Source organism: Pseudochaenichthys georgianus, chromosome 12 (assembly GCF_902827115.2).
Source record: "Pseudochaenichthys georgianus chromosome 12, fPseGeo1.2, whole genome shotgun sequence".
In the NCBI taxonomy this organism is placed as follows: domain Eukaryota; kingdom Metazoa; phylum Chordata; class Actinopteri; order Perciformes; family Channichthyidae; genus Pseudochaenichthys; species Pseudochaenichthys georgianus.
Genome location: NC_047514.1, coordinates 13261262 through 13325865, shown reverse-complemented (window position 1 = coordinate 13325865; position 64604 = coordinate 13261262). Strand labels below are relative to the sequence as shown.

Here is a 64604-nt window from a genome sequence, read left to right as displayed (position 1 = left end):
AGTTTATGTCCATCTGTTTTTAAAACATAGAGAACAGACAAGTCATAATGTGTTTAAAGGAAAACAAATAAGTGTTACACTAGACTTCATGACTTTGTTGAGTTTTATTGTTTTAAGCTGCAACACATGACATCACTTACTACATTTTGGAAACATTGTTGCCATGACATCAGGATGTTATTGTTCATAGACATGGGTTGCGGTCCAATAGTCAATTTAGCTTAGGAAACTTCCTAACCGAGTGAAATTACCCGGAAGTACGTCAGTGGCAGCCATGATAAGTGCCGTTCCAATTATCTATGATAGGAAAGGAGGTTTCAAACTTCCTTTATAACCTCCTTTAGCTTAGGAACCACTGGACCTCCCTTTACGAAAGGAGAGGAGAAAATGCTGCCCCACAATGCCTTGCGGCCGCAGCATTTACCGTCACACAACAGTCGGCCGTTCACGGAAACAACCGATTATGACGGAGAAATGATATCATGAAAGTTACGGTGCTTATTAAGCTTTTTAAAACGTAGGTGGTAAGTTGCCAAAGTGCTTTGTTTTGAACGTTCATCAGTATTATAATCAAAAAGAGAAATATGAACGTTAGTTTTTACTGAAATTATCAAATAAAGGCAACATCTCAGTCTTTACTGAGCTGTGTGGGGTTTGTTCAACTTTTAAAAGATGTTTGAATGGTGATATACACAGAGATAGATGGTAAGGACTAACGTTTATAGTAAATACAGTATTTATTTTAAGATATTTTCATACAATCATACGTATTGGGATCATTTGTATTAATGTGGACCGGACGGAGAGGGCATAAGTTTCACTTTCCTTTTTATTTCAATTCCAACTTTGGTCATGAAGAATATGTTTCTCTGTCGTTCATAAAGCATAAAACAACAGCATCAGAGCACGGTGCAGAGTCTTTAGATGAGTTCACAGTAGTCCCTCGTTCTTATTAAACATCCATGTTGTAGTCCGCTGTATAGAAAACTGTAGTTTCCATAGTTTCCCCACAGCAGCAGACGCACATTTATGACGTCCGCTGGCGCATCATAAACACGTCAGATAGTGAAAGTGCATTCGGATTATCTAAAGTACTCTCCTAAGTCCTTTTGAATTCTCCTATCCACTATCCCTTAACCCCGTGACGTTTCACTCAGAGGTCAAGGGATAGACGATAGGGTTAGACGTTAGGAGCTGACTTTTGGACTATTGGACCGCAACCCTGGACCGATGTAACAAACATTTTGAACTCTTTTTTTCCCTGTGTTGGTCGTCTGCAGGCATCTGGACGGCAGCAGTCAGGAGTGTCCTGACATCATTGCCATTCAGACCAGAATGAAAGTGAGCTCTTCGTATTAAAACACATCTACATTTTGTAATTCTTCAAGTTTTTTCTGGTAGTTATAGATAGATGAAGGACATGGATGCACCATGTTGTTAATTAAGTTGCTCCTACATTGAAGGGTTTAAATAAAACCGCAACACTGGCTTTAGAAATGTGTAAGCACATTTAGGCTCTATTTGGATGACGGATATAAAGATGTTGTCTTAATAAAAGCCCAAATCTATGGGTTGGAAACTTCAGTAATCTATAATCATAAACAACATATGAAATAAAGAGACATGTGTTGGTATTTGTACACTGCAACAGAATAATCATACCCAAATTATTCTTCGCCTTAGTTTTGTAGTGTCAAAAGCCAAGTAATCCTGCATCGTTGGCGCACACGTTTAAGACCAGGAAAATCTTCTAAAAACGTTGAGGATGATCGTATGCAACAGAATCCAAAACCCTGATGACTGGTATGATAGCCATGTGTGTTTCAGATGTATTATTACCCTCTGTCCAGGTGTTTGTGCTGATGTTGCTGGTGTTCTCAGGTGCTGACTCACAGGATGGACATGTCCTACGGTCAGATGGGCAGCCTCCTGCGCAGCGGCTCCAGACAGACGCTGTTTGCCAGCCAGATGCTGCGTTACGCAGATCTTTACTCTGCCACCTGCCTCAACCTGCTGCACTACCCCTTCAACTACCACTTCATGGCCCCCCCAGTCCTGGTCAGTCCTCACACACACCTAATACGTAAAGAATATATTGAGAAAAAGTATGACATTAATTATAAGCCAAATTACAAATAAATATGTTTTCAGCTGTTCTTTAAAATATTCACAAAGCCCACATCTCTAATAGCTCTTAGTAGGGTATTACATAATTGTGAAGCACAGTTATAAAAGTACTGCTGCCTATTGTCTTGCATTTTAATTGTGTGTGTTTAGAAACCTAGCAGTGGCAGAAGGATTATAAAATGACAGTCTGCAATGTAGGCCAGTGTAAACCATTAATGACTTTAAAAACAAGTACAAGAACCTTAAAATGTGTCAAAAGATACGTGGAAGCAATGACGTGGAGCTTAAACTACACTACTAGTCTTTTCTTCAAATGGAACAGACCATTAAAAAGGACACTGCAATAATGTAATGTATTTGAAATAAAAGCATGAAAAACTTTTCTTGAATCTTTTTTAGGATGGCTGTACTATTTTGGCAAAGCTTCTGAAGCGATAAAAAGCGTGTTTGATCCCCTTCTTTGTCTGTTGTAAAATTCGTTTTTATAAATAGTTGTTCATCTTTTACACCTCATTCTTATTCCTAAACTCTCTCAGATGCCCCATGAATCCGTGTTGCAACAATCGACTGATTTTGCTTCAACGGAGCTCACAGTCACCAACAACATTGTCAAGCTGACCAGAAACTAAGGGTATTATTATTAAATATGATGCATTATGTACTTGATTTTCACAGAATTCTGCTAATATGTTATTAAAATGTCTCTCTCGCAGTGCTAAGGACAGCTGTGATGTTTCAGAAGAAGAGATACAGAGAACATTGTGTCTCTGCATGTCATGGACACAGAGTGACTGTTTGCACCTGAGCTTGTATAAAGAGTTTGATGCAGCCTTGAAGTGACTCAAAGAAAACTAACTTATTGCCCCCCCTAGTGGATATGAAGTGCTATGCAACAAGCTCTTAGCAGACTCAGGGTTCTGACTGTTTTTGTGTTTGTGTATATGTGTGTATATATAGTTTTACTATTACATGTAGTGTTGCATCTGCATTTGTGTCATTATTTGTAATAAGTATGTTTTGTTTGTGCACCTTCGGCTGAGCCATTTCAATAAATCGTTCATATCATTTGTTTTCATCGGTTTTATTTAAGATTTTTTTTATTAGAGGACATGCAGACAGACAATTCTCATAGACTATTTGTTTGTTAGGAAGTAGTTCCAATGAAAATGTCTCCCAAAGAAGTAAACTCAGAGTAACCAGGTGTCTGCAAATAAACATTGCTGTTGAGTTTTTCCTTTTTAAAGAGCCTGTGGGCACCAAATAAAATTAATCTTGCGATAGAATTGGCATTTAATCTGAGGAACACAACAATAAAACCTGGGCAAATGGAACTAGAACTAAAGGAACTAGAAGCAAGTTAGTTTAAGTTTGATTTAATTATTTGGGTAAGCTGACCCATTAAAAGCTATCCTTCTGTATTGCATCGGTTGTCCATGTGATGGCAGTGAATCACCAACAGACTCGGTTCTTGTGTGTGCATGTGAGCCAACTGGCTGAACAACTGAATATTGCAAGCCAAATATTTGATTTGACAAAACAATTATCCATCTTTTTCTTCTCAATGACATGAATCATTGTTTTACCAATTAAATACAATCAGAAAACATCCGAAAAACTAATCTGTAAATACAACAGTTCATCTCCTTGAAGGGGAAACTGATGCAGGTTTATGTATATATCCCATCTTAATGAAAACGAATCTTATTTTGCTGTTGTCATAGTGGAAACACACACCTGTGTAGTATTATACACACAATCTGTATCTTCCTCCTCGGCTCTGAGAGTGCTGCTCCCACGGGAGGCCAACCTTTATCACAGAGGAATGTGTTCTCTCTCTCCCTCTCTCACACACACACACACACACACACACACACACACACACACACACACACACACACACACACACACACACACACACACACACACACACACACACACACACACACACACACACACACACACACACACACACACACACACACACACACACACACACACACACACCATGTATCTTCCTCAAAGTATCAGATATGTGATCATATATAACTTGGAAATTATTTATTGATGAGTGTTCTTGCAGTTTCTCCTGTTTTCCTGCATTGCTTCTATCCAGAGCTACACATTTCACTCAGCAGAGAAACTGATGCAAACATGCTGTCTCATGTTGGATTTGATGTTGCCATGGTATACATCATGATGAAGCCTCAGGACACAGCCCAAATGTATACTTTATGATTATATGATCCAGTGCTGAATCAGAGTTATTGTGTACGAAAATAAAGAATTGAGAAAATCCATTTTTAATTTTGATTGTTCAAGCAACTATAAGGACGTCTTCACATGGATCGTATAATCTATTAATAGTCGAACTGTTACACTTTCTAAGAAAACCTAACATGCCAATCCAAACCAGGAGCCCCACTTTCACACACACACACACACACACACACACACACACACACACACACACACACACACACACACACACACACACACACACACACACACACACACACTTCCTAGATGATTTCATTTCCTGTATTAGGTGTATTTCAGCTAATTTGTGTTTCCTTGGTCATTGTCTGCTTGTCACCTGGATTGTTGTTGTTGTACGTGGGCTTTTATTCATTTTACACAATTTGTCAGGTTTTATTTTCTCACCTGCTCACATCTTCAGCTTTCATCTCTAGTTCCTATTTTTGTTCTTCTTAAATATCTTCTCAACATAATATCACACTTTAACATTTTAACCTCTAGCTTAAAAGAATGTACAGTCATATATTTGATTTAGAGGTAGCCTGACTCCAGACCATCCGCTCTGTGGGGATAGCCAGGAAATGTGTAGGCTTTGTTTCTAAATGTAATCCTTTAACAATTGTTGCGAGAACCTGCAGGAAATAACATGAACTATGTCCTATGCCTGCTGGTGATATTTAGTGTGCAAACAAGTCTACACACCTATTCTTGCTCTGCGACCCCTTCTTCCTCTCCTTTAGACAACACACTGCTATGCACACGCACGCTCTCTCACACACACACACACACACACACACACACACACACACACACACACACACACACACACACACACACACACACACACACACACACACACACACACACACACACACACACACACACACACACACACCCCTGTACTGAAGAGGTGTGAAAAGGCAGTTTCTCTGTGCTGCTGTTTAGAGTTTCAGCAACATTGCATTCTGCAAAAATATTTGATTGATTTTAAATACAGTAATTCACACCTTCTATAATTATAGTATTAAAGAGATGGGTATTTGTGTTGAGGATGTCCCTGACATGACTTCATTTTCATTAGATCACAAAACATCAGGAAACATTTATGTAAATGACATCAAAGTCAATCTTATGTTTCAGAGGGAGACACTGGGTGCTTCACTGCAGTGAGAGTTGCCAAATACATTTCGACAATAATATATATTCTATTCACCTCAAATATAAAGTTATGATTGGCAAAAAGTCAGTATCTTCATATTATATTCGAATATAGGAATTACAAGTATTCTATTTTGTGGCTTTTTATTTATAAAGCCAAAGATTTATGCTATTCATTTTCACAGAAGACAACAACATTCCTCTTTGCTAACTTGTGACTTTCTAATTCAATTTTACTTTACCCTTTTCAGCATGATATGACAGAGAAGTACAAACACTCTGTATCTGCTCTCTCTCAACCTCTTTGTCGATAATGATGAAAATATCCAAATTCTATGTTTTTCTTTTTAGCTGTTTGGCCATTACATCAATCAGAGGTATGCAAGTTACTATTTCTAATTATTGTTTCTAATATATCGTCCAAAACTCAATATGCAAATTATAATTAATATCTGCACTTTGGTTGTCTTGGGAAACTAGAAGTGAAAATACAGTTGAACTAAGTATGCTATGCATTTTAAGTTTACAAGAGTAAATTCCTTTATTAAGAGGTAACAACAAAACTATTATTAAGTGACAGTGTGTTAAATCACTCATTCACACTGTTGATACATTTGCACTACCTTTTCTACTGCGAGCAGGCCGTGATCGGGCCTGAGATTTCAATGTTATTATAAGATATCATTTAATGGAGGAATACATTTATTTTTTTCCAGTTTCATTCATAATTTTCTTTTCTTTTATTCAAATATAAGCCAGGCGTTACGTTTTTCAAAAGGCTATTTGAAGTCTGAGAGATTTTTATATCTGATAGCCAACAATTTAAAAAAAAACATTTCTTTCTGCCCTTTTAATTGTTTTTTCCATGAAAAATAACAATGAGCAATCGAAAACTTCATTTTATTCATCTTTATTCAACAAAGAAAAATAACAGACAATTCTTACATCAGATAAATCTGTCAGAAAACCACAAGTATTAAAAACATATCACTTTATTTTTTATTAGCTACACAATTTTGAACACAGTTTACACTTTCCAACACATTTTCTAAAGGTAATTTCATATATGCTAAACAACAAGCTTTATTAGCTACAGTGAAATGAATCCACCCCCACTTGTGAACAGCAGGCCTGACACATTTTGAAGGAAAAGACACACAAACATTTGTTTCATGCGTAGCAGTCGGAGCATGTTGTGTTTTATGGACCTAATGAAATGCAGATGTCACTATCTCATAAGCTTTTATTCTATGTCGTTTTGTCTGCACATGAAAAGGCTGCCTAAAAAAATCTCCCCTGACATGTTGGGTTTCACTGCAGGATACTTGCTGCTCCATGCAGTCAGATAACTGCAGAAGCACCACCGTCCCCCATTCCACACATTCCAGGATTTCCCAGCAAGCATTGCAAGCAAGCCTAAACAAGTCACGTTCTTTACTCAGGGAGAATTTCACACAGTCAAGTGACTGAGGTCTCTTTTTGACTTCCCTTCAGTGTGCAATCACATAAATGCATGTCTTATAAAATGTACTTTTAAAAAGCCACACGATAACACCACAATCTGTCCTTCACTTGAAATGTTTATCTGCATTAGTGCACAATAGACGTTTTATTTTTCTAATTACTCGTCGTGTCCTTCTGCTGAACAGCTAACTGGACTGGTTGAACATTTCCACCCGGAGGTCTGCTGACAGTCATCAAAACAAACAAACCTGTTTACTCTCTTACTCTGTGGTTCAAACATGAGGCACACACAGGAGCAGTGACACCTAATCTCAACACGGAGAGAAAGAAAGACAGAGAAGAGAAGGCCAAACGCGAGGGGGAAGAGAAGGCCTTGCTCCCTACATTCCTCCCAAACCTCCCCTCCCCCCATCGACCTGCTACCACCAAAGATGCTCAAAAACACACATCAACCTCTCCCGCCCACTGTTTTTTCTCCCCTATCTGCTTATTTTACCATTAGCAAACAGATACTCAGTGTTTGGTGTGATGACAAAACAATACACAGGTAAAGAAACTCCCCCCTCCCCTCCAAAAAACTATGGATTTAATTTACCATTTAAACCGTTCAATTCAGATACCATCAAAGTTGTAGGTGTTAAAATGAATTAGAAATATGTTTTATTACATTTTCTGGTTTCATTTAAATGTCCCTTCACCTATTGATTCTGAAATTCACTTTAAATAATTAGCTACATTTTTCATGAGCTGCTGTGCAAATTAAAAAGGGTGCTTTACTTACAATCAATACACCATCAAACAAGATGGACTGAATCAATATTATAATTTAGGTAAACTCATTTGATAATTTGTTTTTGTCATTTTCAAATGCACAATTAGAGGTCTAGTGTTAGCCTATAAATGTGTATAAACTTTTCTGTAAATACTGAGGTGTGTAAACAGTTTAGGAGGCTCGCTGTGCACCACCTGCTCTCTGTCACCAGCTCCACTTCTACACAAACTCGTTTGAAATGAGCCTTTTAGCACCAGTTTAGTGTGAGCTGAGGCCAAATGCTATGACAATACTATTGCACTGCTAGAATGGATGGTACAGTAGTGCAACATTGTCAAAGCAGCTGACCTCAGCATGTGTCAGCACGTGGACAGCCATTCTTCACTGCCAAACTCCAATTACATTTACATATGAAACAATGCCCGGATTTATGTTACATAAAGAGATACAAAAAGGCAAGGGAGACTTGCTTGAAATTTCAATTAAGCTTATTTATTTAGTCTTTAGGTAAAAATGGCTGTTGAGTGTGGGCTTCAAGGGAAATATATGACAAAAAATGACATGTATTATCTTTATGCCTACAGAATAAAGCATACAGAGAGGTTTGTTTTTTTAACCTTATGAAGGTAGTTAGAAGTTGCTCAAACACACACCCAAATGTACATTTAAGGACGTCCTCATAGCCCCATGTGCAGGTAAGAGCAGTAGAGGAAGGTGTGTGTCTCTGTTTCATCAGCCAATGCCCTTTTAATATTGCACTGCTCACCTCAATGTCCAGTAGTGCAACAGAAAAAGGGCAGTGGACAACAACATGGACACCATCAGACTCCACTGCACACACTGACTCTACTATCCGCCCTGTTCTACTAAAAATAATCATGAGGTCACTAACTTTAAACGTGTACTTTTATTTTTGAAAGATTCTATTTGAAAATAGATCAATCATAGACATACAAATATCATGGAAAAGATCAAACTGGATTTTTAAGTTTGTACACTTCTGTTATTTAACTGCAAACAAATCAGAAAATAAAGGTGAAATTATGGAAGTATTAATTCGTGTGAGACAGATCGGATTTAAGAGTCTAACAATGTAACTTTACAGAGGTGGAGTCGAACTTCCTAAATTAAGCAGCATTGGTTACTCTCTCACTGGGAGAATGGGTATTTCCCAGCATGTGGGCCCATACTATTCTCTCCAGTGAATGACATGCATCCTAATTTTGGGGGAGAAATGGGAGGTTGGAGACAAGGAGGGGGGACGACACACTTCAAAAGCTTCAAAAACTACCCTCTGCCACCGTAAATACCTAAACTATAAAATACATTTTGATCATTTCAGTATTTTTTCATCTAAATGATTTCTAAAACTAAAAACTAAAAAACACAAGAAGGCTGCGACGAATCAAAGTAATTTCTTCAAAAATAGATACAAATAACTTTGTAAAAGTTACATTTGTCTTCGGGGTGAAATAACGTAACAATTAACTGAAACAACGTCGAAAATAAAAGCAGAGTAGGTCCTACAAGTTTGCACAATCACCGCGTTGTTACACAACATACAGAATCTATACCATGAAAGGAAAAAGACGCTGGAAATCTCGAGACCACCATGCAGCTTACTCGTCTTTGATCCATCTGCTTATTCCTGTAAAACACAACAATGTGCTGGTTTTTTATATTACCTGTTCTGGAAATCTTTACGTTTTGGCCGCCATACATCTGTGAGCGGCCTATACGCCTCTTTCACGTTGGAGATCTGCTCTGCCAGCTCACAGCCCGCGGCACATTACTGGCTACTTGTTAGATTGCACAACCGCCTATAGGCTGCACACACACGCAGCACCGTGGAAATGTCCCCCTCAGAGACCCATTACACTACGATAACAGCCCAATAAGGCGCAGGACGCGTCTATCTGTCCACAAGGCGTTTAAATCGTGTCCTGGTCAAGTTTTGGAGCGAGCTTTCCAGATGCGCAGCGCGGGATTGACTCTTAACTCCTGCCGCTGTTTCCCCCTCCCTTAAATCGCATGAATAAACACCCAATCTTCAAATCTCGACCTTTGCAACTTCCAAGTTTGCACTGAGCTTCTGAGCATTTACGTAAAAATCGCCTACAACTCACAGTGGACACCCTCCCCCCTCCTCCCCCTCCCCTCCTCTCTTTGCACAACCACCTCCTCCTCTGAAATCATGAATAGTACCTAGCCAAGGGAGGGACAATCCGTTATAGGGAGTAAAAGTTGTCCATAAAACAAAGAAAAGCAACCCTCTCCACAAACCACTCTTCTCGGTCTTCTGCTTTGTGGATTCACGCCGTCGTCCCCACGCGGCTGCGGGCGAGGTGGAGATCGAATGTGCGGAGCTGGAAGAGTGAGAAAAAATCTCTTCCATGCACAAGCACACGGCCTCGCAGATCCGGACTCCATCTTTGACTACTTGACATTCAGAGCCTGCTAGAGCAAATTCCTCGTTTGCATGCCTCCCACTGATTGGCCTCTTCTTGCGCTAGTCTTTGCTATAAGATGTGCCATTGGTTTGCTTTCGGCGTGTTAAACATTTCCAGCTCGCACGTGATTGGCTGCGCGTCGGGGAAGCGTCACACCGTACAACGAATACCTGATTAACTGTGTCCCATTCACAAATTTCTCATCATTGCTCCCCCCCACCAAACTGTATCTGGATCACTAATTATTTTATTTACTTTTTGGCGCATAACGCTTTTGTGCGGGTACAAAGGGGATTATTATTAGCCTTTAATTGGCATCCGGAGGGAGAGTAATGCTGTTCATTAGTTCAAATATGGACTAAACCCGGCTTATCTGCTCACATAGGCAGCGAGGATCAGGCCTGAGATATTGATCCTTTAAATACAATATGAATATAGACATAGAAAGAGATTTGACGCGTAATTCCGTTCCATATTTCTCTAATTGTGCATTTAAATAAAGATAAATACAAATACGGAATGGTGGTAAAAGTTGCACAACGAGCACGCAGAAAGAGCACGTCTGATGTGGTTGGTTGGGGGGGGGGGGGGGGGGGGGGGGGGGGTCAATGGTCGGATCGGATCACACGGGGCTGGGGGCGGACCCGGTGGGCGCCTTTGATTGACGCACAGAGAGGAGTAGCGGGCTGTGAAATTTGGCATTCCTGACCAGAGGAGCTGAAATAATGGCATTATCCAGTGGGAGAGGGCCCACTTTTTACTCCCCTCACACCCACCCGACCCGACCCCAGCCCACTCAGAAGGGATCTGATTGTGCAGCCAGTCGGCAAAAAAATGTTTGATGTAAGGCGGGGCGTGATGGATCCGGTGAGGGTTTGGAGCAGGGATGCCTCCAACTCGCGTCAGGAGTCAAAGTGTCCCGTCGAAGTGTTGGACACTGAAATCAAGTTTACACCTGATGTTAAATTGTTCATCCAATTATATCCTTTTAAAATATATTTATAGCCCACATAGTTCCTTTGCTAATTCATATACTAATACAAATAGTAGATCCCTGCGTAAATGTATACAATCTGTTGAATTAATCTGAAATACAGGAACATTTAAAGATTATTATTATTTATCTACAGAGGCAAAGCAGGTTGAGGGGTTCCAACTGTAGAAATGACTGAATCCACATGATGGAAAAATAACATGTTGTTGATAATTTGAACGTTATATGAGTAGTAATTCCAAAGCTATAAACAAATCTAAAATTAGGTAAATACATTATTGTTAAGTATTTGTTTGTAGATTAAAACTCTGCTTTAATAGAACAAACCAATACTCTTCTAGAACATAAATGACAATTTCCTCACAATCCTTTAAATTGTTGAAGAAGTCATTTAAAGGTGTTTTCTTTTAATTACAGGACTTGTATTACTTCAGTTGCTTTCCCCTTCACCAACACTTGTTTGTTGAAATCATTTCACATTGCAAGAGGAAACGCAGGACACGCAACTAAAGCTAAGATAAATTGATTTGTGGAAATTACAGAATACTACAAATAATATTTGTGTGTCTTAATGCTGAATAAACTCTTTAAAGGTTCACATCTTGCCTTTTCTACTCTGCTAAAGTACCATGAAGCTGTTTAGAGATGTTTTAAGAATTTGTGATTTTTAAAATGTTAAATGTTATATGTTTAAACTTTTAAATAGAAACGACATTTGATTAGAAGAGATAAAAAGGTCATTAGCTATTTTTCTTTATCTAATTTCCAAATATCTTCAAATAATTTGTATCCAGAGGTTTATATCTGTTCAAAGATATGATACAACCTAAATGTTCAACTGTACTTCATTTGTCATTGTTTTTCATGCTTTAAATTACGATAATCACAGTGGCGATAAATAACAAGAAATTAGCAAAACATTAAAAACGAAGGAAAGTAATTTTCAATTGTGGTTTAAGTCACAAGAATCTATTAAAAATAATCTCATATCTTCATTTTAAACACGTTTTTCCTCATTTAGATGCCATATTTAGCTTATTTTCACGACATTTCCTTAATTCAAAAACAGTAAACAACTGTAAGATTAGAAAATCAAACAATTAAATAATAGAGTAATTGCAGTTAATAGGAGAAATTGTGTTTAAAATACCATTTCTAGTGAAAACAGGCCTTCAATCTCAGCATTAATATGGAAAATAAAGGCATTTATTAGCATCCTTTATATATTCTTTTAACATAAAGAGTTATCAGTTAATTTCCTTAGATGTGTTTCAAATAATTGTAACCACATGTGAAGAAATGAAACGGTTATGTTTTATTTTATATTTTGGTGAGAGTTTTCCTGATTCGTTGCTTTTTTATAACGTTTTTAGAAAGGGATTTCGTATTTACAGAACAAAGGCGCCAGCTGCTCAGACACGTTCAATCAGGTTTTATCTTTACAGGGAAATGTAAAGGGTATTAAAGGGAGAACACTTGGAGTATTTGGAAATGTACCTTGTTGGAAGTAGGCGAGAAACAGAGACAGAAAAATGTCATGTTTGGAGAATGTTTCAGTGAAAATGAGCCTGAGGGGAAAGAGCCACAAAGCACCACTCCCTGAACTGCCTGACTTTAAACTGCTGCCTGTGTGAGGTGTCAGGGGGGGGGGGGGGGGCTCAGAAAAGCCTTTTAAACATGGGAGTTATTGTTCCCTCTGTTTTTTCCAAACCTCCCATCCTCCAAAAATGTACCTCCTTTCTTCCTCTGCCCTTTAACCTCTCCCAACCCCCATCCCTCCATCTCACGTCTCTGTTCACATTTCCCCTCCTTCCTCTCATCGGCCAAAGACCAAACAACCGTGATGGATCGTCATTGATAATATCCCACCACGAGAAAAAAAAAAAGCTTAATGGAGAAGTTTTTTTTGGGGGGTGGGAAGTGCTTTTGCTTCATCTTTTTCATGAAGTAGTAGTAGACCCCACCTTGAGCTCAGAGCCCCCTGCCTCCTCCAAAGAGTGCCTCCCTCCCCCCTCCCTCTTGAAACAGACTCTATGGACTGCATGCATGACATTCCAGCTGTGTGGGTGGCACAGCGTTTTTTACATGCGTCTCCAACAGTACACAGGGCTCCTAAAGCACAAGAACCTCCACCCACCCTCCGTCACTCAGGAGCTCTGTTCTACAGCATCCTTACCTGGGACAGTCCTTGAGAAACATGCTAAGTTGTCATCTAAAGGTAGAGAAGTTCATAGCAGGGTGTGTTAAACAATAAGTCATTAAACACATATCTCTTTCCTTATTTTTCTTAAATCCAGAGACCTGCAGGTCATCTTTAATAGCTCAGAAAACATTTGTAGGATTATCAGCTTGATGCTTCATGACTTTAGGATACACATTTTGGGCTGATGATGATTTAGATGTATGGTTAAATAAGCCTGATTACATTTCGTTAGCTGTGTTGGTGTGATTACTGCAGCACCCCTTAAACATCTCAAATAAGTCTTTTTGGTTTTCTGAAATTGGTGTTTACATATTTGTTTGTAAAAAGACTAAAAGTTAAACCTCACTATGTAAGATAACATGCTGCAGATTGTTATGGTCGGTAACTTTTAAATATGTACTGTTCATGCAAAGCTTAAATAACATGTAAAACAATTAAAAGGATAACTGTATGTCCTTTCATGGGACGGGTTACCACATCAATGCTTTTGTATTTGGTTTCATAGAGGTTTAAAAGACAAGAAAGAATATTTTAAACCAAACGAAAATAGGTTGAATTTACGGTTTTTGTTATTGTTCATATTCTTACACATTTTAAACAGAAGTGTTGGACTCCAAACACTGAGGAAGTTAAGCAAATTCCGACAAAACATAATTGATAAAATGTGTTTTATGTTACTGCTTTTAATCTTCTTTATACTTCTCTAATACAAAAAAAAATGCCACTCTATCCATTAGGTGATTATACAATAACTTTAGTAAGTAAGTAAGTAAGTAAGTAAGTAAGTTAATTTCAAATATAAGAGTAGAGTTTCCGTGTGTATGTTTCTACAAGAACGTTTATCCAGTGGTTACAAAAGTATTTGTTTAATTTTGACTTTACTAAAAACCAAAGTAAATCTTCTGCACATAGAAACTTCTGTTTTCTTACTTGTTAATGTGTCAATTGTATTTATGTGCACCAATTTAATGTTTTCCTCAAGGAGCTTTACAATCTGTAGTTTATGACTCCCTGTAGACCCTCTACTCAGACAATGAAAAGCTTCCCAAGAAACGCTTTGACTTTATATGCAACAGTGATAATGTCATTAATATTATAGCCACCATACCCCCCCAACAGAGTTGTAGGATTAGCAAACAGACAAACTCCACTTCCTCAAACCTACACACTTCCCCTTAACAATATCCTCCATTAAATCAATTAGTCATGATCCCAGAGGATTATCACTCAAGTTTTATTGAGGCTCCAAGTCCACTGGTGGGAGACATCGATTCTTAACCGCTGCCGATAAACAACAAACCTCATCCATAACTCACAGCCGCCCGGCCGGTGTACATGGAGCTTGTTTTTCCCCTTTTTCCACAGGTTGAGTGCATGAGCAGAGTCCAAAGGCGGAAAAAACTCCATTAACTGAACTTCAGAGGAATTCCTCACTTTACATACGGAATGCACTTTAGGTCAAAGGGCAAAGGGCCAGAGGGGAATCCACCCGCGCCCAGGCAGGCAGGCCTTATTTAAACAAGCCAGGAATGCCTGGTTGGACGAGAGGAGAAGAAGAAGAAGGGGAAGGAACCTCTCTGCCATTAACATGAGCAGGGGCCACCGCCAATAAATACCAGCACTTTTTAAATTACCTGCACTGGCTGATTTCATGTGCTTCTGCCTCTGACATTTATTGGGAGCTTTTCCTGGTAATATATTTACCAGTTAGACCTGGGATAGATGTTTGCCGCTGTGATAAAAAAAAGGGTAAAAGAAAAACACATATGTGTTTAATGTGTTGTGCAGGTAAAGGATCCTGGAAGTGCAGTCAAACCCCTGAAACATACACTTCCTATTTGTCCTTTATAGCTTTAATGTGGGAAAAATCCTCTTATTCGTTTCTTCCTGACAGAATCAAATATATTCTGTATCCTGCTGTTTTTTTATGGCTACGCCACTACATCAAATTAAAGTATCTGCAACTTTTAATACACATTTCCCCAAATGTTTGCCATGTTTTTGCCATCCCACAGACACATGTGGTACATTTAGCAACTTTGGGATCTCCTCTCACATTTCTTTTTAAGGTTTAAATGAATAAAAACCTTTAATGTACTGCAATATAATTAATGATCCTTGTAATGTTTATTTTATGAGCTGTTTTAATGACTTATCATTAGAAACAATTATAATTCTGCCAATTTGCTAATCAAAGAAAAATAAGGTGTTTCTATCGCTCTAAATAAAACCTCTCCCTCTGATTCCTGCAGTACTCGGTTAATTGTAGCTGCCCTATTACCTGCCCGTTTGTAATTTAAGGATCAAATGGTAGAGGACCCTACAAGCGCCTCTGGATACAAAACCCTGCATTCCGAGCGTGGGCTAACCTCTCAATTTTTAGGACCATCTCGCCAAATTTCCTACAAATGACATGCTACAATCCCCATGGCCGTGGTGGAATTCTGTCCCCTAGGGCTTCAAAGCTGCGCAGGACTCATGTCCCATCTGGCCAATAGGTGAAGAGGGGTGGACCCTGCCTGCCTTGACCTCACCGACCTTCCCCAACCCCCCACCAACCACCCACCCAGAGTCCTGTTCCTCATCCCCCCAACATCCATCCATCCGGTTGCAGCAGCCTGTCAGTCAGTGGCTGTCTGTTTGTCTGAATGTCTGTCAGTGACAAAGAACACTCTCAATGACTGTAATCACATTTTCCAGAACAGTGCCATTACTGATGCTCTTCCTCATTCTGGACCCCACTCATACATGAGCAATGAACAATGGTGGCAGAAGTAATTAGATCCTTTACTTAAGTAAAAGTGGAAATGCTTTGGTCTGAAAATACTGCATTACAAGTGAATGTCCTGAATACCAAATGTTACTGAAGTTAAAGTATTGCCAGCTAAAGATTCTTAAAGTGTTGAAAGTAAAAGTAGGCTACCCGTTTTGCACCATGGCTGTTTTTAAAGCATTATATTACTACTACTATTAGTACTTACTACTTTTAATTGCTAAGATACATGTAAGATAATTTAAATGTGTTAGTTTTAAAATATGAAGACCATTTTAGTTAAATATATTGGTAGTAACGTAGGCCTACTACATTAGATCATATCAAAATGTAACATGTTTTTATATGTAAACAGCAGCTGGTAACTACTCATTTGAAATAAACTAAGTGGAGTAAAAAGTACAATAAAGGAGTAGAAGTATAAAGTAGCATTAATTGGAAATACTCAAGTATGAAAAAATAGGCTACTTAAATTCAGTAGGCTACTTGAAAGTAAATGTACTTAGTTACTTTCCACCACTGAGCTTTTACGTGTCATCTAATAGTCTTACAGACCTGTCAATGAATAAAACAGACAAAAGGTTTTACATCCGCCACATACGAACCCAGAGAGGAGATTTCAGTATTTATGGATGTGGATTGATTCATTCTGCAGCAGGCTTCCTGCAAACTCTTGACTCAGCGCCTTTGGTGTGTCATTGAGGCAGCCATTTTCCCATGAGGACTCACGAGATGTGTCCCGGCCGCTGCCCTGCAGGAACCAATTACCTTTCTTTGATGAGTGGAGGCCTTTCATTTAAATTAGCTGCCTGATCTAAGAGGGATTTATTTCCTTCTATTGTTTTTAATGATCTGCTGTTTCTCACGTCTCATTGGAGTCTCGCTGAGGAAACATGAACTTTACACTGCTGAGTGTGTAGCATGTTGCTACATATAAAGACAATGCAGCCCAACGATGGCTATTCTGGATGATGAGTTTATATGCTTAATGTTGGTTGACATTTTCAAATATAACAAAGAATTGTGTGTTTGAGAACAGAAACTGTATCAGGACTTTCGTCATTTTGACTTCTGTGTTTTCGGATATTTGTGCTGTGTCGCCATCTGCTGGACGACATTGAATCAGCACGGATTGACGCATCTGCCGGTTATTATTATATCCCTTTTTGTTCAACAGACTATACTATGACCTTTTTCAACCTACTATAATATGACTCCTTTCACATATTTTCTACGAACATAGCATTACATTTTTCTTGATATTTTAGACAGACTACTCTATTACTTTTTTCGACATAGTCTACTCTTACTTTTTTTTCAAATAATAACAAAATAAGACCTTTTCCTTGATATTTTCAAAACACTACACAGTGATTTTTTTCACGATATCTTGAATTTATTTTCTTCATATTATTCCAAATCTTGTTTCATATTTCGAAATACTAACCATTACATTTTGTATGAACATTTTCAACATGCTATGACCTTTTTCGACTAAATATATTCGGACTTTTTTTTTTTCATATTTTGTGAGGTATTAACAATATCCTTTTTTCAGATACTAAGACTTTATTTTAGACATACTATACTATAACTTTTCAATTTAATTCAACATTTTCCCTTAGTTGGGTTGACTATTATTTATGGGAGATGTTTTCAAACACTGGTTTGAGTGGTATTTTATAAGCTTATCACACATTTTGTAGACGTTTGATTTGAAAAGCAACTAAAGCTTTAAAGTTAATGTAGTGGGGAAAATACAAGCGAGGTGACCCAAAGAAAAGGACACGGTGTTACAGTTAGAGTCATGTTTATTTACAGCAGAATCCTGAACAAGGGGAAAAAGGGTCAGAGGGAGCGGGTTAAAAGGAGACAAAGTGTTTTAGATGAAGCGCTTCAGGATTCATGTTTCACTACACAGTTCTTAATTTATTTATTCACCATTTTTCTATACAGAATCCATTCAGCTGTAATATCAATGCACCAACAGAGCTGGGGTACTCTGATGGGGGGAGGAGAGGTGGAAATAAAAAATAAAACTAAAGCACTAAAGAAAAAAAAATACAAACAAGGTGGGTAAAAATAAATTCAATTTCTATAAAAAAAAACATTTTTGTTGTCATCACCATGATCGTCATCAGTTATTTATGCATGTACATATACACACATATATGTATATATATGTATATAAATCTATATATTTCCTTGCCATGTCCATGAAGGGGGCTTGTGGTTCCAAGATGTCTGAGTTTAGACGTCCCAACCTGACAGCGTTCAGGTCATAATACTCAGCTTATTGAACCAGTCAGAGCTGACCCTGGCAGTCTTTCTGACCTGCAGCTTTAGTCCCGCCCACTGACGCTGCCCTGTAGGCGAGCTCATAGGTCCAGTGCCTTGGTGTGGGCCAGCAGAGACTCAAAACTGCAGTAGACCAGTCGATGCAGTCTGAGAAATGATACACTGTACACATAACATGCACGGCCAGATAGCATAAAAAAGTAAAAAAAGAAAAGAAAAAGCCAGCAAACTGCGTCGTCCATAGGTTTCTTCGACTTCCTGCCGTGTGATCGTTCACACTTTTTCCAGTATACATTAGATATTAACTGACAAGCACCACAAAAAAGTGGAAGGACAATACAAAAGATTGTAAGACTGTCAGGGACCAAAGAGTGACAGAAAAACATCCTATGAGTTATTTTCTTATTTCCATTTTGGATCTGAGGGGCATGACTGATTTTCTCCCTTCCCTAAATCCAAACGGACGTTATTATGTGATGATGACACACTCAAACACACTTAACCCTCATCTCCAGGCTTTGAGTCCAAACATTCACAATAGTCAGGTCTTCATCGACTGAGGTGAAGTTCAGGTAAGATGTGCTGTTGTGCTGTTCCACTTGTTAAAACGTATAAAAAGTGATCTTATATAATCATGCTCGGACATTATACATGTCTAAAATAAGATGCTTTTAGTGTTAACATGGCCTTAAATACATGTCGATTGAGGTTGTGCACAAACAAAATCAGTAGAAAACCCAGCATGATGTATGGTGTGGTTCCAAGATAAAAAGTAACATAAAATACCTTAAAGTTAATTCAACATTCATTTATTTGAAAAAAAAAAAACACTGTATACATTTCCATCTGTCCGCAGAAGGACCGTTAAAAAGAAAGTGACCCCTGTGGAGTTTTTCTGTCAATTTGTACATTAGACAAACCATTAGTCATGTGTTCATGACAACGTTTGATCCAACACGCCCAGCTCAATGGAAACCTGACTATTGTCATTGTTTTTTAACATTATCATGATTCAAATTAAAAGCGAGTAAAACAATCATTCACTCATCAGTTTCGTTCTCCCACACACACACACACACACACACACACACACAAAAATGCAAACACACTCTAACATGAGAGCAGGAAACTAACTTTTTCATCAACCAGCCACCGAGGCAGATGTTTTTTTTCATACCAAAAGATCCATCGGCTAAGTTTCTATCACACAAGCCAACAAACTTTAGAAAACAACCTCTAAATGATGGATGCTCACCAGTCGACTCGAAACAACTGGCAGACAAAATTCACCAAAATTCGGCTGTTGGCTGACGTCAGTTTCCCACCCTGTTCAACATGCTCTCGAACACAAATACAAACTCAAGATACCGCAAATACACATATATACAAATAGAAGCAGCCCCTCAAACGCTGGGGGCAGCTTAACAATTTATAATGCATCATTTCTTTATATGCCAAGAATAAAACTTTTCTAAATAAAATACATAGTTATCTGTGTGTGGGGGGGGGGGGAAATGTGGACAGCAGATGGACAGAGAGGAGGAGGGCGAGGCTCGCAGGAGTGTCAGAGGGAGCGCTGGGGAGAAGTCATTGTGGTGGGATGATGGGACAGATGAGAAAAGCAGGGGGAGGGAAGGGGGGGGGAGACTCTTCTCCTTCGCTGTGTCGCTGCTCCCGAGCAACGTCCTGTGCCACTGCAACACTACGCCTCTTCTCCGTTTGTTTAAATCGTTCCATAATAAGAATATTAATAATAAGAATGACCACGACAATGCGAAAAAAAAATATATATATAAACCCCAGCCATGTCTCACAACCCTAAGTCCACAAAAAGGGGGAGGCCAGGCCCTCGAGTTCATCTGAGTCGGTGTAAAACAGAGATGCAGAGAAAATGAAAGACGCAGAAAAAAGGAGGAAACGCAGAGAGGGACAAGAGGACTGACGAATGGAACGAGGCCTTTGGAGGGAAGTGGCAAAATGGGACTAACTATAGAGAAGAGAAAAAGGAAACAAGAGAGGAAGGGGGGCAGAACAAACACAGCGTAGGCAGGATGTGCTATAATGAAGAGGAAATAAACAGAAAAGAGGAAGCGGAGATGAAACAGGGGAGGATGTAGGAACCAAAGATGAGTCGTGTCGGGGCGTTGTGATCCACACACTGGTGTCCTTCTGAGGGTTTTCACAGAAGATTGGCGGAAAGCATGAACAAGTGATGACAACATGGCCTCACTGTGAGTGTGCCCTCTCTCCTTCCCTCTAATAAAAAGGTAAAGGATCCGCAGTCCTCCCCGCACTGGTCGGTATTTCCCAGGGTGCATCATACCTCCAGGAAGCGGGAGCTGCTGGTCTTGGTGTGGAAGGGCTCGGACCACATGCGCCGCAGATCCCCCTAAGGAGCAGACAGGAGGCACACAATTAATCAAATGTTCGCTGATTCTTATCCAGAGGGTCAGCCAAGACAACTGCTTTCGACTCTTTATTGAGGTAAAGGGAAAAAAAGTGTATTTTCTTTTATTCTACAACTTAAACTTAGTTTTTAGCCTTTAAAATTCCCTGAGGTAAATCCTTGATGTCTAGTGACTGCCTAATCCAACAATAAAGAAAAAGGTTGTGAGGAAATTATGAAATGCTTTTTTGTGGAGGCGTTCTGTTAAACTGATCTGTTGGGTTTTCAATGTAACAGTTTACAATCCATTTCCAATATATCACTACATTTCAACAGATTAGAAATTAATCCAATCTGCTACAGCCACATTTTTGGGGTATTTGTATATTATGTGAAAATTACATAATTTCAGTTATAATTAAAACTATTAAAGTTATATATTTTTTTTTTATAATTTTCCGCAGAGAAGAATAAAGAAAGAAGAACACTGCTGAATTCTGCGAAACTGCTACAGCTGAACTAAATCAATTTGGTTTATATAGCCCAAATCACACATTTGCCTTGGGGGGGCTTTACAATCTGTACAAAAATACAGCACACTGTCCAACCCTTGTACAACCCTTGCTCTAGATCAGTGTTTCTCAAACTTTTTCATACCAAGGACCACTTAACCAATAAAAAAACACTCACGGACCACCTAACTCCACAAATATCCAAAAACACATCGTTTTTTACAAATCGCCTGAAAATGGTACAAACAAGTGGCCACATTTGTGATGAAGGTGTTTATCTGGGCTATATCATGCAATCAAAAGTGAAACTTAAGCTCGCTCCATTACGGAGATATTCCCGCGAGAGTGCGGAAAACTTAAATTTATTTATTTCAAATGTGAAATGTTACCAATATACTCACGGACCACTAGGGGGCGCTCACGGACCACCAGTGGTCCGCGGACCACACTTTGACAAGCACTCCTCTAGATCAGTGGTTCTCAAATGGGGGTACGCGGACCCCTAGGGGTACGTTGGAGTACTGCAGGGGGTACGTGAGATTTATTTTATGTTAATGGAAAAAAGTATAAGTAGTGCATTTAAACTAGGGCTGTCAAATGATTACAATTTTTAATCAGATTAATCACAGCTTAAAAATTAATTAATCATGATTAATCACCATTCGAACTATGTCCAAAATATGCCATTTCTTTATGTATATTGTTGTGGGAATGGAAAGATAAATGAAAGAAGGCAGATATATACATTTAACATACTGTATCTATAGGTTACTTACGTAACCCCAGTCTCAGAGTAACATGAAGTGAGATGTCTCACTATGGGATGCGCCTCATCGCGGAGCAAACAGAAGCATCAATCTCATTACGCCAATCCTGATTGGCTGGTGATCTTAACGTCAGCGTCAGGGAATTCACCCCCTATAAGTAGCTTGCGCCACAACACATGCGTCATTCAAAATAAGCACCTCTTCTCACTTCACCATAGCAAGGAGGGCCGTCTGGTGAGACATCTCACTTCATGTTACTCTGAGACCTGGGGTTACGTAAGAAACATATAGTTCTCATTCATAACACTCCGTTCGATGTCTCACTATGGGAAAATGTAGCTCCCGTATTGCCAGACGAGCTTATCTCGAAAATCACCGACCAACCAGAACTTAACAGGTAGAGTCCCGACTCAACAAGGTGCCCAGCACTGCTCGGGCCACGCTTGGAGCGGAGACGTCTAGCCTGTAAAAGCGGACAAAAGTGAGCGACGAGGACCAGCTCGCCGCTGCACAGATGTCTTGGATGGAAACAAAGCCCAGGATGTAGCCAGGCCCCGAGTCGAGTGAGCCCGCAGACCCGAAGGTGCTTGCAAACTCTGACTCGTATAGGCCAAAGCAATTGCCTCCACAATCCAGTGGGAGAGCCGTTGCTTAGTAACAGGCTTGCCCTTGTGAGGGTTAGCCCAGGACACGAAGAGTTGGTCATTAAGACGAAGCTCCTTTGATCTGTCCATATATGTGTGCAAAGCCCGGACTGGACACAACAGATCCTGCTGCTGCTCCCCGGAGGAAACCAGCGGCGGAGGAAATGCCTCAATGTCAATTGGGCTACACGAACCAACCACCTTTGGTGTAAAGCAGGGGTGCCCAACCAGTCGATCGCGATCGACTGGGGAGATTCCCAGTCGATCGCGAGATGCGTCTAAAAATAGAACAACAATATTCTGTTTTACCGTTAATGTCCTATAACATAATCTTCCTGTGCCAGAATCATGCACTTGAACGCATCAAAGCTTTGTGATTGGCCAGGCGTGACCCCATGTGTCGGGGCGTGGCTGGTGGGCAGTGGGCAGTGCACTAGTTTGCTAACGTAGTCCGTGTCAACACCAGGAGTGACAGTCCGCACACACACAAGACCGCAATCATGGCAGAAGCAAAACATATATAATTTCACTCCGAGTGGGAGGATGATTATTTTTGTATCTATTCCAATTCAAAGTCCATCTGTCTCATCTGCAATGTGAGCTTGGCTTTATCGAAGAAGGGTAATTTAGGAGCGGCATTTCCAAACAGTGCACAAACGCTACGAGACAGAATTCCCTCCTAATCCGCTCCAAAAGGGGAGGGGCCTGAAAGGACAACTAAATGCACAGCAGTCCATTTTCACCAGGCCCAACAACAAGAGCAAGGCTGCTCCAGAGCATCTTATCGTGTCACGTTCTTGAGAAACACATGAAGTCTTTCAAAGACGGCGAAGTTGTGAAAGAGGCATTCCTGGAGGCTGCCGTTGCGTAATAAAAACAACAGAAGCATTTCAACAGGTTTTTGATATGATAAAAACTCAAGTTAGATACCGTTATTAATCAGCTGTGAGTTTGAGTTTGTTTGAACTTATTCATTATAATTATTATACAAAATGGTATAAGAATGCAAACTTAAATTGATTATAGTCTATTAGCAATTCAGGTTAAGAAACTAGTGTTGCTTGCATCCTATTTTAAAAAAGGCATTTATTTTTATAATCTACTAAAATGCAACAAAAAAAGGGTTTGATTCTATTAATTTGGTCTTTTTTATTGCACTTTGGCAGCAGATTCCTGTGTAGCTTCAGATCTGAGTCGTCTTATTAGTAAGCCTAATTTATACTTTTGTAGCAACACTATTTTTATATAATGGCAAAGAAAGGGTTCAGCGTCTTTTCTTTTTTTCCTGTGGCAGCACTGTTCAATGTTTCTTGAAAACATTACCCACTGTAGTGACGTGTGAATAAACTCCAACTCTGTATCAACAACACTGTTGTGTAACTTCAGTTAAATACTTGTATGTGTGTAGATTAGAAAGAGGTAAGATAAAGGATCTGCAGTATTTTATGAAGTATTAATTGTACAAAGGTCAGTTTTATACAAGTAGAAGTGTGTATTTACCTGGTAGTAGGCTGTCAGTAATGGCTACGCCTCTCTATTTGGACTGGGAGATCTCGGCAGACTGGCAACTTTAAAAGTAGCTCTCGGTTCAAAAAAGGTTGGGCACCCCTGGTGTAAAGGCAGGGTTGGGCTTTAACAACACTCTCGTTTGCCCTGGGGCGAACTGAGTGCATGAAGGATGTACAGACAGCGCATGAATATCGCTGACCCGCTTGGCGGATGCCAGGGCCAGTAACAGCACTGTCTTGAGTGACAGATGTTTCATGTCAGCTCCTTCCAGGGGTTCAAATGGGGTCATTCTGAGCCCATTTAAAAACCACTGCCAGGTCCCATAAGGGCACCAGTGACCTGGAGACAGGGAGGAGCCTGCGAGCTCCCTTCATAAAACGGCAAACCAAAGGATGTTGGCTAGCCGTCTTACCCTCAAAGCCCACATGGCATGCAGCAATAGCAGCCAGGTACACCTTGATCGTGGAAAAAGCTCTGTGTTTATCGATCAAGTCCTGTAGAAATGATAAAATCACCCCGACAGGACATTGAAAGGAGATGTGTCCTTCTTGAAGGCACCACTCCTCAAACACCCTCCACTTACAGTCGTAAAGAGACCTGGTGGAGGAAGCTCTCGCACTCTGAATAGTGTTTATCACCTTCTGAGGGAGTCCCACTGTATCCAGATTGTACCACTCACGGGTCAGGCCCATAGTGCCCCGCGCTCTGGGCGTGGGTGAAGGATCGCCCCCCCCCGCCTGAGACAATCTGTCCCTGCGTGGTGGGGGCTGCCATGGCTGCCCGCACAACAGCTGATGTATCTCCGCCAGCCCGTACGTTGTGGGCTAGGGCGGAGCCATCAGGATAAGTGTGTGGCGTTGCTCCTTCACTCTGGCCAGAGTTGGGGGTATCAGAGCCAGGGGTGGGAACGCGTACAGAAGACCCGGAGGTCAATCGTGTACGAGTGCGTCCACGCCTAACGGTGCGTTTAAATCGTGCATTAAAGAGAACAGCTGTCATTGAGCATTTTACCTTTATGCGAACAGATTTAACGCGGCTCTGCCGTAACGCACCCACAGCGGACTCACGATCCTTGGATGAGGAGTCCAGTCTGCATAGAGTGGTGCACCTCTGGACAGTAGTTCTGTCCCGAGGCGCATCACTCCTGGTACATGCGTCGCTCTCAGAGAGAGGAGACGTCTGCCGCTCCAAGGGATCAGTTTGTGTGCCAGTGTGTGTGACTGGAGACAACGCAACCTCCCTTGGCGGTTCATACACGATACTGTGGTCGTGTTGTCTGTCCTCACAAGGACATGGTGTCCTCTGAGAGAAGGCAGAAAGCGTTTTAGGGTGGGGAACACCGCTAAAAGCTCCGGGTGATTTACGTGCGCCCGCTGGAGGTCTCTGCTCCAGAGACCCCTCACCGGGCGACCTTCGTAAATACCCTATCAGCCTGTCTGACCTTCCGTGAAAGGACAGCCCCCGTAGGCGCGCCCCGTACTAGAAAAGTCGGGTGTAGTGCCACTACGCATTTCATAATACAGGGTTCTTACACCTTTTCCAAAGTCAAATTCAAGCACTTTTCAAGCATTTTCAAGGTGCATTTTCCAGCTTTTCAAGCATCTTACAGCTATTGTAAATTACATATTTATATGCACATACTCAAATGATTATTTCCCTACCTCACATTAAATCAGATGTTCTTTATGCTATAAACAACCAAATGTGTGTTTCATGATAGCCTTCTACACGAGGATGACAAATTAAAGAAAATAAAACTAAGTTTAATATTTCAAAAGGAGTGACCTGTACGTAGACTGGGCCTCCCATATAATCTGTCTGAGCCGATATACAACAATCAGACAAATAACTTTTCAATACATTATTGATTACTATTTTTGAGGTACTTTTAGGTTGGCAGTAAACATAAGTCAGAGGTAAATGGTGTACTTTTCCTCTACATGTATTTAATGAATTCCTTTAGTTACTTTACAGATCTGGATGAATGATGGTAAATATAATCAAGTGTTGAATCAGACTTTAGTTCCACCTGGAGTAAATCCACCAGCTACCCTGCAGCATACAAAGTCATTCAGACTAGCTGCACCTTTACCAGCTTTGAGAACACTTTCATGATCAATCATTATAAAACACATCATATATATTATTCTGAAATGGACCACTTTTACTGTCTTTCACTATATTGAGATGAGAATACTTTTCTACTTGTACTTGAGGAACATTTTGAATGCAGGACTTTTACTGTGACAGAGTATTCCTACACTCTAGTACTTCTACTTTTACTAAGTACAATATCTGAGTACTTCTACTTTTACTCAAGTACAAGATCTGAGTACTTCTACTTTTACTCAAGTACTTATTCGACCTCTAGTAGTGTATTAGTCTGAATTGTAGCCACAAAATCACGCAGAGTTGCATAAAAATAGACTCACAATGGTAACAAGTGGAAAATAATATTTACAATGTGTAAATGATTTGAAGGTAATGCTGACTACTCAAGACACCTGACTTATACATCTGCAAAGGAAGACTGTGTTCATTCTACAATTACATGGGATTAAAGCAAAATGTAGTTTTTTGAAGAATACTTCAATTTTATATAAAAGACAGTTTGTTTTGGCAAATTCAGATGATAAATACAACTTTGAAGCTTCGGCATAATTACAAGCAGAGAACGGACTAATGTAACGTCACAGCAGGCATAACAACAGCCGGTGTTTCTTGTGAGTGTTTCCCCGGTACACAAACGCAACAATACACACACACACTCGCGAGCTTCCCCCAGACCAGTAATACAAACGAAAATGTGTCTTTGGGTCAATGTTACTGATTTCGATAGAGCAAGTCGCATTTGGTTTAGGCACGAAACATACTACCAGTAGAAATACATTGCTTTTAAAATCGCTGTGTCGAATTAATAGATTATATTTCGTGACTATAACATGAAATGCCGTGAGTGCTTCATCCTCTGAACACCACAGGATGGCGACTGTAACACACATAACGTAGGTAAGCTCCTCTGAAATGATTGTCCCCTGCAATTATTATTATCCCTCAATCGAGTTCGCTATTCAGCTCGCTAACGTTAGCTTCAACAAACGTAACGTGCAACGTTAGCCTAACCTAAAATGCTCTTCTACTGCGTACCTTTCATGTGACTCGTCAGCGCAGACTCTCGCATCGTTATTTTTGCAAACTTTGCAGGAGGCTACTCGTGGGCCCTCGTGTTAGCCATGGCTTGTATTTGTCTTCTGCTAGCCAACGCTCGTTGAAACTGCAACCTCCTGGCACACAGTCATCTATCACTCATCAGAATGCCCAGGTCACACACAAACACTTGCAGGTCGCGCACATAGCGCGGGAAGGCCGCAGCGGAGCTGTTTTATGTAGAAGCGAAGCAATTCTTTTATTTTAATCTAAAAAGCGAACTATTCAGTCAGACAGCAATTTATTGTAAAAGTAAAGCATTTACATTTTCAAGCACTTTATCTCAATTTCAAGCACCATTCCCAAAATTCAAGCACTTTCCCAACCTTGAAAACACCATGTCAAATTTCAAGCATTTTCAAGGATTTCAAGCACCCGTACGAACCCTGATAATAACCAATACTCTCCGCACGCCGTGGCGCGCGGGGTTTAGTTTTATTATGAGACTCATGTTGAGCAGGTGCTTTACGAGGACATTTGTCTGCGTAATCTGACTCTGCTCGGCGGGCATTATAGATAAAACCCTCCTTTCTAGGAGAGAGAGAACCTCTCTCTCCAGAATATGGGTTGACTCTCTCCGGGCTTGTGAATAAAGATAGCCCGAGAAACGAGGGACGGTGACGGTGACTTGGAGTCTGTAGCTCCGTGTAACTGTCTTGAGAAACCCAAGCAGATGTCGTGAGCATCTCCCGCTGTATGCTCCTTAGAGCCAGCTGAGATGTCACGTCTCTTCCCCTCTGAGTCTCTATTTGTTGTGTTATGGGGCCCTCCAGTGTCTGAGCACTGTGGTGCCCCATTTCGACAATCCCCACCGACACAGCGCATGCATGTCGTGGTGGTGCCCTTACGGCTCCAGCCGGCACTGCGCATGCGCGTGACGGTGGTGCCTTCACAACCCCAGCCGGCACTGCGCATGCGCGTGACGGTGGTGCCTTCACAACCCCAGCCGGCACTGCGCATGCGCGTGACGGTGGTGCCTTCACAACCCCAGCCGGCACTGCGCATGCGCGTGACGGTGGTGCCTTCACAGACCCGCCAGTAATCCGCCTTTTGAGAGATGCCGTAGCTGCTCTCAGAAGGGGAACAATTGACGGGCTGTTTATTGGTTTTCTTTTCATTTTTTTTTGCGCTGCGCCCTCGGCCTGAAGCCTGGATGCGTCAGCGGCAAATGTTTTATAACAAAAGAATCAACCAATGTGTGACATGTGTTTGTGCGGACTTGAGGATGGTGTCGAGGCATCTCTCGAGGCGGCGGGAACACATTCAGAGCTGGGGAATGAACTTCCAGCTCTGTCACAGAGGGGAGAAGGAGGGGCTGTCACGCCACTCGCCTCTTCTTCCTCGACTGCTGGCCGAAATTCTGGGTTGGCTGCGCCTGAGCTGCAGCCGGAACCGGAGATTTTCTAGGCCAGCTTGCCCTTGTCTCCAGCCTGGGCTGGGGACTCGGGGCGGGCTGCGACCTCTGCTTATCCGGTGCCTTAAACCGAGCAGAGTTCGAGGCAGCTTGGGCGAAGGACTGCTGCTGCGAAGGCAGCGGCTGCACCCTTCGAGGGAGGCAGAGGTGGAGTGCCTCGTCCTCCTTCTTCTTCTTCGTCGTCTGACACCTCCTTTGCATGGACGCGAGAGCGGAGTCGATAATTCCCTCGGGAACGATTGGCATATCCAGCACATCCTCCTTTTCCCGGTCTGGGAGGTTGGTGAGGTTGAGCCATCTAGCTCTTTCCTGCACCACCATGATCCCCATTACCTTGCCCGTGGCCTGGACGGCGCAGTGTTGGACACGGAGACAAATGTCCGTGACCGCTGCCATCTCGTCCAGAGTGGCTGCCCCCGGATTACCCGACAGGTCCTCGCAGAGCTCCGCTGGGTAAGCGGATAGCAGCGAGGACACATTCAGGGCCCTGGCGGACAACTCTGCAGCTTTGTAGGACTTTTCAGTCATTGTCGACTGAAAACGGTCCGACTTTGCTGGCAGCGTGGGGTTCCTGCTTGGTGACGGGCCCACCTTCGGTAGGAGGTGGGCCGCTACCAGCGGTTCCATGGGCGGTATGAGGAGCAGGCCGAGCTTCTCCATTCCGTCACAGGAGGAGGCACCCTGGATTGGGACCTTGTTGCTGAAGGGCCGGTCTCTCCACGAGACCGACACCTCATCCAACATCTCCGGGAAGACCGGAAGGAGTTGCCTCTTTTTCCCCGCTGCTTGGGGAAGATGTTTTGCCTCGTAGCGGGACCCGGAGGTCTCCTTGGCCATTTCAGGCCACGGGACGTTGAGTCTGGCCGCAGCGCGTTTACACACGGCCTGTAGGTCCATGCTCAGACCGGGCGAAGCTGGTGTGCTATCGCCCGGGAGAGCAGCCCTCGCTCCAGGCTTTGCAGCCTGAGCCGATGACATGAAGGTGTCCTCTTCCTGTTCATCCGACTCGGACAGGAGGAACGCCAAGGCGTCCTCTTCTTCGTCCTCCTCGTAGTCCAGCTCGAGGACATCCTCCGCGGGTGAGACCATAGTGAGGTCTAACCGGGAGCCCCAGCTTGGTAAAGCGCGGGGACCCGTTCCCACGTGTCTTGCCGTCACCGGGTCCCGGCCTGCCAGGGCGCGGGATTCCGGTTCTGTAGCCATCGCAGATAATGAGCCCCAGACCGACACGGAGAGGGGTTCACTCTCTGTGGCGGACGCCCCCGTGTCCTGACTGCCGGTCGGCGGGTCAGTGGACATGGGAGGGTCCTGCTCCGACAGGCTAGCTTGTCGTGCTAACCGTCGGCGGAGGCTCTTTATGGTGAAGCGGACACAATGTCCGCACAAGCCGGGGTTGTCGATAGCGCCTCGGGCGTGTTCCAGCCCGAGGCAGGACGAGCAGACCTGGTGTGTGTCTACGCCCGAGATCTTCAACCCGCAGCCGCAGAGTCGAGCCACCGAGTCCCTGACTCCTCTGGTGTGAGGGAGAGGGGCGTCCATCTTGTTCGCCTCGTGGCGTGGAGAGGGCCCGCCCTCGACAGGTAGGATGGGAGAAAAAGATGTTACCACCTTGTCCTTAATCCGGAGAAAAGGACGGTGTGGGTCTTTTATTCCCGGAGAATACTGACTGGAGTGACAGTATGCTCTTTTAATCCTTTCTTCCTACGTGGAGAGGAGAAAAGAAAAAACGTCCTCGCTACCGTGGTGTCGATAGAGAGGGAGCAAGCTAGCAACAGGTGTGCTGCTAGCTTAAAAAAAAAAATCAGACCTACCTTACTTTCTCGGGGAGAGAAGGGCGAGGTCGATTTTAATACTAACTGCGTTAGTACTACCGTCTTCCTGCGAAGCAGAAGGAGTAGCCGGCGAGCGCCCGTCGACCGAAATGGGTATTTGGGTTCAGTCTGTGGACCGTTAAGCTTGTCCGGCTACTGTAGAGATGTGCTCTGAAGCGAGAAGAGGTGTTTGAATGACGCATGCGTTGTGGCGCAAGCTACTTATAGGGGGTGAATTAGCTGACGTCAAGATCACCAGCCAATCAGGATTGGCCTAATGAGATTGATGCTTCCGTTTGCTCCGCGATGAGGCGCATCCCATAGTGAGACTTCGAACGGAGTGTTATGAATGAGAACTATGTTTATTATAACATTTTTCTGCGTGTCAAAATGAAAGACAGCCCACACACCTATCAATCATCAAACCGTGGGGTCTTAATTCATTACGTGTTGATTTCTATCAACGGGGGAGTACTTCAGGAAAGTCGACAGGGGGGGGGGGGGGCTAGTGGAGTACTTCGTGACCACAGAGTGTGAACGTTGTGATCAGCTGTTTTAGCGCAGTTCTCCAGTGATGGGGGGGGGGGGGGGTTGGTTGGCCGGTCGGCGTACTTTTGGCACAATTCCGTTGTACAGACCGACGTTAACAGCAGCCCTGTCTGTGCACACGGAGACCGACTCTGTCGTCCGGTGATCTAACCGCCTTCTGGAAAAGCTTCACAAGTACGTCGGTACGCAAATGCGCTTTGTGACACAAGTGACGGTACGCATTTCAGATTACGCACATAACCTGCGTACCAGTTATGTGCACCCCTGTACTACAGCAAAAGTATTCTCCGTCGGGACTTCCTGCAACAACACCACGCCGTTATCTTGATTCTGATTGGCCAGAAGACATTATCAAAGATGTTCTATTGAGAAGACGATCACTACGTGACAAAAGTTTTCAAAACCGTTTCTGGTCTTCGGTATTTCCAGACAAGTCGCTACTGAAATCAATCTTACCAACTGCTGTCTGTGCAATTCTCGGCGCGAGTTGGCGGACTTTATTTTGCTTACTTTAACTTCATTTTTCATGGTGGGGCTAAGCCATTTCTTGGTATGGGTGTAGCCTACCCCAGCCATACCCTGGCGCTGCCACTGGTGGGATGTATGGGGCCGGGCCATTCTGCACATGTGTTAAATGCGTTAAATATTTTAATGCAATTAATTCAAAAAATTCATTACCGCCGTTAACGCGATAATTTTGACAGCATTAATTTAAACAAACTACTAATAGTAGATTAACTACTTTATTCAAAAGTTTACAGTAATTCTGGATAATAAAATGGGAAAAATAAACGGGGTGTTCCCTTTTCCTCTCCCTCTCCTGACAGCTCGTCAGTCTCGTGCAGCTCGCTGAACCTGTAATAAGTGCCCCGACAGTAAAGAATAAATATATTTATAACTAGTATAGCTTGTTCCAGAGTAGATAAACTAGCTAAGTGTGTTAGGTCTAACTCTTAGTGTATTTAATTTTGCTCCACTCAACGGTCCGTCACAGCGGCGGAGCTGTGATCATGCAGAGCTGCGTGTTTTCCGTCAGCAGCAGCTGATCTGATCCCTCTCTCGCGTCCGGTTAGACTTCACTCGCGTTTATGTCCAAATCTATCAGATCTAGCTAGTTCTAGTTAATTATATGACTGCCTGCTTATCAAAGGACACCTAAACAACAAGCGTTGCTTGGCAACGGCGTGTGGCCGCAAAGTATAGCACAGCATTATGCATATGTTTATATGAGGGGTCAAAATCCCATGCTCATAAAATGATCATATTTTTTTTTCTCTTCATTCCCCACGCCCCAAAATAAATAAATATACCAATTTTAGGAAAGGTAACGAAGTTTGAGCAGTGTGGGTTTTATAATTAACAGAGTTACACATATTTCAAAACGCAAAGTGTAATAACTGCAGTGGCCTTCCTGTCACAGAGAATGACAAAGATCCTCAGTGAAGCTCAAGCCCATGTTTCTCACTAAGTACAACTTATTAAAAAGATTAGTTCAATGCAACTAATGTCGTCTTAGTGTTATTGCATGATGTTAAATTGGTTTGCCATGAATTTAGTGATGGATTGTAAACATTTGAAATGTAGGATTTAAGTGTTTCTCAGTTACAATGTTGTTGTTTTAATAAATCAGACACTGATGGTGCAGCTCTGTACTGTACCTCTTTATAGGCATTTTTTCATTAAGAAATTGTGTTTGCGCTGATCAGGGGGTACTTGGCTGAATTTTTTTTTCAAAGGGGGTACATTATTGAAAAAGGTTTGAGAACCACTGCTCTAGATAACACAAAACTCCCAAAACAATGCCCTTTACTGGGGGACAAAAAACGTGGTGTGTGTTGCTGTCCTGTACCTTCAGGTAGGCCATAGTGAGCAGAGGCAGCAGGGTGAAGGGCACCAGGTAGAGCAGAGCGGGCTGAGCAGCACGGTGGATCCTGGAGGCCACTGTGGCCGTCAGCAGACCTGGAGACAGATCATTGTTAATCACATGAGAACTGTACGTGTACTTTATTTTAAAGTATACTCCAAAAACCTGAAGGGAAAAATTGAGATTCGAAGAAAAACACTTTTTGGGAGACACATAACTAATGGGACCTGCTTACAGACAAGCTTCACACTGAAACAACGAGACCCCTGACCTTTCACATCCATCCTTCCATTGATTGCTTGCTTACCCACAAAGTATCCGACGAGAGTGCAGTGGAAATAGGAGACGCGCTGCATGCGTCCGGAGATTGGGACTTCCCCATTGGCCTGCTTCTTGTAGTTGTCATAGCGCAGGACGAAGCATAACAGCAGGCCCGGCATCACGATGTCTCCGATTCCCAGCATTGAGAAGTGACTTCCTGTGGAGCTGCATGGATTGGAACAAACACAGAAATAAGTTGGGAAGATCTAAAAACATGGTCAAGAATAAGAGCCCCAACGAGTCATGGAAAATAAATACCAAGTACATATTGGTCCAAACCAGATGTCAAATCTGACTATTGATATGTTAGCCGCCTTGTGGAGCTGTAATGCTGAAATTGCAGCAGAAAATACAATTTCCATCACTCTTACCTGGGAAAGACCAGTTTTCCAGGTAAGGAGAGGCGGGGGACGTCGCGGCCCATCCCAGGTCCCAAGTGGAGCTTCCTGGAGAGAACATCTATGGGATTTTCAGCCGGCTGGGTGGCAACTTTCACCATCACATTACTATTGAAGATGTAGGCTGAGAAGAACACCTGGAGGGAAATAGCAGAGTTAGGCTGGTAATATTGACATATTCTCATCTCAATTTTAACAATAATTTGGTGACACTTGTGTTAGCATAGTTAGCTGAAGGTGGTCATTGCTTTTGCGATTTGTGCTCAATGAAGGAGCTGATTCAAAGTAAAGACAAGGCCAGATGTAGCTAATAAATCAAATCTCAATCTATAAGTACCAGGAAAATAAATGGATTTTGATATCTCAGAGGAAATTGGGATGTTCATCTCAATGTTGTCTCAATCAGACGGATCCTTTTAAATCATTCATCTTGTTCATTTCTGTTCATTAGTGTTGAATTTTGTGTTCAGCTATGATGGTGATAAATGCAGCAATGCTTACTACCCAGTTCCTCCAGAACACACTGCTACTGGAAAATAGGAAATGCATCACTTCCTAAGCAACACATCATCTGGCTGGCAAGGCGGTATTTGCTTGTGTATGATTAGAATGTAAGGGCGTCCTTAAGCTGTATCATTACTATGTTGTTAGATGTGGGATAAAGGGATAATTTATGTGGACGTTTTGTTTAATGAGCTTGTCCTTGTAAACACGGTCGAGCTGCTGTATCTCACAGCAGGGTCTCGTACGTCAGCTGTGACGGGGGGCAGTTATGGATGGGAGCATGTCTTACCCAGAACACATCATAAATGAGCAGTCCTGACAGCAGCAGGCAGGAAACCTTCAGACTGGGGAGCCGCACGAAGGCTATCATGGCGACACACAAGCCCATCGCTAGAGCTGAGGGGAGGGAAAACACAATATATTAAAAACATAGTTCTGCGTTTCAGCAGAAATACGCTGAAATTAAACATGAGAACTAATTCACGTACATTTATTTAAGAAACATTAATCACTGTGAGTGTGCACACAGCCTAATTAATTAGTCAGACTATTCTGATGAAATGTTGTGCCAATTCACTTTTGTGTGCACGAGGCAAGACCTGATAAGAAACAAGAGTGTTGGGACTGAACATGAGAGCATGATAGGCTTTTAATGCACAGATGGTTTGAGTCAATAAAAGCACATGTTTAATATAATGGCTGCATTTCACATAATAAATGTTTGCGTGTAAACTCGCCATTATCTCTAAAACAACCAGCACTTAGGCCCTAAGCACAATACCTAACTGCTGCTAATGCAATACTTAACGTTAAACTCATGTATGGTATTTCATTTTTTATAGATTTCCTTTTAAAATATCATTAAGTATGCCGTTAAGTGGATTGTGAAAAACAAAAAAGGAAATTAGATTTCATTAGACCGGCTCAGAATAAATGCCAGAGGGGGACAACATTATTTAACTTGTTCTCATGAAAGGGAGACACACAGTATGTCCAGCTTGTGTCGAGGTCCTTTTAAGATTGTGCATATTTTCATTTCCAATTCAAATGTTTCATATTGTGTAAGTTTCTTTTGATTATGCAGCTTTTTATGAGGGCCGCATTGTTCACATTTCTGAAGAAGTGATGTAATGTTTGAAATGACGTCAACACGGTCAAACAATACAAGTGCACACACCCACGAGCTTTCCTCTGCTCAGCACTAAGATTACAACTTTGACCAAGACCAGTTAAATGCCTGTTATATAGCAGCTGACTAACTTTAGTGTGTTCTTGCTGTATTGGCATGCATCACCCTGAAGAGCCTGAAAATAGTGTTGCTAAGATCTGCATATCGCATGAGTTACAATGTCAAGCTCCTTCTACCAAAAGAGATGATGGAAATTGATCTTTTGTCTTGAAGATTTAAAAAAAAAAAAGGTACATATTTTTTATTCCCAGAATCACAGTTATCAGCTATGCTAAGAAAACTCCCCACACAGTTAAATACATCTTCTAATGGGCAATGTTTCACAGAATACAACCTGCTGCAGAGCTATTCTGGAAACGGAATTATTGTGAATGGAAACACTGAGACGACAGTCCTGAGAGGGAGAGACGCACCGTCCATGAGGAGCCAGTGTCCAGTCAGTACCCAGATGAGCACCAGGAGAACGGAGAGGGAGAAGGACAGGAGCTCAGCCAGGGTGAAACGCCCACAGCAGCCAAAGGAAATCCTGCAATAAGAAAAATAATTGACACTCTTATCTAGATCGCACAGAACTAAGCTTAGTAAACATAAGAGATGTAGGGAGAGACAGAACATCCGTGGGATTTCTCAGCATCAGAAAATGTGAAACATGCTGGCTAAACAGGCTAATACATTTGAGTGGTATTTCAATACTTGACAAAGAACAAGTAGGACGAGAGAGCATTGACTGGTACGAGTGAGTGTAAACTAATCCAGTAGTTTATAGATAGTTTTGGCTAGCTAAAACTGGTTACACTGTTATTGTTGAAACATCTAAAGTGTTTTTTGTTGTCTACCTAACAGCTTCAAGTGCATTGCCACCTCCTTCAGGACTCGAGGGCTGCTGACCTTAATTTGCATATAGCTAGAGAACAAGTCTAAATGAATCCATCTTAAATCTCAACTGGATTTCATCTCAAAAGCCTGAGACGAATACATGTGCAATATATAGCCTATAGAGGTAGGAGACTGTGAATCTGTAACTAGGAGACGTTCATATTGGTTATCTATAGGTGTGTTTATTGTTGGTGGTTCCTTGTGCTTAAGATGTCCAGACACCTAAAAGCTTTTCAATAGTTTGTTCATAGGGAGATAACATCAATGTTAAACGGCATATAACACTATGTACTAAGCGAATACAGTACATGAGCTTTTTAAATAGTTTTAAGACATAGGAGCATGGAGCAGTTTAAGCGACAACATACATACGGCACCTATACACATGTGATTTCCTTACTTGTTCACTGGGGCGCATGGTTTGGTCACATACTGGCACATTGGCAACAAGAGGAATGCAAATGCAATTGTTGCAAGAACTGAGGAAGAGAACAAAGCACAGCGGTGAACAACAACAAAAAACCACACTGCTCGTTTTATGTCAGTTTAATGCGGCAGTTAATGTTCTTTACAGTTTTAACAATAAACGCAGATAAGAGGCCGGTCTCAGTGTGTAATTACTGAGCCGAAACGTGTAATCCTACCGCTGTGGAGTTTTTGTGTTACGTTGAGGAGCGCTCACCTGCAGTGCAGATGGTAAAGACCACCTGTACTGAGTCAAAGAAGAAGAACATGACTAGCAGAGACACTGAGGCTCCTATGGGCAGGAACAGGGCCTGTGTGGAGTCTATAGTCTGAATACCTGCAAAACAATACACACGAAGAAGTGAGGAGAACTTAAAGATACAACAAATGGTTATACTTTTATTTCCAAATAAATCTTGCGTCGGGGTTTTTTTTTTTTGTCCTTGCCTTGTATGTAACACTCACTGTTTGAGTTGCTGTTATTAAAAGACCCTGGCAAGGGGTTCCCATCTTTATCCTTCTCCTGGTTTTCACAATCCATGTTTAATGACCTGCAGGGGGAAGGGGAGGAAGAGCAGGAGAACGTGTTAGACTCAGTAATCACAATCACAGAAGCAAACGGTGGATATGAGGCTGTGTAGGAGACTTCTGTTCACAATGCACTAGCTGTTATTTATAGACAGATAATAGCTCTGTCAATGGAAGATGACTCAGTTGGTCTTTTCATAAGTTTGGGGGAAAAACAGCCTTTCCTTTATGTTGGGAATAACAGAGTGGACGTAGTCGAGAACATTCGTTCTCATTATAATTGACTTCAATCAGTTACAAATGAATGACGTGTGGTTAAAGTGTTGAAATGATGACTACATTTGGCAGACCTGCAGACACTTAAACCTGAAAAAACGTCCTCACATCGACCAACAAAATATTTTCATTTCCTTGCTGTGGTTCTTTCCTGTTCATCTCAGACAAAAGTGAAATAGTCCTAGAAAAAGTGTATTTTCCTCTATATTGCGACATGTTTTTCCTCCCTACAGGTGAAGGCCTTCATCACAAGACAGTTTGACAAACATAGTTGCTTTGTCACATTAGGAAAATGAAAGAAACCTCTCGCATTGCACGATAAATCTTTAACCTGTTGCGTTATGTAGCAAACAGAATTTCCAGAAAATCTACAAGGGAACCCCAGCTAAGTGTATAAAATCTTTTTTCCAATATCTAGCTTTTAAATGGATGGAAACTAAATGACTGTATATGATTTCATCTCCTGACAGCAGCAGCTGCAGACTGTAATGAGCTCAGCTTGATCTGATCGGTTCAGCCTGAGGATTTAAGCCTGTCAAGCCATTTACTTGATCATAAGACTTATCTAAAAAATGTGTTTTGTTCTAATGCAACTAAAGCAATCCAAAATCCATTAGGTGTTGGTTCTTTCAATGCAGCAAATGCACCAAAATCACATTGTGTGGAATGTTCACCGGGTATCTTGGAGCGGGAAAGAGTCCGACATGGATGCGACGAGTGGTCTTTTACTCACATTAACCAGAACATGTGCATTTTTACTAGATTGAACCCTCAGGAACTGGTTTATGTTCCAAAATGAGAAAATACACCATGACACTTAGAAGCAAAAGCTTTTGTAAACAAAAGGCCTTTTGTTGAGAGTGGCAGTCATAGCAAGAAGCCTGTGACTGAGTTTAAAGCATCAACTGTTATTTTAGAAATCACAATAAACAATAATAAGATGTCTTCAGAGATTGTCATGTTATATTACATGTGTTTTCCCTTGTGTTAAATATGTGTTCATTCTGCAGTGATGCGAGAAGAAATTCAGACTTGATCTGACAGTTTTTTTATCGTATCATGAACTTCTGGAGGTTAGAGGTGTAATAATGCAAACAAGGTGTCTTCTGTAAGTCAGTATTTAGAGACACTCACCTGAAGCTGCCATAAACGATGAGGAGGATGGAGATGAGGAAGGTGGACACCTGGCTGGAGTCAACTAGGGAGTACGCCCTGAAGAGGAGAGAGAGATACAAACAGGAACATGAGTACACGCGTATATGTGGTGATACTGCAAATTACCTTTAGTGTAATTCCAAACATAAAAGTACACAGTGTTTCTGCATCTAAACATGGTCAGTTTCCATAACAACGGCCGTCAAACGGATATTACATCGATTAACGGTAACAACTTGCATTGTTTACTTTTCTACTAAACAAACATTGTCCCTTCCTTAAGTTCTATTTCGTCCCTACTGACCGCCAGAGGCGGTGCTTTAGCACTGGATATGTCCATCGCGCGCATGCGCAGCTCGAGTACCAATAACAACAAAGTCACTTGTGACCGACGTGACACCGGCTACATCAGCCGGTGTCGACAGAGGATCTGTTCCTTTTCATCTTCTCGCTGCGCGAGAGTACCTTGGCTACATTTTTTGTAGCCTACAGCGTTCGTTCGTTCGTTCGGAACATTTGTTAAGGATTCTCTGCAAACAGCTGGCTGCGTGTAGCTTCGCGACTCATCCAGTCGGGGCCGCGGGATTACCCGTCCTCCAGGAGCTGCGGCTGGCTGCGCAGAGACTTCGTTCGGACAGGTTGGTGTCGGCTTGGTTGGCGACGGCAGTGTTTCTACTCCCTCTCCCAGCCTAGTTGTCCTGATTTCTGTCTGTTTGCTGAGTCTTTTGGTGACGGAGGTGTTTTCGCTCCCTCTCCCAGGAGTATTGCTGTGCTTTTGTACTGTTTTGGCCGCGGCGCTGAGCCAAACGTCATTAGCATTGAGCTAAACCTCATTAGCATTGAGCTAAACTTCATTAGCATTGAGCTAAACTTCATTAGCATTGAGCTAAACTTCATTGGCATTGAGCTGTACTGGCTAGTTAGCAGTAGCGGCTGCAGCCACTCGGCGGACGCCGGGTTGAGCACCGGAGTTTCCCGTGCCGTTCTTTTTTCTTTAGCTACAGCTGGCATTCGCCTTTGATTTAACGCTAAAGTTGCCGTGTTTATCCTGTTAAACAAGTAGCTGGTGAAGTCTGTGTTCCCACACCCGCTCCCGGTTACGCTGCATCTGGCGTTCATCTTCAGTTTAACCAGTGAAGGCAGTGTTTGCGCCCCCGCTCCTGGTAGGCGCTAAACGGCCTGGTTTTTTGCGTTAAGCAGGTAGCTGGTGAAGGCTGTGCTCCCGGTTACGCTGCGTCTGGCATTCGTCTGTAAATTAACCAGTGAAGGCAGTGTTCTCGCCCCCGCTCCTGGTAGACGCTAAACTGCCTGGTGTTTTCTGTTAAGCAGGTAGCTGGTGAAGGCTGTGTTCCCGCACCCGCCCCCGGTTATGCTGCATCCGGCATTTGTCTGTAAATTAACCAGTGAAGGCAGTGTTCTCGCCCCCGCTCCTGGTAGACGCTAAACTGCCTTGTGTTTTCTGTTAAGCAGGTAGCTGGTGAAGGCTATGTTCCCGCACCCGCTCCCGGTTACGCTGCATCAGGCATTCGTCTGTAAATTAACCAGTGAAGGCAGTGTTCTCTCCCCCGCTCCTGGTAGACGCTAACTGCCTTGTGTTTTGGTTTAAGCAGGTAGCTGGTGAAGGCTGCGTTCCCGCACCCGCTCCCGCTGCATCTGGCACTCGCCTCGGCTCAGCCAGTGAAGGGCAGGTAGCTGGTGAAGGCTGTGTTCCCACACCCGCTCCCGGCTTCTCTGCATCTGGCTACCAACAGAATGGCTCATTCATGTAGCGCCTGTATGGCTTCTCTCGAGCCCGAGGACGGCCACGACCGTTGCCCCTCTTGCCTCGGCCTCGAGCTTCTAAGGGAAGCTCTCACAGTAGGGGCCTGCATGAACTGTAGCTGCATGCCCCGGGCACTCAGAGTGGCTAGAATCACTGAGGTGGAACGTCTGGCGGCAGCCAACGGACACCTCTCTTGGTCACATCCTCCCCCAGATCAGTTCGACCGTCCCTGGCGACTTGAGGGAGCGATGGCCATGGGTGCACCCCCCAATAAGAGGACTAGGAACAGGCTGTCCTCTAGAGTGGATCAGCTAGCTACCGACATGGACACGATGAAGTCGCTCCTCGGGGCCCTTCAGCCGGGGCCCGGTATAGGGGCTGCTAGCGGGCTGCTAGCGGGCCGCCTGCCCCTCCTTCGGTTGCTGCCCCTCCTTCGGTTGCCGCCCCTCCTTCGGTTGCCGCACCTCTGTACGAGGATGCCTCGTCGCTAGCGGCTTCGGCTAACCTCTTCAATGAAGAGACGGAGGACGAGGTCCCGCTCGAGGAGTTTTCCCTCTCCTCTGCTCAGGGGTCTCTGCAGGACGGGGAGGACGGCTCCATGGCGGCCATCATTCATACAGCCTTGGCGCACCTGCAGATTCCGGTTCCGCAGGCCAACTTGGCTCCGGCTAGTGCCTTCTTCAGGCGTAACCCAGCCCGTGTCCCCCTCACCGTTCCTCCTTCAGAGGAGTACCTGAGGGAGCTCCAGGCATGCTGGAGGGACACCAGGGCCTTTAGCCGCACTGGTTCCGATGCCCGGACCTTGGCTGCCATGCAGGACCCGGCGAGGGCGGGGCTGGGTGGCATGCCACCCATTGAGCCTGCCATCGCCTCCCTGATTCTGGCTCCTGACGAGGCTTTAAGGCCTGAGGTCAGGTGCCCTCAGCCTCAGTGCAGGGTCACGGATGGGCTGCTCTGTAGGGCCTACGACGCAGCGGCACGCATGGGTCGTATCGGGAACTCCCTCTCCCATCTAATGCTGGCCGTCTCCGCCTCGCTGCAGCAGGCTCCGGCCGAGCCTTCTTTGCTGGGCCTCAGCGATGCATCACTGCAGGCCTTTGCCCTAATGACTAGGGAATTGGGACGAGTTATGTCTTTTCTGGTACAGACTCGTCGCCAGGTTTGGCTGGCCCAGTCACCACTGACGGAGACATGTAGGAGGGTCCTACGTAGCGTGCCAGTCGAGCTGTTTGGGTCAGCTGCCCTGGAGACACTGGAGCGCGCTGCCCAAGCGAGGCAGACCAGGCAGCAGCTCTCGGGTCTTCGCAGTCCCGCGGCCGCTCCCGGCAGGCCCAGGGGCCGCTCTAGCAGCCGCGCTCAGCCACCGGCTTACTGGGGTGGTCGGCAGAGTTCCCAGCGGCCCACTCAACCGGCCAATGACTTTCGTGCCCCAGGTCGCCTGGCTTCCAGGCGGCCTCGCGCTTCAGAGCCTTACCGGCGCCCCCCGAGGGGCTCCAGGGGCCGGGGGGCTAGGCCCTGAAGTCCCGGGGCCGGTCGTCGGCTGGTTTTCCCAGCAGCAGCTCAGCTACTGGGCTGCCTGTATTTCCGACCCCTGGGTGGTTTCCACACTAACCCGGGGCTACGAGTTGCAGTTCCGACGCCGGCCCCTAGCCTTCGGCCGGGTCAGAATGACAGTTGTCAAGGACCCGGCGAAGGCCTTAGCGCTAGCCCAAGAGTTGTCCGTCCTCTTGGCCAAAGGCGCAATCGAGCCAGTGGACCCCCTGCGTCAGAGCGGGGGGTTCTACTCGACGTACTTTCTTGTGAGCAAGAAAGTTGGCGGATTCCGTCCAGTTCTGGACCTCAGAGGAATCAACAGATTCCTGAGGGTACTACCCTTCCATATGCTAACCACAGCAGACACCCTTCGTGTTGTCACACAGAAGGAGTGGTTCACAACCGTGGACTTGAGGGACGCCTACTTCCACGTGCCAATTGCATCCCATCACCGGAGGTTCTTGAGGTTCGCCTTTCAGGGTCGACATTATCAGTTTCGGGTGCTTCCCTTTGGTCTCTCCCTCTCCCCAAGGGTGTTCACCAGGGTTGTTGCGGCAGCACTCGCTCCCCTGCAGGCACAGGGCATGAAGGTCCTGCCATACCTGGACGACTGGCTGGTTTGCGCGCCGTCCCGGGCCCAAGGGGCCCAGGATACGGCGCCTGGACCCTGCCTGGACCCTTCCCAGCAGGTCACTTATCTGGGGATGGTCCTAGATTCGGTCACCATGAGGGCCTACTTGACACCTCGTCGTGTGGACGACATTTCCCACCATCTTCGCATCTTCAGACTAGGCAAGAGGGTGCCTTACATACAGTTCCTCCGGCTCTTAGGCAGACTGACAGCTGCCTCAGCCGTCGTGCCCTTGGGCCTGTTGTCACTGCGCCCCATGCAGATGTGGCTGAACAGCCGTCACTTGGACGCCAAGCGGCACAGGCACAAGAGAGTCAGGGTGTCTCAGCGGTGCCTCCACTCTATGTCCCGCTGGAGGGACATAGAGTGGTCCTGAGGGGTGTGCCCATGGGCACCATCCCATCCCGCCGGGAGACTGTCACTGTGGATGCGTGTCTCTCGGGGTGGGGGGCGGTGTGGCAGGGCAGGACTGTGCAGGGTCAGTGGTCTGCCCAGGAAGGTGCACGCCATATCAATGTGCTGGAGCTTCGAGCGGTGTTGCTCGCACTCATGCACTTTTTACCCCAACTGGCGGGCAGGCATGTGCTCGTTCGTTCGGACAACATGTCCGCAGTTGCCCAAATCAACCACCAGGGGGGCGTCAGGTCCGCACAGCTGCTCCGCGTTTCGCAGAGCCTCTTGCCTTGGCGCTCCCCCGCCTCACCAGTCTGCGGGCAGTTTTTCTGCCAGGGGACCTGAATCAGGTCGCAGATTTCCTCTCACGGCGCAAGCCTCCACCGGGGGAGTGGAGGCTTCACCCGGAGGTGGTGGAGATAATTTGGAGCCTCTTCGGCAGGGCCGAGGTGGACCTCTTTGCCTCGGAAGAGTCGAGGCACTGCCCCCTCTGGTTCTCCTGGTCGGAGGTGACCAGCCCATTGGGTCAGGATGCCCTGGCGCACGACTGGCCGGACACTCTCCTGTATGCCTTCCCGCCGTTGCCTCTGATACTTCAGACGCTTCAGAGGGTCCTTACCCAGGGGCACAGGCTCCTTCTAGTCGCCCCCCCGCTGGCCGGGGAGAGTCTGGTTCCCACTGCTACGCAGTCTCTGCGGCAGCCCACCGTGGCGTCTCCCCGACAGGAAGGACCTCCTGTCACAGCTCAAGGGTCAGATCTGGCATCCCGACCCTCGCCGCCTTCAGCTCTGGGTTTGGCCTCTGCAGGGCCCAACCCACTGTTGAGCGGTGTCACGGCATCTGTCAGGGAAACTATCCTGAATGCCAGAGCTCCATCCACTCGGGCACAGTATGAGTGCAAATGGAGGCTCTTCTCCCACTGGTGTGTGAGTAAGGCTGAGAATCCGGGACATTGCTCCGTGGCCACCATTTTAGAGTTTCTGCAGTCCCTTCTGGATAGTGGACGTTCTCACTCCACTTTGAAGGTGTATATGGCTGCTATCTCTGCCCGACATGTCGGAGTCGATGGCGCCACAGGTTGGTGTCCCTCTTTCTAAGAGGGGCTCTACGGCAGCGCCCCCCTAGCACCCCAAGGGCCCCGGCTTGGGACCTGCCCCTAGTGTTGGATGCACTATCATCTCCTCCCTTCGAACCCTTGGCCCAGGTCGGGCTTAAATGGCTGTCCCTGAAGGCAGCATTTCTGCTTGCCATAACCTCAGGGAAGCGAGTCGGAGAGCTTCATGCCCTCTCCGTAAGCAGTACATGCCTGAGGTGGAACTCCGATGGCTCGGGTGTCACCCTCTGGCCGAATGTGGCGTTCTTGCCCAAGGTGCTTCCACTAGCCCACTCCAATCGGCCTATCCAGCTGGCACGCTTTAACATTCCACAGGAGAACGGCACACCTGAGTTGCTGTGCCCTGTGCGCGTATATTGATGCTACGGCCTGTATACGACAGTCAGAGCAGCTCTTCGTTTGCCATGGCGGCACTAGGAAGGGTCGTGCTCTCTCGAAGCAGCGGCTGTCCCACTGGGTGGTGGATACCATCACATGTGCCTATGGGGCCATTGGCCGCCCCCCGCCATCAGGGGCCAGATGCCACTCTACAAGAGGCGTCTCAACATCGTGGGCTGCCCTAAGAGGGGTGCCCCTGGAGACCATCTGCGCCGCGGCGTCATGGGTGTCTTCGGGCACATTCTCCAGGTTCTACCGGGTCAATGTCGCCACTCCTCACCCCCTGGGGGTGGTCTTGTGGCCAAGCTCCGCTGCTTCCAACTAGGTGAGTAAGTGCTTGGATTCTTCATGACATGGTTGGTATAGGTCATCCAGTGCTAAAGCACCGCCTCTGGCGGTCAGTAGGGACGAAATAGAACGATAGTTACGGCTGTAACTACGGTTCTATGAGTCCCGGATGACCGCCAGAGTTTCCTGTCACTCAGAATTCTTGTGTGCTCGCGAGAAGATTCTGGGAACAGATCCTCTGTCGACACCGGCTGATGTAGCCGGTGTCACGTGGGTCACAGGTGACTTTGTTGTTATTGGTACTCGAGCTGCGCATGCGCGCGATGGACATATCCAGTGCTAAAGCACCGCCTCTGGCGGTCATCCGGGACTCATAGAACCGTAGTTACAGCCGTAACTATCGTTTCACATGAACAAAGTAAATGAGGCATTTTGAAAAGACTCTAAGAATACAAGCCCTTGTTAATGTGCTTCCTCCTTTTGTTGGTGCTGCCAGCAGACTGCAATTTGATAATGATGATTATTGTTGTGATTTTTGGAACTTGTCCCCGTTTAGTTTGTGAGCATATTGCTGATACAAGCTGAGGTGAGGGAAAACACATGTGTTGTTGGTCTTCAATGCCCATCTGATGCACTCAGACTTCCTGTCACCCTCCAGATCAATTCAATGTTTCCCAACTTTGTTCTTTAATGTTCAGTAAGTCACTCTAATTATTTATTATTATTAAAGAGGGAAATCTGTCCCTCTGCCATTTCACCCTGCATGAAGCTTCTCCGAGAGAGTGTGAGAGAGAGAGAGAGAGAGAGAGAATATGGCTGTACATCTTTCATTTCAAACAATGCACATAAATGTATTCTATATCACACACCACCAAGCAGACTTTGAAATACAAAACAAATATGTCCGGTTATTAGCTGTTGAGGCTAATATCCCAATAGAGACAGTGAGCCATGAAAGTTCTAGCCTCGGTTTAACTGTGCAGGTATCCCTTTCTCTTTTCTACCTACTTCATATTCAACTCCAACATACACAATATCAGCTCAAAACCATCGTGTCACAGTTGCATGCTGTAGAAAATAAGAAAAAAGGAGTTTGCCAACGGTAATTTCAGTCAATCATTTCAGATGCTGCAATTTGACAATCCCACATCGGTCGGGGACATTTTATCACCACTACTTTGAATCTCTGCAGGCACAGGGGACACATTTCCCCATCCAGCCAAACATACTCCCACAACCAAAATTGATGTGTGTGGATATAATGTATATATATATAAAAAGGGAACTGGACCGACTGTTATCAGTGTAGTCAAATAATAAGACAAGAAGAATTTACAATGCTTTTGCGTGAATGCCTCAAATGATATCCAATACAATGTGAATCCCCGCACAACACGCTGCACAAATGTTGCTGTTAGGACATAAATGTTTTCCCAGAGAACGGTGGGTGCCACAATTACACCAAAACAATTCAAAATAAAAACTGCAAAAAAACTGTTAAAAAACCAACAGTCATACAGTTAGAGAAGGGGTTTATTCTCACAACTGAGGCTGGTCCACACCCAAACATCAATACTTCCTGGTTGTTGCTGCACCCCTCTCTAATTTCTATGGATTAAAGAACACAAAGTTCTCCATAGATCTAGCCTCTTCATTTTGATATCAAAGATGTTTGTCACAGTCAAAGATTTATTTTATCTGCAGACATTCATTAATTGACTCAGTCAAAATTAAATTCTGCAAACATCTTGAACCCTCTTGCAATCTGTACATGTTATTGTGTTTTGTGAGACTGACTAGAAATACTGAAGAGGAGCCGACATAAGCATATGCTCAGCTAGGCTTATGTTAAAAAGAGTATTACACTTTAGATTGAAGATTAGGCATCTTAGTTCGGGTTTGTCAAGACATGATGATCAGGCTTCTAGTTTGCAGACTGGTGTTGTGTCAACGCAGCAAATTGTTCCCATATAAATGATCTGGGGGCTTGACGTAGCGTAGACATTCAACCTTATAATGCAGGCCTTTTTCTGCGGCAAAGACAAGGCTGCCATTGTGAAGGCTGCCTGCAGTTTGGATGTGCAGGTTTGACCCCGACCTGTCTGTCTCCGTCTCTGGGTGAGGTATGTATGTTGAAGTTAAAAAACACAATAAGACTAGTGAGCCCCAATACAATCATCATCATCATCTCAGTCTGCACTAATGCATCATAGTCATACACAGGATTCTATAAGCCATCAGCTGATCCATTTGTCTGACTAATCAGCTCTATTCAACCCAGTGAGGAGGCTGATATCTTTTGAAATTGGTATGAACACTATCATGGGCTGTGTTGGAAACTTTCCAAATCTAGCTACTTCATGCACTATATTTCACACTGCCATTTTAGTTGAGTTTCTGAATTCAATATAATGCACTAAGAAATGTCCCGAAATGAAAATAAAAACCCTATTGTGCGTTTCAATACACCCATGCTACTAGGGGTGTAACGGTATTCGTCCCGTCACGGTTCGGACGTCACGGTTCGGCACATGCAGTCACACGGGGAATACGCCTTTTTTTTTACGAGTGGGAAAAAAGTCTGTCCTTCAGGGCAGCATCCACTACACTATTTATAATCCAGGGGGCGGTATTGCGCCTAAAAGCTGTTTGCCAGCCGCCCTTAAACAACAAATGAAGAACAAGAAGAAACACAACAACAAAACGAACTAAATACAAGAAGAAGAAAAGTTAGTATGGCGATTTCAGATAACACACAGGAGCTAGAACCCACCTGCTTCTTTTAAATCAGCTGTGTGGGAACATTTCGGGTTCCCTGTGGACTACAACAACGATGAAGTGTGCGAGTGGTGGATCCGACGAGGACGGTGTGTCGGCGTTGTTCTACAGCGGTGCGGTATGCTAATGGTAACACACGCCAAACATCCTAAATCATATCAGAAGGGATCACCCAGATTTGCCAATCACCGGAGCCCGGCAAAAGACAACAGCAGTTCAACAGCTGATCCCCGCTGTTTTTAAGAAGCCAATAGACATGAGAGCCGTGAAACCAAAATAAATAACGGAAGCTTTTGGCATATGTTTTTCAACGACTTTGCGCTCTTGAAACGCTTTCTTATTATTTATGATGCAAGACATTCTTTTTAGTTTTACAGCTTGATGAAACCTTTTTGTTTGACATCAGCCATTATAGATAATATGGCCATCTGAGTGTGTGTGGTACTGTTTATGGTTTGTTTTTAACTGTTTAATACAGTTAATTATTCAAAATGTCAGAGTTCCTTATTTTGAGACTGAAACTTGCACTACTGTTCAAAAATAAATAACAACAAACCTGGAATTATGCATTTGGGACTTTTTTTTTTTTTTTTTGCTTGTTCTTGTTGTACCGAACCGTACCGAACCGTGACCTCCAAACCGAGTTACGAACCGAACCGTGACTTCTGTGAACCGTTACACCCTTACATGCTACCATACTATTTAGTATGCAAGACAAATATTGTTTAAATACATAGAATTACACGTGCAGTATGCCAAACATACCAATATGTCCTACTGCATTAAGGTGCAATTTGTAGTATGAGCACCAGCATCACTTTCTTGCTATTCTGAACCACAATCCATAGCAAGCACAGCGGATATATGAGTGAGAGGGTCAAAGTTTGAGGCTCAATGTTATGAAGAAATATCCCAATTGTATGCATACAATTGTGTGCAACAGTATATTCTTTGTAAGTGCAGCTGCAGTACATACTTAAAGGAAAGAGAAAGTATACAACTGGGTACGCAGACATAGGGTCCAAGGTCTGTACAACATGTTTGCTTACAATCCCATAATGCAATACGTCACATTTTAGTTACACAAAACTGCACTTGTCTTGCATATATGTTAGACATTATGTTACTGCAATACATTAATGCCAAAGATATGTTTGAGGTAGTTAATACAAAGTCCCACGATCACATTTGTCCTCCACAGTTTATTATTCAAGTGTATATGTCACACTGTATAAAGGGTAAGGTATACTTAGCAGATATTTTTAACTCTTATAACCGTAGTGGCCTCAAAAAGTAGAGATGTCCCGATCCGATCACGTGATCGGGGATCGGAGCCGATCACGTGATTTTCAAAAGATCGGGAGAAAAAAAAAAATCGGGGATCGGGATTTTTTTTTTTTTTATAAAATATTTTTTTTTTATTTAATGTTACAAAACAAAAATTACCATGTTCACGTCTTAAAGTCATCCTGAGGACTTAGTTTTGGTTTAAAATTACACAACATCATGTATGTGTTGCTTTCTTTGGGCTTGTTTTCAGACCTGGTTGCTTATTTCTCTGAAATCTGGCAACAGAGTGGGCGCAGTGTCTAATAGTAGCAGTAAGCTAACGAGAGGCTACGTTCAGCTGGTGACTCGGGAGTCGGGACAGAGAAAATGTCAGGAGTTTGGAAGTATTATAAAATTGAAAGCGAAGGCAGTGTAACAGCCAGATGCAATGTTTGCAAGGCGGAGGTTCCGCGTGGTGGAAAGAACAGAGCTACGTTCAACACGACCAATCTAATACGCTACCTGAGAAACAAACACCAACAACAACACGGCGAGTACACAGCGGCCACTCAGGTAACGGCACTGAAACAACCAACACTTTCAGAGACTTTTAAAAGGAAAGAGAAACTGCCCCAGAACAGTGAAAAGGCCAAACAAATAACTAGATAGCTGAATTCATCGCATTGGATGACCAGCCGTTATCTGTTACCTTTTTTTTTTCTTAATGCATTGCATAAAGATCGGATCGGCAAAAATCGGTATCGGCAAATTGTCAAAATCAAATGATCGGAAGCAAAAAAAGGTGATCGGGACATCCCTATCAAAAAGTCAGCATTGTGTGGGCTATATTAACCACTCTCAAGAGTGTGCAAAGTGGGCAGAAAGCCTTACAAGTCATGATGACAGATGCTCCATACAGGAAAACCACATAAGTTGACCCCCGGCAACACTGTCATAACGACACATAACAGGATCTTTGTTTCACTACAAATTACTGTTCTTCAAAAATAACCAGAGTTGAACCAGCATCTGTAACAGTTTCTTTTATTTTTCCAACTACTACACTTTCCTAAGTTTCCTTTGTATCAGAGTTTGATTTAGTGAGCTCTGGGTCATCTTTTTTTTAAAGCAAACATTTCGCACAGTCTAAAATTATAGCAATTAATCCTTACTTGATGAAACAACAAACTGTGAATATAAATGTAATACCTTCAACAATCAAATAGCAGACCCTAGCTATGAAACTTTAACATAGAGGATAAACAATTCAATGCTCTAAAATGTAGCTCATGAGTTAGCGGTTTGCTCAGAAAAGGTCATTCCATTTGGATAATATTGGCTAGCAATGTAAGTTCTAAATTCTAATAAGTATACATAGCAGTGTTTCCCCTAGGTTTACAGAGAGAGGAGCTGTGGATTAGTGTTATTGATTCATGTTTAATTTAATGTTTCAGTGTTTCTTAGGGTCAAAAACACTAACCTCACAACTTAAAATGAAAGCATTTAGTTTATTTAATAAAAGAGCACATGTTCAATGTGAAAAGTGACAGTAGTTATAGATTATTTGCAATTTGGTGCTATATATATATTAAAAAAAATAAAAATGAATAAACACCTTGAATTTCAGGGGGGTGCGTGGGGCGCACCAAGACAGTGGTAGGGGAAACACTGCATAGTATATACTAGGGTTGCCAGAAACTGACCATGATCAAAATCGATTATTCGGCAGCCCTGGCGAATAATAATCGATCTTTTGAGTATCGCAAGGCTGCATTACTAGCTTTCTTCCAAGAGACAAAAGCCCTTGCATAAAAAAATTCTGTGCTGCAAATCATTTCTCATTCTGGTGGCATGTGACGCAGGAATTCGCTGTTTCTTTGTGATGCGGATGGGAGGAAATAAGGCACAATCTCCTGTCTTTTTCATTCATTGAGTAGAACAGAAATAACGAAAGGGTTTCTAAAGTGGGAGGAGGGGACTTGTAGTTTACTGTGGAAACAGAACACTGGGACAATACTGCATCTTTACAGATTTGTCCAAATACAAATAGGCCAGTATACTTGGCCCCGAATGTAGGTCACAACCAATGTGACACAAAATGACAATGTTTCTATTTTTGGCTTTTAAACCAAACAGGTTAAATGTCTTGCCAACAGTTTGGGCTCAAGCATTAAGAAAGTGATTAAGAAACTGACCTTGTTCTTCTACACGCAAACACAAATGATGTCACTGCCTCACTGTCAACACAGCGGGCAGATAGAAGGCTAGTCTAATCAACCACGGCCCTAATTCATATTCTAGTACCGAACTGGTTCGTCTGAAATCTGCGCACAGAAGCCTGTAGAACATGGGTGGGATAGATGAATGGAACATTTAAAAAAAAAAAAAATACAATCCCGGACTGTTGAGGGCTGGATGGCCGCCCAAAGTGCCATAAGACGTCCTTGTTCACTGACAGACTAGGTTTTCAATAACACAATTCCAATACGGTCCTCCATCGAGCCCAGTTGCATGCATGACTTGACCACTAAGGCCCAGGTCACCAGACCACAATGAAGACTTTTAGAGATGCTGCCATGTGAGGTCTCAATAACTAAAATAATATCTAACTCAGGTCTCACCAGATTATACACATGGAGATAAATGACACAAACTGAAAAGATTGGGAGCCCCTGACATTAACAGTACATTAACTTTACGCTCAATATCATTCACTTCAGCTTGCAGTAGCCACTGGCTGGATTTGCTGCTGGACCTTGAATTGGGAATTAACATTTATCTGCCTCCACTTTCTCATTCAATTATGGATGTAGTGGGAACAACAATTGTATCTGTGATCAACGGTGACCTCTTTGCCTCCAAGAAAATAAGCACACCTCTCATGCGTAGCTTCTGCGTGTATTTAAGGCCCTTCCCTGGTTTTATTTCCCTGTTTGAAAGAGAGTTGATGAGGAGTCAGCGTTAGGGATGTCCCGATCACCTTTTTTTGCTCCCGATCCGATTCCGATCATTTGATTTTGACAATCTGCCGATACCGATTTTTCCCGATCCGATCTGTATGCAATGCATTAAGAGAAAAAAAAGGTAACAGATAACGGCTGGTCATCCAACGCGATGCATTCAGCTATCTTGGCTGTTATTTTGTTGGCCTTTTCACTGTTCTGGGGCAGTTTCTCTTTCCTTTTAAAAGTCTCTGAAAGTGTTGGTTGTTTCAGTGCCGTTACCTGAGTGGCCGCTGTGTACTCGTCGTGTTGTTGTTGGTGGTTTCTCAGGTAGCGTATTAGATTGGTCGTGTTGAACGTAGCTCTGTTCTTTCCACCACGCGGAACCTCCGCCTTGCAAACATTGCATCTGGCTGTTACTGCCTTCGCTTTCAATTTTATAATACTTCCAAACTCCTGACATTGTCTCTGTCCCGACTCCCGAGTCACCAGCTGAACGTAGCCTCTCGTTAGCTTACTGCTACTATTAGACACTAAGCCCACTCTGTTGCCAGATTTGAGAGAAATAAGCAACCAGGTCTATGAAAACAAGCCCAAAAGAAGCAACACATACATGATGTTGTGTAATTTTTAGGGATGCACGATAATTATCGGTCCGATATTAGGAATTATGACGTCATCCCGATAAACCCGATACCAGTATTAATAGCCCCGATAATATACAATATATTTTTTGGGTACAAAAAAAAGAAAAAAATACTGCGGTGTGGGTGGATTGGGATGAGGGGCGCTTGTTTTTCCACTCGGCTCCTCCCGTTTTGCCAGTACTGTGGTATTAGTGGTTTAGGAAGAGGGGAGTTCTTCACAAATCCAGCGCTCCCTAATACTTCGAACCTGATCAGTCACCTGAAACATCGCCATCGCTACGATGGTGTGTTAAAAGCGTACGAAGACAATAATACAATACAGTGTGTGTGTGTGTGTGTGTGCGCGCGCACATATTGGAGCTATGTGCAACTCAAAGCATATGCTCGAACCGGAGCTGCAATCATGTTCATGTATCCGTGCTGAGTGTGCTGACTTCTCCTACAATGTCCCGCTGTCTGCTTCCTGCATAAAGTCAAGTGCTCGGCGCAGTTGTGGCGAAATGTCGCTCCTCTGTTTTCATTTCAACAGCTCCTTATATCCGTTAGTGCAGCTAGCTAGCACCAGATGCTAACAACAACAATGCACGTAAGGTCTCGCTCGCTCGGGCCACACATACACACCAGGGTTTCCGCTAGGATTTTTTCTCGCAGGTCAAATGTCCGGGCAGAATTCATTTTACCGGACTAATTTGAAACTTACCGGTCATATTTCAATAATAATAATAATAGTTGTGTAGCAGAGTTTCCGTTAGCAGGTAATTACCGGACTATGAGCAGATATGCTTCAGTTTAAAACTCAGTTCACGGGCTCATTTTTATATTGCTTCAGTTTATAATCGTAACAGATCGAAAAATTCAGATTCATTTTTCAATAAATGATTCCACAAACAACAAACATAATTATTACATTCAAACAAACTACTTGTAGTAGATAACGTACATTATTCAGAAGTTTACATCAACTTTGAATAATAACACGGGAGAAACGGATCCTCTCTTTCCCCCTCTCCCTCCCTCTCTCTCCTGACAGCCGGTCAGTTTCTCATGCAGCTCCTGCAGCCCGCTAAACAGAGGGCGGGGCTTCAGGTGATTATGCAGAGCTGCGTGTCTCGGTCAGACTCAGCAGCTGATCTGATCTCTCTCTCTCTCGCGTCCGGTTACACTTCACTCGCGTTTATGTCCATATCGATCAGATCCAGCTCTCCTGATCGGCCTTTATAGAGAGCACCGATCAAACTATTAAGAGTGAATATCGGCCGATAATGACCGGCAGCCAATCGATCGGAGCCTCCCTAATTATTACCAGACATTTTGACCGTCAGATTTTGAATTTACCGGTTTTTTATAAATTTTACCAGCTAAAAACCGGTAATTACCGGCTAACGGAAACCCTGATACACACACCCTCCCGGTCCTCCAGATGGCCAGTCGGTGCCTGCCGGTGAGCGTGGAAGTGTGGTCTGCCACAAGCGGGCGGCAGGAGCGGGGCTGTCAGCATCAGCTTGTAGATGGTATTTTAAACTCGATGCGCTCTGAAACTACGGGGCGGCCAAGGAAAAAAAATACACATGCTTTAAAATAATTAGTGGCGTAATTTTTTTTTTTTATTATCGGTCTTGAGAAGCAGAAAGTTATCGGTATCAAAAACCCAATATCGTGCATCCCTAGTAATTGTAAACCAAAACTAAGGCCTCAGGATGACTTTAAGACGTGAACATGGTCATTTTTGTTTTGTAACATTAAATAAAATAAATAAAAATATATAAATAAAAAAAAATTCTTTACATGTAAAAAGGGATGTAAAAGCGAATATGTGAGGTGTCTTGCTGTCATTTGTCTTCTGTAGTGTAACACAGATGCTTAGAAAGGATATCACTAGATATTACTGTTAATGAGGTGAATCGACTTATTTTAAATGTGAAGTCAATTTCAATATCTCCTACTTTTTTAACTCTGAACGTCTACTTGATCGGTACATTTATAGAAAGGCCAAGTTTAAATTAGATTTCACGATGGATAGTCTTGATATTGGGATTAAGGAATTAGATCTTAGTAACCATCAAATTAATTAACAAAAAAGGAAAAGGAAATATACATTATTTAGACCTGCAACCATTGCCATCCAAAACAAGCCATAGTATGTGTGAAAACACTACATTACAAATCAGCATAATGTGTGTCTTTCAGTTTGATTGATGTGGTTAGTGGCTGCCCTGTTTATACTGAATATTATACCTGGCTGTGCGGGCAGAGTGGGTTGACTGACTAACTGCGAGAGCTCGGTCATGACACCAGAATGTTTTTGTTCACTCATGTGATAACATCACTAAGTCCTGTTATTCATATGCTTAACAATGCGTTCAACTGAGACGCTAAACCAAGCAAATGCACACAATTGGGCAAAAATAGCTACTGCAAAATATAAGGATGCAATTTAAAAAGGGTCGCATTTTTATTTTGTCAATACTTGATCGACCAGCGATAGCAAATAATGGTAAAATGTGGTGGTTTCTTACTAAGGATTTTTATTTTATTTTTTTTTAAATCAGACTTTCACAAGATGGCACAAACAGGTTAATTGACTCATTGAGGTTTCTCAGATACAAAGAGAAATGTATATATAGAAAATTAAATAGCATATGGGTATACGGCCAACCAGGTTGGTCTGCTCTAACCTAATGAGTGATTGTATATGATGTGTGTCTTTCAGGAAGCACTACTTTCACAATTTCACCTAAAATGGGATGGTTTTAAAGTTCTAACCTACACAGCATGCAATTGACAAGCTGCAAAACCTAAAAAAAAGTGAAGCTAAGAGAAAAAAACCTAATTACAAATGGATAACCCAGTGTTATGTAACAAAGCTATCTATTGATTAGCATTGAACTGAACTAGCGCCATGACAGTTAAAAGGGGCAACAAAACACTACTTGGCAGCTTTCAAACAAAACTGTACATTAGCCAGTTGATCACCACAACGCTGAGCAGGGCTTGCCGTGGTTTACCTATACAATGCTGCCAAGCCCAGCATCCAAACCAAATGTCTGCAAACAAAGTAATTAGCCGACTGTGTAGTCTAACATTTGCTTTGATCAAATACCACAAAAACTATTTATAACAATAAACAATATTTAAGACTCTGATTGTTTGCATTGGTGCTTTCAAGCGTCATATGGCTAAAGATGTGAGGGCAGAGTAACAAAAGCAGACAAAACTGTCGGATTAAAATGTCAAAAGACTGGATGAGGTTTTAAAAGCACTATGCACATTTAAATATAATAAATAAGTGATTTGATGTAGTCGTCACACAGTTAACTAAAAATGCATTAATATTTCTCAACCACAATTACGCCAAATGAAATGAAGGGTTTTTAACTCCTGTATAAAGATGGATATGATGGCGATGTAATTTGTACATTTTTCATTCCGATTTACAGCCTCCAAAGTCTTATATGTTCATACTCGTTTACAACCGAATGTCTGTGAAACCAATGTAAGGACATAAATAAAAAAGCAATAGCTTGTGTCAGTGGTGTAATATTGTAGATGATGGTATGTTTATGTGCAGTGCAAACAAATTGCTGATTCATTTTAAATCAGTGACTGTCTTAGTCTTTGCATAATGCAGTGGTAAAAATGTGACTTATGATTTGTGGTTCTAACGGTACGTCCACACAGCAGCTTTAGATGAATCTTCCACCGCTTCCAACGCTTCTCTGCACATTGACTTTGAATGGGGATGACGTCACTTTGCCTCGCTTTTCGCTGAACTGCATTGTGGGGGAGCGAAGCGAAGATTTCCAGGATTTCCAGGATTCAAAAGTTGAGCAATGTTCAACTTTTGAAGCTGAGCTGGAAGCGTCAGCCAATCAAATCACGTTTATGCAAATCTGACAGTAGAAGTGCTAGCCAAAATCAAACCGCGTGTAAGCAGGGAGAACCAGACCGCAGTTCATTTCCTCATATTCCAAATGAGAAATTACGGTAGCAAATCACCCGGTTCTTTACGACCAGAACCAGAGTTGGGTGTAACGCGTTACTGTAATACTATTACTTTTGTCGGTAACAGAGTAGTGTAACGCGCTACTTTTATAATTCAGTAATCACACTACAGTTACTAACATTGCCCCGGCCGACACGCGTTACATCGTTACTTACTAAAGTCAGTCATAATCAAACCTCAACAAACACCTGCAAAGAACACATGCTAAGGTGAAGCTAACGCACAGCTATTTGTTGTTTGTTTATATCACGTAGTCTGTTCTTCTTCTCTGTTTTCCGGTTGTTGCCTGTTTTGAATGACGAATACACACTACCGCCGCCTGCTGGTAAGGAGAGTTATTGCCACTCACGCATGCGCAGTTCGTACGTGCTCGGCTGAAGTCTTTGCGGTGTCTGGCTCCAGTGCAACACATGGCCAACACGCAGGAGAACACGCCGACGCAACAGCGTGAGCAGAGATAGACTGCGCAAAATATACAGATAGCAGGAGACAGAGGACAGCCACGGTCAGATAGGAAAACATTCAGGATCTGGATCAGTCTTATGCGACAATGGAAACTGAAGTAAAGAGAACATTTGAAACGTGAGCAGTCTGCGTGATCTGCCTGCAGGGAGGGGCGGGCCGGCCCTGCGAGTAAAGTAACGAGTAAAGTAACGAGTTACTTTAAACTGGAGGAACCAGGCATGGAGGGAGGTGGCAGAGACAGTGGGTGAAATCCCGGGGATTTTTTGCTTTGTATGTCGGGGGCGGGAGATTCATGTGATTGGTTGTTGGTCGCGTTGCTCGCAAAAAATCCCCAAGCTTTCAGACACGCCCAGCTCCACGATTTTCGAAAAGCTGCTGTGTGGCCGTACCGTAAAGCCAAATTTGTTCAGCTTTAGTATAGTTGAAGCTTCAGCTGTGTTGCCACCTTTACTCATTATTCATCTCTGAATAATCTTCACTGACATTTAGGCAAGTCTCACACTAAAGATTGTCACTGTCCTAATAGTGTAGTAAGAGTAAACATTATACTATTTCCTGTGCATTTCCTCTCAACTTTATCTTAATGCAATTTGCCATCACTTTTGTTAACCTAAGGTTAATTATCTAAAATCATAAGCCTCGCAGTCCACCATTGGACAGTCTTGAAAGTTGCAGTGCATTTTGGGAAGGTAAAATATGTCGAGAAAGCTCACAATTTATTGTCAGGAATTCTTGTTTGTAGTACATATTCAGGTATTTCTTGCTTACAATATAAGCCTGCAAAATGTTTCCAATTTACAAAGGATGTCACATTGCATTCACTGATAAAACTACTGCTGTTTTATTAAATGATAAAAACTGATAGTTACAATGGATGTCATAACAATTCCCCAAAACCTCAGTGAATGTCTTGAGTATTGTTAAAGGTCCATCTTATCTTAGAATTTAGGTTAAATAAAATATAAAAGGCCGTCAATACTAACAGTTAAAACATGTAAAATATCTGTGTTAATGACAAAACGTTGGCATATTATAACATCAAAAGAGAAATGTTTTAGTGGTTGAACACTTTGGATGTATGACAGGATGTTTATCAAAACTACAATGACACAAAGCTCCTACACATTTGTCCAAATATAGTAGAAAAAAACTTTGGTTAAGCCGTCTCAAACCGATACTAATCAAGTCAAACAATGGATGGGAAAAGAATAACGACTGAAATTCCAAAAATGATTCACAAAACAATGATATAAATGCGAGTTTTACAAAGCCAAGCATCCACACACAGCTTTTCTGTGGAGCTCTACCCATAAGCGAACGTAGGTCTGCTGTTGGAGAGTTTTTGGTTTTGAATTCGTACATAAGAAGATGCTGCATTTAAAATAATCATGACACATTCAACCCGTGTTGTCGGGATCAAACAAGCATAATTTGGCCTACATTAATTAGCTAGGCCTCAATAAAAAGTCAGGTCATATTCATTCAGGGGGGCAACGCATTTCGGTGATCATCTCTTTAATCTATTCTCCACCATTCACTACAATTCAACTGTAACGATAACCTGGCTACAATTGTGTATATCTCACAATTCTGCAGACATGTTTTGTTACAACCTATCGTATTCGGCAGTGTCAATCTCAAACTGGCATTTTTGGACATGACTGCGATGCCAGTTAGCTAGCTTAGCTCTACGGCAGAACCTTTGTTATTGTGTGTGTGCAGCGGGTCGACGACGGCCAGCAAGCCATCTAATAAGCTAACAGTCATTTGGTGACACGGTTAACGTTTAATCATCAGCTTGACACTGTCATGCAACGTTCTGCTTATTGTGAAACATTACGATTTACAGAAAGCTAGCGCTGTATAATTGAGCGAACGAGCCATTCACCAACTGGCTAACCAATGAGCTTATCAAGCCGTTAGGCAGGCAGCTAGCTCGCTCACAATAGCACCATTGGAATAGAGCGATGCTGGGTTAGCATAGCGTCAGCTGGTGGAGCTGATTAGCCGCTGCTAGCTAACCAGCCTGTTCAGGTTAGCTGTTAGCAATATATAAGCTGCAAGAGAAAAAAATAGATGACATTTGCGCTCTAGACGGTGATACATGCACCTGAATGCATTTATGTGAAGAGCCACGTACTTCCGTGAATTGTCAGAAATATAATTCATTGGTTTAGTGACCTATATGATTCGGGCTTAGCTGTAGCATCTGCTAACGTAAGGTAGCCACTGCTAATCGGTAGCGCGATGCTGTGCGCACTCACCAGGATGTGTAGCCCTGCTCCGCCATATCGCCGAAAACAGTGGGGTCCGCGACTGTGGCTAACACAGATTCAGGTCCCGGTGACAACCCGATGGGACCTCGGAGAGGTTTTCTGCTTATCCTTCACAATCCAACGTCCTAGCAGTTCCTTTTAGGTGACAACATAATGATACATCCCGGCGACAGCTAGTAGTCACCAGCTGAATATCTTGCAATTGAAATGGGAATGATGGTTTGCTATCGTTAGGTGGACAAGACAAAGCACCCCGAGAAAAAAAACACTGATGTTATTTTCGTCAGTCTCGCTTAATGTCCTGCCGTCACCCCAGCCGAGAAGGCTCGGTTTCCAACGATGCTACACCCACTATATCCATATTCAGCACGATGTATCCAGGTTAATTTCGGATATTCCTCAAGTCTGCACCCCTAGCTGCTGTTATGGAAGACGTTCAGCTTTGTTTTCTATGGCGAGGAGTCACGGGAACGCGCAAAATCGCCCTGCCGTAGAGCTTTACAAGTAGGACGTGCACTGAGACGCTTGCAATGGTTTCCCTTCAGCTGGCAGCATTGCAGCCTATCATATGCACCTTCAACTGGAGTCGTTACGTCGATTTAAAATGTAATTTATGGTTATACATATCTAATTCATTGCAGAATAATGTGACATAATTGCGAAAGATGATTTTTCATTACTGACAACATACTGAAGAACACACATCCCCGCGGTACTAGACTCATTTTAATAACTATAAAGATAAAAAATGGGTTACAAAACCAACATTTTGTGAACAAATTGCGAGTTAATACAAAGGGTTATACAAATAGCATCTGGGATACATGTGCTTTAGATCTTTTATATTAATTAGCAAAGAAAGGGTAGCCTAAATGGTTTACAAAATAATCGGGTACAGTTTATTTTAATCAGTTCAGCTCCAGAATCTAAAAGGCCCCTGGTCAAAAGACACATACATTAGGATGTTATATATGTAAGACCATAAGAATACAAATACACATTATTAGGGAATTTGGTGTATTACATTAGCCATTGCAATAAAAAAACATATTATGCTCTCCTACATTTCCTTTTCTATGTTTTAATTGACAAATACATGTTATGGCGCCCCCTTAGGTTGATCAACGTAAATACAAATGAATAGTCAAATGGTGGCTTTCATTCCCCTCTGTTTGCTAAAAATGAACTATGTTTCACTTAGGTTTTTGCAGATGATTAATGGAAAGGCAAACAAGCACTGCAGTGCTGCCATTAGTCAGTGTAGAGCCCTCATTAGTCTAGAATTTGCAATTGGCAATGATTGCAGAAATTCCTAGAGCAGGACACAGTTTTCTGTTGGACTTTTGTTAGGTCAGACTGTTGTTGAATGTTCATAATCAACTTACTTGGGTGTTTAACAATGACACTATTTGTTATCTGGACATTTTTGTTCTGATCCCTGTTGTTCAGTGACATTAACAAAACAATTATGGACTTTGTTTTGCTGTGAAACCATCCATGTGAACCCAATGTTCCTCTTATTGAAAGTCAACAAGTAACACAGCTGCAGGCATAGCCTTGCATAGTTTGTGATGTTCATGTACTCATTACGTTTAAATCACATAAAGGTGCAGGAAAACATTATCTTCCTTCCAACTTCATGATCTGAGTCTTATACTCTGAATCAAGACCAGTGAAATGAAATCATCATTCTTGAAGATAGACAACTTTTCTATAAAGGGCATAGCTCGAGATAGTGTCTTATAGATAAAGATGCCATCGGGGGTTTGGAAAGGGGTCAACGGGATTCCCTTTATCCAAAGAGTATGGGGATTACCAATGTCTGCAAAGAGCTGCTTTCTTACAGATTATGTACAATCTGTTCTCAGCAACAGAATCCCATATTCACAAGACAGAGGAAGAGCATTAACCGACAGGTTTATACATTCAGGAGCAAATAAGGTCTCTACGCAGCATCCTGCAGACATTGTGACTCAAGACTCATGCTAACTGAATTGTATTTAGTACCTATTACTACCCCAAACACCGGTTTAATGTTCAGGTTTAAATATGTTGTTCAATTGATACAAACTATATAACAGGACCACTAAATTACGTAATCTAGTGCCGACGGTCCTTTGTGATAATCCATGTAGATTGTCATAGAACAACTGGTCTCTGTTTAGTGTATATTACATTACATTGCATTTAGCTGACGCTTTTATCCAAAGCGACTTACAATAAGTGCGTTCGACCAACAAAATACAAACTTGAAGAAAACAGAATCATATAAGTACATCAGGCTTCCTAGAGCAAAAACATTTCAAGTGCTACTCAACTGGCTTTAGATAAGCCAGCCCTTTATTAGTATATAAGTGCTTTGTTAATAGTTCTATCGCTCGAAGTGGAGTCGAAAGAGATGAGTTTTCAGTCTGCGCCGGAAGATGTGTAAGCTATCTGCTGTCCTGATGTCAATGGGGAGCTCATTCCACCATTTTGGAGCCAGGATAGCAAACCCACGTGTTTTTGCTGATGGGAACTTGGGTCCCCTACGCAGCGATGGTGCAGTGTATATTATTCAAGTCTTTATTTACATTTTAAGGTAGTCACTCATTTAACGTACAAAGAGAGGCATTTCAAAAAGGCAGGAAGGGAGTATTAGAAGCAGCCAAGCAGGACTATTTACGTACAGGCAGCTACACATTGGAGACTACTGATGTAAAAATGTAGATAAGATTACACCAGCAGGCTCACTGTTGTGTGATAAGTACACTCAACAATAGCATGGAGGAGTAGCCCTCAATATGTAAATATACAAGCTACCCATTGTTAGGGAAATAATTGTCCTAGACTCCTTGATATGATGTGCATGACCAACCCTGACGTCTGCTATCTCCTTTAAGGAGATAGGCTGCTTCAGCCATAATGTTGTTGTTCCCATTCTATTACCGGGCAATAGGTCACAGATGGTTTATTGTTGTGGGTACACTGGGACACTTCCTTCTCTGTGTTTGTGGACTCCAAGGTGTGAAATCTTCGAGGCCATAGGTGTCAGACGCAAGTGTTCCCAACTGTTTAGGCTATCTTCTCAAATATGTTGATTACTCTCTGTGAAACCAGTTAAATGGGCTAACGAGAGAGAGGCGCTCCAGAATTGACGTGGCAACTCTCCCGTGCAGTCAGACCGTGGCTGCTGTGACTTGTGATGTGAATTATCCGGCCAAAGCTCCAAATAAACCATCAGTGTTTGACATCAAAGCTCCTGCTCTTCCCATGTCTCTTTCCTGAGTCGGTGACTCCCACTGCATTGCTACACAGAAGTTTCCCTTACACCCATAACTGTTGTGTCTTGTCAAATGTGTTAGTTATGTTTATGTATTGTTTGTCATTTTCATGTTTTTTCACGTCTGGTCATGCCTGTTTATTTAGGTTCTTCATCTCTAGTCAGTCTCTGTGTTAATTGTCATGTCTCGACTTTGTCTCAGGTTCGTGCATTTGGGTTCATCAGTTTGTAAAAAAAAAAAAAAAAAAAAATGCAATGTCATGTGTCGAGATCCTGACAATAACTAGCTGGATACATTTGGCACACATAACAGGGTCTTTCACATAACTTATAATGTATATAAATCTTTATTTCCTCATTTAACAAAATGCATTGAATTATGAAATATTCCCTCTGAGCAGTGCAGTAGTCTGGCCACTAGCTGTCAGCCTTTACTTTGAGAAAGGTGGATGGCGTACACAGGGGGGCAGACCAGAGTCAAGAATATAAAGAGAGAGTCTACATAAAAATTGATTTTGTATTCTTCCAACAGTTTTTCAGGTATTTCGGATTGCATACATTTTTCTCTTCTTGCCCTATTTCTATTTGTATTTGAACCATTGTTTGGTGTCCATCACTTTGCACATTCTACCTTTTATAGACCAGGATTATGAACACAGATATAATGAAAACTAGTCAGTCTCAGTTAGGAAATAGAGCTCATTTGAGTAATCAAACCAGCCAAGCTGAATCTACTTTATATCTCTAGCTGATTTAAAGTATCTGATTACAGATCTGAACTGATTTAATAAATGGGCTGAGTGTACTGTGAGATTTGTTAAAACATCTGCAGAGAATTCAAACCTCCAGGTCATGTGATGTGAGAAATAAGAACCGTTAATGTACTATTGGTTCTACAAGGCCGTATACTCTTTGAATTAGTCTTTAACATGTTTCTAACAATAGGAAAACCTTTCAACTAACATCTGCACCATCTGTGTGATATGTGCATATTTGTTAATATATAATTAATATATCAGGTTATTCTGATATGTGTACTCTTGCAGTACTACTAACTCATATACCTTATGCAGTGGTTCTCAACTTTTGGGTCGCGGACCCATTTGAAGTGGGTCGCAGATGTGTGAGTGAAGAAAAAAAAATGTAGAAAAAAAAATATCTTTTTTTTTTTGGGGGTGGGGGGGAAAGTCAAACTTTTATTTTGAAGGCCCGATTTTCTAACGCTGTGCATGCAGTAGGCGTTGGACTGGAAGTACCCGAGACCATGAACGGTTTTGAAAACTTCTGTCACGTAGTGATCATCTTCTTAATAAAACATCTTTGCTGATGTTTTTCCGAGTCTTCTGGCCTTTGATCAGAATCAAGATTGTTGTCGGAAGTCCCCACGGAGAATAACTTTGCGGTAGAACTATTATTCTTTATACATCCATGGGTACAACTTCAGATACAAATGAACACATAATGAAATATGACCCCCAGTTTGATGATTGACAGGTCACAGAACAATGGGGGCTCTCTACCCTTACCCACAATTTAAAGTAATTCACACAGACTCTCTCCTCTTTGCTATTCTCTTTGCTAGTGGAGAAGCAAGCTGTCAGAACAAAGTGAAAAACAAACAATGGCATAAAATATTATTAATATGTCGGGTAGCAATAGATTTATTTATTTTCTTCTCAGAGTGTACCAGAATGGGTAGTTTATACGTTAGTATTTCAAAAAATCTCCTGGGGGACAATCCCCCCAGACCCCCCTTCTGGGGTTGGGGTTTCAGCATGTGGGCCTTTTTATGCAGTTCAGCTTTGATTCCATAATCTCATTAAACCTTATTTAAAAGCATACTTTAGTTCTGTGAAGGGTTATAAGGGATATATGCACTGTACTTCACTTTAATTAATAATGTATGCTGAAAATAGTATATTTTACTGCACGATTTTTTTATTGAATAGATTTGAGTGGTTCAACATTTCGGGTCGCGATCTATTGACCGAGG

General features: G+C 42.9%; 2 protein-coding genes across 7 annotated transcripts in view; one reads left to right on the top strand and one right to left on the bottom strand.

Annotated features, from left to right (window-relative positions):
- The window catches only part of nt5c2l1 (5'-nucleotidase, cytosolic II, like 1), a 14906-nt gene extending 11745 nt beyond the window's left edge, over positions 1-3161 (top strand). For 2 of the 5 annotated variants that reach the window (XM_034096111.1, XM_034096116.1), the window contains 4 exons: positions 1281-1341; positions 1882-2058; positions 2664-2758; positions 2841-3161. In XM_034096111.1, coding sequence (XP_033952002.1) covers positions 1281-1341; positions 1882-2058; positions 2664-2756 — 331 coding nt within the window. In that variant the 3' untranslated portion in view covers positions 2757-2758; positions 2841-3161. Of the gene's footprint in view, positions 1-1280; positions 1342-1683; positions 1804-1850; positions 2059-2663 lie in introns of those variants that run through there. The other 3 variants (XM_034096113.1, XM_034096115.1, XM_034096117.1) reach the window with 3 other exon arrangements.
- Positions 3162-20702: 17541 nt separating this feature from the next.
- On the bottom strand, positions 20703-59887 carry sppl3 (signal peptide peptidase 3). 2 transcript variants are annotated; one of them, XM_034095680.2, is made up of 11 exons: positions 59338-59887; positions 38850-38927; positions 37377-37462; positions 37129-37248; positions 36847-36925; positions 35984-36096; positions 34671-34777; positions 33851-34014; positions 33466-33644; positions 33144-33253; positions 20703-20884 (listed from the first exon to the last, which is right to left on the bottom strand). In XM_034095680.2, exons 1-11 carry the CDS (start codon positions 59361-59363, stop codon positions 20813-20815), a joined length of 1134 nt encoding a protein of 377 aa, XP_033951571.1. In that variant the 5' UTR covers positions 59364-59887; the 3' UTR covers positions 20703-20812. The 2 variants fall into 2 exon arrangements, with proteins under 2 accessions (XP_033951571.1, XP_033951570.1); XM_034095679.2 differs by having other exon boundaries at positions 37359-37462; positions 59338-59886.
- Between the last annotated feature and the right edge of the window lie 4717 nt (positions 59888-64604).

Coding starts and splice junctions, on each gene's coding strand:
- sppl3 (XM_034095679.2), bottom strand. CDS start 59,363: ATGGCGGAGCAGGGCTACACATCCTG. Junction 36,926..37,128: donor CTTTACCATCTGCACTGCAG/GTGAGCGCTCCT, acceptor TCTCTTCCTCAG/TTCTTGCAACAATTGCATTT. Junction 33,254..33,465: donor TCTCGTCGGATACTTTGTGG/GTAAGCAAGCAA, acceptor ATCTGTCTCCAG/GTCTGCTGACGGCCACAGTG.